General features: G+C 42.4%; 1 protein-coding gene across 2 annotated transcripts; it reads left to right on the forward strand.

Moving 5' to 3' along the window:
- The first annotated feature begins 3501 nt into the window (after nucleotides 1–3501).
- Nucleotides 3502–45393, forward strand: zmp:0000000936 (interleukin-1 receptor type 1). Of its 2 annotated transcripts, XM_056240898.1 has the most exons (11): nucleotides 3502–3611; nucleotides 13283–13372; nucleotides 19175–19424; nucleotides 29381–29561; nucleotides 31667–31832; nucleotides 32654–32716; nucleotides 36091–36247; nucleotides 37611–37756; nucleotides 41487–41630; nucleotides 41788–41952; nucleotides 44958–45393. In XM_056240898.1, exons 2-11 carry the CDS (start codon nucleotides 13285–13287, stop codon nucleotides 45347–45349), a joined length of 1752 nt encoding a protein of 583 aa, XP_056096873.1. In that variant the 5' UTR covers nucleotides 3502–3611; nucleotides 13283–13284; the 3' UTR covers nucleotides 45350–45393. The 2 variants fall into 2 exon arrangements, with proteins under 2 accessions (XP_056096873.1, XP_056096872.1); XM_056240897.1 differs by lacking the exon at nucleotides 3502–3611 and having other exon boundaries at nucleotides 13225–13372.
- The last annotated feature ends 17723 nt before the right edge of the window (nucleotides 45394–63116 follow it).

A 63116-nucleotide genomic window follows, 5' to 3' on the forward strand; every position in this document is an offset into this window, starting at 1 on the left:
TCCGAGCCACAGACTCTGTTCATTCCCACGAGTGCCAGTGTCCGAGCCACAGACTCTGTTCATTCCCACCAGTGCCAGTGTCCGAGCCACATATTCTGTTCATTCCCACGAGTGCCAGTGTCCGAGCCACAGATTCTGTTCATTCCCACGAGTCCCAGTGTCCGAGCCACAGATTCTGTTCATTCCCACGAGTCCCAGTGTCCGAGCCACAGATTCTGTTCATTCCCACGAGTGCCAGTGTCCGAGCCACAGACTCTGTTCATTCCCACGAGTCCCAGTGTCCGAGCCACAGATTCTGTTCATTCCCACGAGTCCCAGTGTCCGAGCCACAGATTCTGTTCATTCCCACGAGTCCCAGTGTCTGAGCCACAGATTCTGTTCATTCCCACCAGTGCCAGTGTCCGAGCCACAGATTCTGTTCATTCCCATGAGTCCCAGTGTCCGAGCCACAGATTCTGTTCATTCCCACCAGTGCCAGTGTCCGAGCCACAGATTCTGTTCATTCCCACGAGTCCCAGTGTCCGAGCCACAGATTCTGTTCATTCCCACCAGTGCCAGTGTCCGAGCCACAGATTCTGTTCATTCCCACGAGTCCCAGTGTCAGAGCCACAGATTCTGTTCATTCCCACGAGTCCCAGTGTCCGAGCCACAGATTCTGTTCATTCCCACCAGTGCCAGTGTCCGAGCCACAGATTCTGTTCATTCCCACCAGTGCCAGTGTCCGAGCCACAGATTCTTTTCGTTCCCACCAGTGCCAGTGTCCGAGCCACAGATTCTGTTCATTCCCACGAGTGCCAGTGTCCGAGCCACAGACTCTGTTCATTCCCACGAGTCCCAGTGTCCGAGCCACAGATTATCTGCATTCCCACGAGTCCCAGTGTCCGAGCCACAGATTCTGTTCATTCCCACGAGTCCCAGTGTCCGAGCCACAGATTCTGTTCATTCCCACCAGTGCCAGTGTCCGAGCCACAGATTCTGTTCATTCCCACCAGTGCCAGTGTCCGAGCCACAGATTCTGTTCATTCCCACCAGTGCCAGTGTCCGAGCCACAGATTCTGTTCATTCCCACCAGTGCCAGTGTCCGAGCCACAGATTCTGTTCATTCCCACCAGTGCCAGTGTCCGAGCCACAGATTCTGTTCATTCCCACCAGTGCCAGTGTCCGAGCCACAGATTCTGTTCATTCCCACGAGTCCCAGTGTCCAAACCACAGATTCTGTTCATTCCCACCAGTGCCAGTGTCCGAGCCACAGATTCTGTTCATTCCCACCAGTGCCAGTGTCCGAGCCACAGATTCTGTTCATTTCCACTAGTGCCAGTGTCCGAGCCACAGATTCTGTTCATTCCCACGAGTCCCAGTGTCCGAGCCACAGATTCTGTTCATTCCCACCAGTGCCAGTGTCCGAGCCACAGATTCTGTTCATTCCCATGAGTCCCAGTGTCCGAGCCACAGATTCTGTTCATTCCCATGAGTGCCATGCGTGAGCAGTCAGTGTTTGTGTTTGGAAGCTCCGTCGAATCGATTCATTAATCCTTGATTTTCTTCTTTACCACTCATTTATAAACAAGCACTTTCTATTTCTATATCATGGGAACTTATCCTCGATACTATTCCTTATAAAAAACAATCGGATTGCTTTGATATCGCTACTTAGATCCAACTTTGCGAATCTCGGCTACTAGCCTTTAGTCCGCTAGCATTTCACGCGTGGCCTGAGGTGGATAAGAGTTAGGAGTTTAAAGAGTCGCTATCCGACCGTGGTGCTAATTATATCCGCGTTCGTACATTTCACGTTCGAGCTTCGACTCATCTGATTTAGTACGTCAGGTTAAAGATATGTAATCTCGTGTTTAGATGTGTTTATACTTTCATATTTGTTGTTTGGATTGATCAGTACTTTGTGGTTGAGTAAAATAAGAAGTAATGTATATTAGTGCTTAGAGAGGAATGAGTGTATGCATATGTTTCATTTATTCATTTGTATTTGTTTCTCTCTTTATAGAAACCACACACACAATAACACGCCCAATCAGAATTACACAAGAAAGAGGAATAAACGAACAGAACAAGAACTATCTCTCCGCTCTTCATTTCATACTCTGGAACATTTGGCCTTAAGTGGTGTTCTGGCCGACACACCTGAGTGAACTTGGTGATAAACCCAGAACTAGCACCTAGACTGAGCGTCTACCCATTATCTTCATTACACGTGGGAATGAACAGAATCTCCACAGTCCCTGCAGAAGAGAGATGGAGGGAAGGGTTTATTCCTATAACAACACGGAGTGGGAGGCTTTCCCAGGCCATCTCGAGCGCCAGGATCTGATGAATCCCTGATGATCACCGATATAAAAAGACATAAGAGTTAGTCTCCTGAAGAACAACAGCAGAAGTGAAGAACATCAGTTCTTACATCAACACTGAACAATAACAGCTCAAATCTGTTTAATCCACGGAGGATCCGGCACGGGATAATCCTGGATAAACCACAGTTCTGAGTTTCTTCTTCTACTATTATAATTTGTCTGTCTGGAAAGTCCAAATTCAAACTTCATATATGATCTAGAATTACATTATTTTCCTCTTATGTTTGCTCCTGAAAAAAAAAAAAATATTTTGATTTTGATTTCTTAAAAAAAAAATCTCACATGCCAAATTTATGCCTTAGATTTACTTCATCTTTTTAAATTGTCTGTTTCGTTAATATTACTTACTTCCAGTATTCCCTTTTGTTAATTACATTATTGTTTTATTGCACATTTTATTTTTCACTTCTTCCTCTGTTTATATTAGGCCTACTTGTTTTTTTTTGCACTATTGTTTATTGTATTTTGATTGTATTTTATATTTTATATGCACTGTATTTAATATAAACCAATGGAAAGGTGAAAATTGTGAATGCATTTTTTACTTCTTCATTCGTTTATATTACTTGTTTATTTGCACTACTGTTTGTTGTATTTTATATTCACAGTATTTTAATATAAACAAATGAAGTGACCATCTTATGCATTTGGCAGAAATGTAAATGTAAAATGTTCGCTTCTTTATTTTTTTTTTACTATTCTTCATTGTATTTTATATTGTTCACTGTATTTTACTCTGTTCAGCGTCTCATGGCTTTGGTAATAAATGATGTAATAGAATAAGAGCGATAATGCGCGGTTTGGACATGTTCCCTCGCTGAACTGAACTCAGGCTGTAACTGCACATGCGCATTCTCTGACCGGGATCAGGCTCAAGTTTACTTCACTACCTTAACTCTTCGAAACATTGTTATATCGTTTAAAAAGTTAACGTGAGTTTTAGTCAACGTGATAACATGATTACGTTTCAGTTAGATCTTTCTCTCCGCCTCTCATTGCGCAACTCTTGGAGAGGAAGCTTCCCAAACCTCAGAGGATATTGCAAAACCTGCTTTTCCTGTGGATATGGAGAAGTGGCACGACAGATCTGACACACACACACACACAGAGAGAGAGAGAGAGATACGGGTTCGGGCTCTTATGAACACGTAAAGCTGTCTCTTTAAGACAAACTAGTGCACATGACTGGAGTATAAAGCGCATTTTACTGAGGGAATCATGTTGTCTTGGGAAGAAGGACTGTAGGTAAGATTCCTCACTTCCGAATCTGTTTTACCTCATTCATTTATATCCATGCTTTAACTTCTGTGTGTGGGTTAAACATTTCCCACATTTCCCCTGTAAACATGCGGTGAGGAAAATCATTGCCTACCATTTAACTCGATGAATGAATGTTCCTGTTCCTGTCTGTTCTTAGATATGGAAAAATCAGGCTGTCAGAAGTTAGGACACGCTTACTCATTATTCATTTTTATGACCTTTTCCGACATTTTAAAATAACAGTAAAGCCATAAGAATACATCACATATGCAACTTTATGGGAATTTAGTAGTGACCCAAAGAAAGAGAAGTCCAATTTAAACAAATGAAAACTTTGTATTCGATGAAGATTCAAGCTGTTTACAAGGTGCATCATGGGAGGCTTTTCAACATGTGCTGCTCAAATGCTTGTGATTTTAGTTGGATGAAAAAATTCAAAGAGACAAATGTACATAATTGCATTAAGCTGGTGAAAGTATGTTTCCATCCAACGGCTTTAAAGCGAATAAAAACCTGTGCGTAATGACGTCACATGCTGTTTTGCGATCAAATTGGTATGTCGAATTGATTTGAGACATTTTAAGGTGTTTCCATTCATTTTCGCACAGAATCGCACAACATTCAAGCAAACATTTGCGAACAAAGTTTTGCTAGACAAAATGGATCGCGCCATCTACAAACAAATGATCAATATTGCACAAGTTGCTGATAGCGACATACGTAAGGGATAATGTATAGCGAGGTGGTTGTTATAGCGAATACAACCCCGACAGGCTGATTATTCGCGTCGGGGTCTTGAATCAGCCTGAAGGGGTTGTATTCGCTATAACAACCGCCTCGCTATACATTATCCTGCTTATTACATGGCTACCTACCAAATAAATCAATAATTTGACACAAAATATTGATTTAAAAAGGAGTTTATTGATTTAAAAACGATTGTATAACGACATATATAATTCACCATGACGTCACAACAGTAATTGACGGTCTTCCGGGTGGCAAAAGCCGAAGCGTTCCTATGGTAACGCTAGTAAATTGCTTGGAAGGGAGACCCACCGTCGACTGTAAAAAATGTAATAAAAAAATTTGAATTAAATATAATGCGTTTTTTTTATCATAATAACAACTGTGTTTAATGATGTAAGTAAAAAATATAAAAAAAAATATAATATAGAAGGCCTACACATAATTAGCAAAATATTCTCTAGCTCTTTTTTCTAGCCAAAATAACGTGCTATAGCCTATCATGGTCATTAAATGGCTTTCCTGAGGTAAATGTTATGTGACATAATTGTTCTCCAGCTGTTATATTAACCTGTTTGCATGGTTGAAAAACACTGATAAGTCAAGTCATCTTCATTTATATAGCGGTTTTAACAATGGATAGTTTCAAAGCAGCTTTACAGAGATAAACATATAATTTAAGGTAACAGAGATTGTTTTGGCTTTATAGCGGTTCTTAAATAATGTTATTTCCAGCTAAAGTTAATTTTGATTGATTCACCTCCGTCGAAATGATCAGACTCTAAACTGAACCTGTGATTAACGCTGACGGCGTTCACATGCACATTAGGAATTGATTCTATAGTTATGAATCTCCTTCGTCAGATCTGGATACGGCCTGGATCCGGAAGGCTGCGGGAAAACCTCGGGATAAACAAAGACACTAATATTAGCGTAGATGCCATTCTTCTTATGATGTAACCAGATGTACTTCTCATGCGTGTCCTCATGCGTGTCCTCATGCGTGTCCTCATGCGTGTTCTCATGCGTGTCCTCATGCGTGTCCTCATGCGTGTCCTTATGCGTGTTCTCATGCGTGTCCTCATGCGTGTCCTTATGCGTGTCCTCATGCGTGTCCTTATGCGTGTTCTCATGCGTGTCCTCATAAGTGTTCTCATGCGTGTCCTCATGCGTGTTCTCATTTGTGTCCTCATGCGTGTCCTCATGCGTGTCCTCATGCGTGTCCTCATAAGTGTTCTCATGCGTGTCCTTATGGGTCTCCTCATGCGTGTCCTCATGCGTGTTCTCATGCGTGTCCTCATGCGTGTCCTCATGCGTGTCCTTATGCGTGTCCTCATGCGTGTCCTCATGCGTGTCCTTATGCGTGTTCTCATGCGTGTCCTCATAAGTGTTCTCATGCGTGTCCTCATGCGTGTTCTCATTTGTGTCCTCATGCGTGTCCTCATGCGTGTCCTCATAAGTGTTCTCATGCGTGTCCTCATTTGTGTCCTTAAGCGTGTCCTCATGCGTGTCCTCATGCGTGTCCTCATGCGTGTCCTCATGCGTGTTCTCATGCGTGTTCTCATGCGTGTCCTTATGCGTGTTCTCATGCGTGTTCTCATGCGTGTCCTTATCATGTCCTTATGCGTGTCCTCATGCGTGTCCTCATGCGTGTCCTCATGCGTGTCCTCATGCGTGTCCTCATGCGTGTCCTCATGCGTGTCCTCATGCGTGTTCTCATGCGTGTTCTCATGCGTGTCCTCATAAGTGTTCTCATGCGTGTCCTTAAGCGTGTCCTCATGCGTGTCCTCATGCGTGTTCTCATGCGTGTCCTCATGCGTGTCCTTATGCGTGTTCTCATTTGTGTCCTCATGCATGTCCTCATGCGTGTCCTTATGCATGTCCTTATGCGTGTTCTCATGCGTGTCCTTATGCATGTCCTTATGCGTGTTCTCATTTGTGTCCTTAAGCGTGTCCTCATGCGTGTTCTCATGCGTGTTCTCATGCGTATCCTTATGCGTGTTCTCATTTGTGTCCTCATGCATGTCCTCATGCGTGTTCTCATGCGTGTTCTCATGCGTGTCCTTATGCATGTCCTTATGCGTGTTCTCATGCGTGTCCTTATGCGTGTCCTTATGCGTGTCCTTATGCGTGTCCTTATGCGTGTCCTCATGCGTGTCCTTATGCGTGTCCTTATGCATGTCCTTATGCGTGTTCTCATGCGTGTTCTCATGCGTGTCCTTATGCGTGTCCTCATGCGTGTTCTGATGCGTGTCCTTATGCGTGTCCTCATGCGTGTTCTCATGCGTGTCCTTATGCGTGTCCTTATGCGTGTCCTCATGCATGTCCTCATGCGTGTTCTCATGCGTGTCCTTATGCGTGTTCTCATTTGTGTCCTTAAGCGTGTCCTCATGCGTGTCCTCATGCGTGTCCTCATGCGTGTTCTCATGCGTGTCCTTATGCGTGTCCTTATGCGTGTCCTTATGCGTGTCCTCATGCGTGTCCTCATGCGTGTCCTCATGCGTGTCCTCATGCGTGTCCTCATGCGTGTCCTCATGCGTGTCCTTATGCGTGTCCTCATGCGTGTTCTCATGCGTGTCCTTATGCGTGTCCTCATGCGTGTCCTCATGCGTGTCCTCATGCGTGTCCTCATGCGTGTCCTTATGCGTGGCCTCATGCGTGTTCTCATGCGTGTCCTTATGCGTGTTCTCATGCGTGTCCTTATGCGTGTTTGGACTGAATCAGACCTGCGTGTTCTCATGCGTGATGTCATGCATGTTCTCATGCGTGTTTGGACTGAATCAGACCTGTGTGTTCTCATGTGTGATGTCATGCGTGTTCTCATGCGTGTTCGGACTGAATCAGACCTGCGTGTTCTCATGTGTGATGTCATGCGTGTTCTCATGCGTGTTTGGACTGAATCAGACCTGTGTGTTCTCATGTGTGATGTCATGCGTGTTCTCATGCGTGTTCGGACTGAATCAGACCTGCGTGTTCTCATGTGTGATGTCATGCGTGTTCTCATGCGTGTTCGGACTGAATCAGACCTGCGTGTTCTCATGTGTGATGTCATGCATGTTCTCATGCGTGTTTGGACTGAATCAGACCTGTGTGTTCTCATGTGTGATGTCATGCGTGTTCTCATGCGTGTTCGGACTGAATCAGACCTGCGTGTCCTCATGCGTGTCCTCATGCGTGTCCTCATGCGTGTCCTCATGCGTGTCCTCATGCGTGTCCTCATGCGTGTCCTCATGCATGTCCTCATGCGTGTTCTCATGCGTGTCCTCATGCGTGTCCTCATGCGTGTCCTCATGCGTGTTCTCATGCGTGTTCGGACTGAATCAGACCTGCGTGTCCTCATGCGTGTCCTCATGCGTGTCCTCATGCGTGTCCTCATGCGTGTCCTCATGCGTGTTCTCATGCGTGTCCTCATGCGTGTCCTTATGCGTGGCCTCATGCGTGTTCTCATGCGTGTCCTTATGCGTGTTCTCATGCGTGTCCTTATGCGTGTTTGGACTGAATCAGACCTGCGTGTTCTCATGCGTGATGTCATGCATGTTCTCATGCGTGTTTGGACTGAATCAGACCTGTGTGTTCTCATGTGTGATGTCATGCGTGTTCTCATGCGTGTTCGGACTGAATCAGACCTGCGTGTTCTCATGTGTGATGTCATGGGTGTTCTCATGCGTGTTTGAATTGAATCAGACCTGTGTGTTCTCATGTGTGATGTCATGCGTGTTCTCATGCGTGTTCGGACTGAATCAGACCTGCGTGTTCTCATGTGTGATGTCATGCGTGTTCTCATGCGTGTTCGGACTGAATCAGACCTGCTTGTTCTCATGTGTGATGTCATGCATGTTCTCATGCGTGTTTGGACTGAATCAGACCTGTGTGTTCTCATGTGTGATGTCATGCGTGTTCTCATGCGTGTTCGGACTGAATCAGACCTGCGTGTCCTCATGCGTGTCCTCATGCGTGTCCTCATGCGTGTCCTTATGCGTGTCCTCATGCATGTCCTCATGCGTGTTCTCATGCGTGTCCTCATGCGTGTCCTCATGCGTGTTCTCATGCGTGTTCGGACTGAATCAGACCTGCGTGTCCTCATGCGTGTCCTCATGCGTGTCCTTATGCGTGTCCTCATGCGTGTCCTCATGCGTGTTCTCATGCGTGTTCGGACTGAATCAGACCTGCGTGTCCTCATGCGTGTCCTCATGCGTGTCCTCATGCGTGTCCTTATGCGTGTCCTCATGCGTGTCCTCATGCGTGTTCTCATGCGTGTTCGGACTGAATCAGACCTGCGTGTCCTCATGCGTGTCCTCATGCGTGTCCTCATGCGTGTCCTCATGCGTGTCCTTATGCGTGTCCTCATGCGTGTCCTCATGCGTGTTCTCATGCGTGTCCTCATGCGTGTCTTAATGCGTGTTTGGACTGAATCAGACCTGCGTGTTCTCATGTGTGATGTCATGCGTGTTCTCATGTGTGATGTCATGCGTGTTCTCATGTGTGTTCGGACTGAATCAGACCTGTGTGTTCTCATGTGTGATGTCATGCGTGTTCTCATGCGTGTTCAGACAGAATCAGACCTGCGCAGGGCTGGACTGGGACAAAAAATCGGCCCAGGCATTTTGGCCCAGACTGGCCCACTATATAACTCAACTGAACTGTGCACGCCCTTGAATATCTATACCAACTCCTATTAAAACCACTAATGCCATAAGTGAATCGGAGTGAGTAAGAGTTAACCGATGAAATAACTACTAAGTTGAACTATACTCCACAGTGATGAATCCTAAAGAAAGCTATAAGCTGTGATCGCAATACCGGTTTTTCCCAGAGGATTTTGGGAAATCTGTGGTGAGTGCACCTCTGTCCCTCTAGGGGGGTTCGGGGGCATGCTTCCCCGTAAGAAAATTTTGTGCTTTTTAATGTTAAATTCATCCATCTGGTGCACTTTGAGAGTTAAAAATAAAGAGCTCCAACCCATATTCAGTGTGCAAATTGAACAAAGAAAAACTCAAAACTCTTTTAGCTGTGATATAGTGTCTGTCTACATTACACTACTACATAATAATAGTTATAATATTAATCCCATGGCAGTAATAGCCATATGTTGTAAAACAAATGCACTGAAAAATAAAAGCAACTTTCATAATTAGTTTCGTACTAATTTCTATACAGAGATAAGCACATGATCTTTTATTTTGACGGAAACGGCATAGAGTTTCCGTCCAACATGGTTTACAAACTCGTCTCATTATAATTCTAATAAAATGCGTAATCGTCCAATATGCAGATGTGTAGATAATGCGTAACTGGGTAGTGGGTTCCTACATAGTCTAAGTGTTGTGACAGTAGCCTAGTTCTGCTTACCACAGTTCTCTGCACTCACTCATCTCTCTCCTTATCCTCCTCTATCCTCATCAGTCACTTGAAGGGCCTTTGAAGTTTCTTTTTTCACGCTATTTCACTGCACATTCATTGCGTTTCTTCTCCATCGCTCTGACTATTTTGACAGATACACACACTGCTCGCTCACTCAGAGCTCAAAGGGGGAGGAGTTTAAAGATGTGATTGGACCAGCCCAGTGTCAATCAAGAAAATAACCAATGGGCTGCTGATCTACGCGTTTCATCATGCGCCGGTCTGTGAGAAAAAGAAAAACCTACGCTGACTTTTTTGTCCAATGCATTACACCGGCACAAAGATCCCAGAGCCACAAATTAAACAAAACTAAACGCAATGGGCCGCCGATGTACGAGTTTTATGGGCCGTTCAGACGAGTAAAAAATTAAGTATGAGATGTAGCCGCCCACAAAGCACGTCGGCCCACCGGGCAAATGCCCGGTATGCCCGATGGCCAGTCCAGCCCTGGACCTGCGTGTCCTCATGCGTGTTCGGACAGAATCAGACCTGTGTGTTCTCATGCGTGTTCTCATGCGTGTTCGGACAGAATCAGACCTGTGTGTTCTCATGCGTGTCCTCATGCGTGTCCTCATGCGTGTCCTCATGCGTGTTCTCATGCGTGTTCGGACAGAATCAGACCTGTGTGTTCTCATGCGTGTCCTCATGCGTGTTCTCATGCGTGTTCGGACAGAATCAGACCTGTGTGTCCTCATGCGTGTCCTCATGCGTGTTCTCATGCGTGTCCTTATGCGTGTTCTCATGCGTCTTCTCATGCGTGTCCTTATGCGTGTCCTTATGCGTGTTCTCATGCGTGTCCTTATGCGTGTCCTTATGCGTGTCCTCATGCGTGTCCTCATGCGTGTTCTCATGCGTGTTCTCATGCGTGTCCTTATGCGTGTCCTCATGCGTGTCCTCATGCGTGTCCTTATGCGTGTTCTCATGCGTGTTCGGACAGAATCAGACCTGTGTGTTCTCATGCGTGTCCTTATGCGTGTCCTTATGCGTGTTCTCATGCGTGTTCGGACAGAATCAGACCTGTGTGTTCTCATGCGTGTTCTCATGCGTGTTCTCATGCGTGTTCGGACAGAATCAGACCAGAGGCTTCAGGCGATAACGCATATTTCTGTACTTGTGGGAACTCAACCCTTGAGTGCTTTTCTCTCTGATGGAATTACTGTAAAGTGCGTGTTAACTTGAGCTTCAACCTTTAAGGAAGTAGTTGAACTATTATTATAATGATGTGGCATGTTGGAATGAGTTTTCCCAGGTCAACTTCATTGTCATTTCTTAAATCCAGTGCCACCCACACTTTCACTGGACTTGACAATCAGGTTCATGGTTCATTCTGATCATCCATCAGCAGTCAGTAGATCTGTTCTTCTTTATGTTTTTTCCAGTTCTTAGCAGAAAGGGTCAAACCGGATTGCAAATATTTATGTGAATCAACCCAAAAATATGCAACACACCTTTAAGAGTCACAGGGTGTTTTTAGACCAGGGCCTGATGTATACTAGTTGCATATTCAAAAAAAAGACATTGAAATGTGTGTAAGCAATTTTCCAGCAGATATCAGGATTTATTAAAAAATAAACTGAGCGTAAATAAGTGTGCACTCCTTTACTGGAGTGAGCGAAGTAATGAAGAAACAGAATGATTTTGTTAATATACACATTTAGATTAAATATTCCACTCTCATTAATGGAGTTAAGGACTGAAATTACATGGTCATTATCCAGAAGTTAAACAACAAATTTCTGAATTTAGATAAATGCGCTGCTTTTGAACACTTTTCCTGTGGCACATAGCATTATTTTAATGTTGTAATGAGAGCTATAGGCCATGCTAATCCCTCTTTAAACTAAACAGAACTGTGATGCACACTTTCGTTCGGTGTTCGAACTGGCATTCTGTGATCTCCATCACAACATCATGAACGAGACCACTGTATTTGAAGCATCAGATTTATAGGAAACAGTCAGATTTGTGACGTTTTATTTTTTAAATGTTTTTTTCAATGAGTCAGACAATTGTATTATCACTGAAAAAAATGCTGATCTGTTTCCATTAAAAATATATAACCATCCTAAAACATGTTTATACTCTAAAAATGCTGGATTGTTTCAACCCAAATTTGGGTCAAATATGGACAAAGCCGCTGGGTTAAATCTTTTAATAAAATGGTTGGGTTATTCCATATTTGACGCAAATGTGGTTTGAAACAATCCAGCATCTTTTAGAGTGACCTTATAGGCAAACATGCTTACATTTTATTTGTTTAAAACCATTAAAAATACTATTTGACCAGTGGAAAGAAATGAGAATAACTCTTCTTCTATTTTATACGATTTTGCTTTTAGGGATGTTTTGATATATTTATTCTAAAACAAAATAAGGATACTAAATGATATTTAGTAATGTAATGTTAAATGACATTTACGTATAGTCTGTATCCTAATATTTTCCTAATGTCTTGTACTCTTAAACATGGTATCATGTGGATGGGAATATGCATATAGTAAAAATGGAAGCTCCATATATGGTTATTTCAGGAGAAAATTGAACTCAAGGAGACAGTTCACCCAAAAAGAAAAATATTGTCATCATTTAAAGATGTTTTGAATTTAAAAACAAAACAAAACTGTATTTTATTGTGTGGATAAAAACACAGAAAAGAAATATTGTCAAAATCCTCTTAAAATGAAAAGATCGCTTTAACATGATTTGCATGCAGGGTGTTTGATTAAATCTGGAACCGGTGGACATCATGGCAGTCCACGAGACACCAGAATGAGGTTAAGAACAGGGGTCTTTAAGGCTATCTTAGATCCTGTTTAATTTCAGCACGTTCCCTTTTTCTCTTACTTTCATTCCTCAAATCCCGTGTTTGCGCTGAGCAAGCAGCTCGAGTTCCTCTGAAGCGCTCCTCTTCGAAAGATGAAGACTCTTGTGCAAGAGTGACCGCTCAGGGTGATCCAGCCCACGGCTCGAGTCAGCACTTCTCCTGGGTGTTCCCGGAGAACAGGGAAGCGAGACGAGGAACCTCTTATCTATTCACAGATTTTGCAATCTTATTTTCAAAAATGTCTGTTTAGTAGTTTTTATTTGTTCTTTTGAACCTTTATTTGCTGCTTGTCTGAACTGACAGTGAAAGATGCAATACATAATGTACAGTATTTCAGTTTTAAAAAGTTTGTAAATTGAGTAAATATTGTGTAAAAGAAGTGTGCATTTAATTCCCACATCTGTATTTAATGAATTTTGTGTATGTCTCATTTTGACATTTTTTTGTATAGAGAATATACACAACATTTTATAAATATATTGAGAATAATCATGTAAATGTTTTTCTGGCCTGGATCAGGGTTGAACTTTGAGTTAGTGTCTCAAACACTGTTGACTTCCAGTAAACATGAGGATCAAAGATCATTAAACATGACTAACAACGCCATAGAAGCCTGAATATTATTTATAGGGTTCTCCAATATTATATACAGGGAAGTCTTAACTCTCTCTGTGTTTCTCTACAGATATGGCTCGGTTGTCCCTTGTTTTTCTGGTCGCTTTACTTCGGGCAACCGAATGTGGCGTAATATCTAATAAGGAACCTTTCGTTTCAGGTAAGAAGTTGCATGAGTTTCCTATTTTAACTTTATACTGGCTGAATGATATACTGGTGCTCGTAATAGACATTCAATTCAATTCAAGCTCGCTGAAGACGTTTGATCATAAACTCTGTGCAGAACAGCATGTGAGAATGTGAATGATGATACGTACATGTGCGTTACGGAGGGTTTAATAAATAATATATCAATATCTAAAGAAGTAACATAATAATCTAGACTGGATTTGAGTTTTATAATCTAGAATTTCCCTCACAGCTAAAGGATGAAATTCACCATGAATGTTTCTGAACTGACTATATAAAACATCTGTTGAAATCTGCTCAAATTAATTTAGAAACACAAAGTTGTAGAAAAAACATAATTATTATTATTATTATTATTTTTTTTTTAAGATCTATATAAGTATATAAGCTATTTTTAAGTTTAAGTTTTTTGTCTTGTTTATTTAGTTTCAGTTACTTTAGTACCTAACCTAAACCGAAAGAGAAATGTTGCTTTGGCAACTAGCTACTTTTTTAAGTAAATATATAAAAACAAAAATAACTCTACTTGAGGCAGAAACTGTGACGCTGGTGCAGATGAGCCTCACACGCGACTACGAGATGCAACATATCAATCAAAAACCACAGCGAATCAGAACAGCGCGTGGGCGGAGTCTCGCAGCAAGTGCACGGCACCAGAGAGTAATCTTGACAAGGAAATGGGATTACGTACATAATCAAATTCACAATATTACACTATTTAAACATTATTAAAAATACATACTGAGTTACTAAAACAATCTTTGTCATAGAATAGGCATTTCTGAGGACCAGAGATCTCCAAAAGGGGGCGGGGTCTCCACACAAAAAGACTTGCGCCATTGGTTCTGGCCAATTGTCATTAAATTACATTTTAAAAATAAAAATTCGTAAATCACACATCGTTTCTAGTTGATCTAAAATAAAACGTTATTTGTACACGTGGCGAAGTTGTACTCTATTGCTTTGTTAGCAGTGGTTTAAAGGGTTAGTTCGCCCATTTAAGACATGAAGTTGTATGCAATCCTTCCCAGCACTATAGTGCACACACACTGACCCACTCTGCTGTCACCTCCCTGGTCAGAGTTCTGGCCGCTGGAAGTTTTTCAAGAAAGTACTCCCGGTTATTTTCCGGGGCCTCAAAACTGTGCGTTTTTACGTGAAAAAATGATTTGCGTTTCAAAGCTTGATTAATTTACCACAGAAAAAACACGCCAGACAAAATTCATACCTCAGTTTTAATCGGCACTATTTTCTATCCATTTCTATCAATCCGCGCTGCTGTCAACGTCAACAGTGCGCACGTTCCGATCAGCTGTTGATAGAGCGACTCGCTGAAAACTGTCTGACTGCGAGTGCAGAACGCCGTTAGTCATGGCTTAAAGGGAGCGCTATTGACAATCTAAATAATAGTTTTGTTTGACTTCGGCAGCTGGTTTAGTCCAGAAATGCGCAGTTCTTTGGCAGTCGGGTCTGTTCGAGGTCGGATCACGTTCTCGCCACAAACGAACCGCACCAGAGTTCGCTTGAAAGTGTTTGGTCCGCTTTTGGTGCGCCCCCGAGTGCGATCGCTGCATTCACACCGGCCCAAACGAACCGCACCAGAGTTCGCTTGAAAGTGTTTGGTCCGCTTTTGGTGTGCCCCTGAGTGCGATCGCTGCATTCACACCGGCCCAAACGAACCGCACCAGAGTTCGCTTGAAAGTGTTTGGTCCGCTTTTGGTGTGCCCCTGAGTGCGATCGCTGCATTCACACCGGCCCAAACGAACCGCACCAGAGTTCGCTTGAAAGTGTTTGGTCCGCTTTTGGTGCGCCCCCGAGTGCAATCGCTGCATTCACAATGGCCCAAACGAACCGCTCCAGAGTTCGCTTGAAAGTGTTTGGTCCGCTTTTGGTGTGCCCCTGAGTGCGATCGCTGCATTCACACCGGCCCAAACGAACCGCACCAGAGTTCGCTTGAAAGTGTTTGGTCCGCTTTTGGTGCGCCCCCGAGTGCGATCGCTGCATTCACACCGGCCCAAACGAACCGCACCAGAGTTCGCTTGAAAGTGTTTGGTCCGCTTTTGGTGTGCCCCTGAGTGCGATCGCTGCATTCACAATGGCCCAAACGAACCGCTCCAGAGTTCGCTTGAAAGTGTTTGGTCCGCTTTTGGTGTGCCCCTGAGTGCGATCGCTGCATTCACACCGGCCCAAACGAACCGCACCAGAGTTCGCTTGAAAGTGTTTGGTCCGCTTTTGGTGCGCCCCCGAGTGCGATCGCTGCATTCACACCGGCCCAAACGAACCGCACCAGAGTTCGCTTGAAAGTGTTTGGTCCGCTTTTGGTGCGCCCCCGAGTGTGATCGCTGCATTCACACCGGCCCAAACGAACCGCACCAGAGTTCGCTTGAAAGTGTTTGGTCCGCTTTTGGTGCGCCCCCGAGTGCAATCGCTGCATTCACACCGGCCCAAACGAACCGCACCAGAGTTCGCTTGAAAGTGTTTGGTCCGCTTTTGGTGCGCCCCCGAGTGCAATCGCTGCATTCACAATGGCCCAAACGAACCGCACCAGAGTTCGCTTGAAAGTGTTTGGTCCGCTTTTGGTGCGCCCCCGAGTGCGATCGCTGCATTCACATTGGCCCAAACGAACTGCACCAGAGTTCGCTTGAAAGTGTTTGGTGCGCCCCCGAGTGCGATCGCTGCATTCACACCGGCCCAAACGAACCGCACCAGAGTTCGCTTGAAAGTGTTTGGTCCGCTTTTGGTGCGCCCCCGAGTGCAATCGCTGCATTCACAATGGCCCAAACGAACCGCACCAGAGTTCGCTTGAAAGTGTTTGGTCCGCTTTTGGTGCGCCCCCGAGTGCGATCGCTGCATTCACATTGGCCCAAACGAACCGCACCAGAGTTCGCTTGAAAGTGTTTGGTCCGCTTTTGGTGCGCCCCCGAGTGCAATCGCTGCATTCACAATGGCCCAAACGAACCGCACCAGAGTTCGCTTGAAAGTGTTTGGTCCGCTTTTGGTGCGCCCCCGAGTGCGATCGCTGCATTCACATTGGCCCAAACGAACTGCACCAGAGTTCGCTTGAAAGTGTTTGGTGCGCCCCCGAGTGCGATCGCTGCATTCACACCGGCCCAAACGAACCGCACCAGAGTTCGCTTGAAAGTGTTTGGTCCGCTTTTGGTGCGCCCCCGAGTGCAATCGCTGCATTCACAATGGCCCAAACGAACCGCACCAGAGTTCGCTTGAAAGTGTTTGGTCCGCTTTTGGTGCGCCCCCGAGTGCGATCGCTGCATTCACATTGGCCCAAACGAACTGCACCAGAGTTCGCTTGAAAGTGTTTGGTGCGCCCCCGAGTGCGATCGCTGCATTCACACCGGCCCAAACGAACCGCACCAGAGTTCGCTTGAAAGTGTTTGGTCCGCTTTTGGTGCGCCCCCGAGTGCGATCGCTGCATTCACACCGGCCCAAACGAACCGCACCAGAGTTCGCTTGAAAGTGTTTGGTGCGCCCCCGAGTGCGATCGCTGCATTCACACCGGCCCAAACGAACCGCACCAGAGTTCGCTTGAAAGTGTTTGGTCCGCTTTTGGTGTGCCCCCGAGTGCGATCGCTGCATTCACACTGGCCCAAACGAACCGCACCAGAGTTCGCTTGAAAGTGTTTGGTCCGCTTTTGGTGCGCCCCCGAGTGCGATCGCTGCATTCACAATGGCCCAAACGAACCGCTCCAGAGTTCGCTTGAAAGTGTTTGGTCCGCTTTTGGTGCGCCCCCGAGTGCGATCGCTGCATTCACAATGGCCCAAACGAACCGCACCAGAGTTCGCTTGAAAGTGTTTGGTCCGCTTTTGGTGCGCCCCCGAGTGCAATCGCTGCATTCACACCGGCCCAAACGAACCGCACCAGAGTTTGCTTGAAAGTGTTTGGTCCGCTTTTGGTGCGCCCCCGAGTGCAATCGCTGCATTCACACCGGCCCAAACGAACCGCACCAGAGTTTGCTTGAAAGTGTTTGGTCCGCTTTTGGTGCGCCGCCGAGTGCAATCGCTGCATTCACAATGGCCCAAACGAAGCGCACCAGAGTTCGCTTGAAAGTGTTTGGTCCGCTTTTGGTGCGCCCCCGAGTGCGATCGCTGCATTCACACCGGCCCAAACGAACCGCACCAGAGTTCGCTTGAAAGTGTTTGGTGCGCCCCCGAGTACAATCGCTGCATTCACACCGGCCCAAACGAACCGCACCAGAGTTCGCTTGAAAGTGTTTGGTCCGCTTTTGGTGCGCCCCCGAGTGCGATCGCTGCATTCACACCGGCCCAAACGAACCGCACCAGAGTTCGCTTGAAAGTGTTTGGTCCGCTTTTGGTGTGCCCCCGAGTGCGATCGCTGCATTCACACCGGCCCAAACGAACCGCACCAGAGTTCGCTTGAAAGTGTTTGGTCCGCTTTTGGTGCGCCCCCGAGTGCGATCGCTGCATTCACACCGGCCCAAACGAACCGCACCAGAGTTCGCTTGAAAGTGTTTGGTCCGCTTTTGGTGCGCCCCCGAGTGCGATCGCTGCATTCACACCAGCCCAAACGAACCGCACCAGAGTTCGCTTGAAAGTGTTTGGTCCGCTTTTGGTGCGCCCCCGAGTGCGATCGCTGCATTCACAATGGCCCAAACGAACCGCACCAGAGTTCGCTTGAAAGTGTTTGGTCCACTTTTGGTGCGCCCCCGAGTGCGATCGCTGCATTCACACCGGCCCAAACGAACCACACCAGAGTTCGCTTGAAAGTGTTTGGTGCGCCCCCGAGTGCGATCGCTGCATTCACACCGGCCCAAACAAACCACACCAGAGTTCGCTTGAAAGTGTTTGGTCCGCTTTTGGTGCGCCCCTGAGTGCGATCGCTGCATTCACAATGGCCCAGTCGAACCGCACCAGAGTTCGCTTGAAAGTGTTTGGTCCGCTTTTGGTGCGCCGCCGAGTGCGATCGCTGCATTCACAATGGCCCAAACGAACCGCACCAGAGTTCGCTTGAAAGTGTTTGGTCCGCTTTTGGTGCGCCCCCTGCATTCACACCGGCCCAAACGAACTGCTCCAGAGTTCGCTTGAAAGTGTTTGGTCCGCTTTTGGTGCGCCCCCGAGTGCGATCGCTGCATTCACACCGGCCCAAACGAACCGCACCAGAGTTCGCTTGAAAGTGTTTGGTCCGCTTTTGGTGCGCCCCCGAGTGCGATCGCTGCATTCACACCGGCCCAAACGAACCGCTCCAGAGTTCGCTTGAAAGTGTTTGGTCCGCTTTTGGTGCGCCCCCGAGTGCGATCGCTGCATTCACACCGGCCCAAACGAACCGCACCAAGGGGAACCAACTCTAGTGCGATTCAACCGGACTAACTGAGGCAGGTGTGAAAGCACCCTTACAGTCACATTACACATTTTTTACATTAAATAAAGCACATAAACATTTACATTTAAATTTACATTTAATCATTTAGCAGACGCTTTTAACCAAAGCGACTTACAAATGAGGAGAGCAACAGAAGCAATTAAACTAACAATAAGACAACAACATCCAGCGTTACCTGAGATTACCATTGCCATACTTTGTGTTGTTGTTGTTCCAGCCGCGCCGTTGCAGAAAAATAGAAATCGTTTCTAAAATAGAATCGTCGCGGTTGGTTACTTAAGACAAAAACTCTGGTTCATATGGGAAAGATTCCTTTCTGGCGTGTCGTCTGGTTAGGACTCGGTGTCATTGTGTGATTTTGTGCCATTGTGTGTTTTGTCTTGTTCACTAACGTCTTCATCATGTGCTCTTCTACAGAATCCTGCAGGAACTTCGGACTGGCGTTTGAGCGCATGTTTGCGGTCCCCGGGGAGTCTCCGCTGTTGGAGTGTCCGCTGCACATCCAGGCTCTGTTCGATCCTGCGGAGACGCCGTATAACGTGACGTGGGTAGAGGAGAGAACGGGCTCGGAGATCTCAGCCGGGCCGAACGTCTCGCTCTCAGGAACATCTCTGTGGTTCCCTAACATCAGCCTGCAGAGCCAGGGAACATACGTGTGTGTGCTCAGGTACGAACGCCTTCCTCGGGGGTTTTAAAGTAATTCTACATGTTTAATGATAATGCATCATAGGAGGCACCAAGCCATTTCACTGCCAGTAAGTGTTTTCTTCATAGTAGGCATGCGTTGAAACTATCTGTATCGTGTAAAGCGCTATATAAATAAAGGTGACTTGACTTCTTTTCATTGGCAAAATAGTTCAAAAACAGCCAATATTGTGTCTAAAATGTAACCCACTGTATTAACTTCTTGTCTGTTGAACTGCAATCGTGCTTATATTCAGAAGAACAGCACGCTTGATCATGTGATAATGCCTAACTACAGCATTTATATAAATATAAGACAAACTCATACAGGGGATTTGTGTCCACATATATTGATTTGGGGGTAACGGCATTAAAATAGGCTACCGGATGAGCTTTATCGTCACGTGCACCTGGGGCCTCATTTATAACCGTTGCGTACGCACAAAACAGGCCCTGAAAGAGGCGTACGCCACTTCCGACGCATAAGTTGTGATTTATAAAAACAAACTTGACGGAAAAATGTGCGCACCTGCACGCAAACTCTGACCCATGCGTACGAGCGTTTTGGAGACGGAGCAGTTTGGCGACACCGATGGTGAGCTGGAGTTAAATGTCTTTTTGGTCACTTTTAGACAGAAAATCTAAAGAAAATTATACATAGGCTATACAGAAAGATAATACAAATATAATTTCACTCACCAAGCATATCACTTGAGGCAAATATTCATCCCTTCTTAAATGTCCGTGCCAGCGAGCGCTTTGTGCCGTTTAGTGAAACTAACGCCTATCTAACGACAGAGTCCTAATCATAAAAACAGTGCATGTTCACAATAACAGTTTAAATGGTAAATGGACTGCATTTATATAGCGCTTTCACAGACCCAATGGCCACCAAAGCGCTTTACAATTTGCCTCACATTCACCCATTCACACACTCATTCATACACCGACGGGCGACGTTAAATAAATAAAAGAATGATTTAAACTGTTTTACTTCTGATATAAACATTTAGATTAAATATGCCATTGTCATTGATGGAGTTAAACACTTAAACATGAAATCATTACTGAGAAGTTACAACATTTTTTATATTCAATAAATATAAATATTTGTTGTGGATGCAATGCTTTTGAACACTTTTCCTCTGGCATGCTGTCTGTGTTTTAATATTTTAACTAAAGAGATAATTGCTTATAGCAGATTGTCTGAGAAAATAGTTTTGTGCAAATAATGCACAACAGTCTATCTGTTTCCATTAAAAATATAAATCAATAAAAAATACTATTTGGTCAGTGGAAAAGATTGTGAAAACTTTCTCTGAAATGTATTTTACACTATTTGATTTATTTATTCAAAAACAAGGCAAGGATAGGCTACTAAATTACTTTTATTAATATAGGCTAATGTGACGGCACATCCGTATTAGGCTATTTCATATTTTCCTAATGTCTTGTACCGTTAAACATGTTATCACGTGGATGAATAATCATATGCAAATGATATGCAGATGAGGATATGCATAGTAAAACTAGGCGTTGTAAGCTCCATATATGGTTATTTCGGGGAGGAGACGCGTGTGCGCACAATCTTCCGCTGACTGAGATTTATCGGGATTTATAAAGTGAATTCTGCGCAGGTTCTGGCGTATGCAAATATTCAGATATAAATCTGAATATTTTTTTGCGTACGCCATTTTTGGCTTTCGGGCGCACGTACACTTTTAGTAAGGATCCTACGCTCAGTTTTATAAATGAGGCCCTGGTCTAGTAGTGAAAGGGTTTTCTGAGAGCGCTTCAGCAGAGGATGTGGTGAACCTGAACTCGGGGTGATGGGCTTCCCACGCAACAGAAAGATATAAGACGTGTCATTCTGCTTGAAGAGCTAGAGCTATTTCCAACGCCAGAGCGGCGAGATGTTTTCCACTGCGCTTGTGTTCGAGAGACTCACTCTGTTGACCCAAGAAATAAATGGATGGAAAGATCAGGATGGTGAGAAGAGCAAACCAGAGTCGTGTAGAGCAGATGTTGACCTTTAGACAACACACACACACACACACACACTTACTGTCAGCCCAGGAAACATGCTGATTTGCATAATGGTGAATGGAGAATAAAAGTGTAAGTGGTGCTTCGCTGTTCTTCTGTGTAAAGCAGAGATGGGATACGCTGGAGGCTCTTGTTTATAGGACTCGAGTGACGTCACGATCCGGGAAACACTAATTCACTGCTGGTTCTTTGCGGTTTTTAAAATAAAGACTAAACATATCTTGACGATACTTTTACATTTTGTTCTACAACCTACACTGCACACACTCACACCCCAAACTGCCTTGTCTAGTTAAAAAAAAAAATTGAAGTGTAAATATTAGTATGAAGTATGAACATAAGAAGATTCAACAACTGAAACATAAGCTAAACAAATTTCACATTAGATGAACAGAAATATAATAATGAGTCCGTGAACAAGATCTAACAAGTTCCTTCTAACTTTTCCCCGTGCGTCTCAAGCTGAAGGGTGGTGTGCTTACTTATTTCTTATTTATTTCTTATTTTGTTTATTTTTTTATACAGTTTTATATTGTTAATATTTTGTTAATGTTTTGTTTATATATTGTTAATGAGTTTAATTATTTATTGTTGTTTCATTTGTTTATTTTTATATTATTTATTTATAATTATTTACATTTGATTTATTTTTGCTTTTTTTATTTACATATAATAATTTTATTTGTTAATTTAATCATTTTATTTATTACTTTTTTGTTTGCTTAATATTTATTTATTGTTGTATCATTATTTTATTTTTTTATAGTTATTTAAATTTTATTTAATTGTTTTATTACTTTATTTATTTACATATTATTATTATTATTATTATTATTATTTTATTAGTTTTTTTGTTTGTTTATTTATACATTTTATATTATTGAGTTTTGTACTGAGTTGTTTATTTATTTATTGTCATTGTTTCATGTGTTTTTTTATTTTTATATGATTTCTTTTCCTACCTATTTTCTTTTGCGTACATTAATACATCCAGTTCATCTTTTGAAGACATCCGGTGTAATGTGACTCCAGTTCCCCTCGATGATCTTTAACTGGTGTCACTGATAACAACTGGCAAAATAAAAGATCAACAAATAATGCTCTAGATAAAGGAATGAGCTTAAACTTAAACACAGTGTGTGTGTGTGTGTGTGTGTGTGTGTGTGTGTGTGAGTTAGTGTGTGTGTGTGTGTGTGTGTGAGTGAGAGAGGCTGCGATTCAGTTAAATAAATATGGCTGTTTTTCCCACAGAGAATCAGGACGCTTTCATTATTTGCATGCGTGCAGAACATGTTCAAGTCCCTCAGCTCGTTCACGATGAAGCGGCTCACACACACTCGGTCTCTGCATGTGATGTGTGTTTAGGTTTCCCAATAATGTGCATTTGAGAACACAAAAGTCGTACACGGTTTGTGTTTCATAGTGGCACTGTTATCATTTATGCGTGGAGCGTCTCGGGTTTCTCATGCTGTGTGTGTGTGTGTGTGTGTGTTGCATATAACGTTCATCTGGGAACGCAGTGTGCGCCATTTCACAATATTTGTGACGTAACTCATTTGTAAATCTACGCCAGCACAGGGGAATACATAAATATGTTTCTAAATATGTGGATTGTTGTTCAATCGCGATTTTAAAATAAAAGTTTAACCCCTCGCTCTGAGTTTGCATGTTTTGATGTGCACATGTTCTTTTTTAAGAAATTACAGCGGCTGTTGCATTTCTATTGTACAAAAGTGACCAAATATTAAAGATTAAGTGGACATAGAATAGATTTAGTCAATAACAAGGATTTGGTCAGCAATCACCTGGCGCCTCTGCGGGCATCTGTTATACATTGTTTTATAAGTTATGTTTATATTAGTTTATATAATTTTTTTAATGGTGTATTTTAACAGTGTTGTTTAATACAATTATTGCTTATTATACAGTATATTTGTATTCTAAAGGCTGTTGTTCACTTGGATCTATCTCTATTACCACATTTTTATCCGATTACTCGATTTATCGATGGATTAATCGGTAGAATACTCTATTACTAAAATAATTAATAGCTACAGCTTTTGCTTTAAAAAAGGATTTCATAGAAATTTGGATTTCATTTGTAGTTTCACTTCTGTCCATTGTTTTCATCTAGCTGTGATGAACAGAAGCCCAGAACATCTGGATATATTGACATTCAGAACATGCTGACTTTCTCAGACTTTTGTTGTTATTATTATTTATTTTTATTTATTTTTTTGTTATGTTTGTTTACAATTTTTTACTTTTGTACATTTTTACTCTTTTAGCTTTACATTTTGTTAAGGGTTTGTTTACATTTAAAGTAAACCTCTGAATAACCAGAAAGACTAACATTAGCTATTTAGATTTAAATCGCTAATGTTGGCTAAATTTTAATCGCTAAATCGACATTGGATTTATGGGAAGGGTTCACGGGTCTGCCTGACCTAATCTATGCAGCCTAGTAATCATTTAACTGATTTGAATATTAGAAATGTATAATGTATTATGTGTATGCCAGGTAAAAGAGATGTGTTTTTAGTCTAGCTTTGAACTGAATGAGTGTGTCTGCTTCCCGGACAGTGGTAGGAAGACTGTTCCAAAGTTTTGGTGGTAAATAGGAAAAGGATCTACCGCCAGCAGTCGATTTAGATATTCTAGGTATTATCAACTGGCCGGAGTTTTGAGATCGCAATAGACGTGAAGGACTATAATGCGTTAAGAGCTCGCTCAAGTACTGGGAGCTAAACCATTTAGTGCTTTGTAAGTAATCCAGAGGCTTCGTTATCTACATGTATATTAAAATTACCAACAATTAGGACTGAATCTGCAGCCAGTATTAACTCCAAAAAAAATCAGCAAATTCTTTGATAAAGTCTGTATGGTGCCCTGGTTGCCTGTACAAATGTCAAGCGGGATTTATCATTTAAACTAGAAAGTGTTGGTGCTTAATGTAACACTATCTAGTGTAAGTCAGTGCTGTAGACCAGTGGTTCCCAAACCTGTCCTGGCGACCCACCAACACTGCATGTTTTCTTTGTCTCCCTAATCAAACACACCTGATTCAACTCATCAGCTCGAAAACGTGCAGTGTTGGTGGGTCGCCAGGACAGGTTTGGGAACCACTGCTATAGACAGTCTCATTATAAACACCTGTGTGTCGTCTTCAGGACTCAGAGTCAGTGCTATAGACAGTCTCATTATAAACACCTGTGTGTCGTCTTCAGGACTCAGAGTCAGTGCTATAGACAGTCTCATTATAAACACCTGTGTGTCGTCCTCAGGACTCAGAGTCAGTGCTATAGACAGTCTCATTATAAACGCCTGTGTGTCGTCTTCAGGACTCAGAGTCACTGCTATAGACAGTCTCATTATAAACACCTGTGTGTCATCTTCAGGACTCAGAGTCAGTGCTATAGACAGTCTCATTATAAACACCTGTGTGTCGTCTTCAGGACTCAGAGTCACTGCTATAGACAGTCTCATTATAAACACCTGTGTGTCGTCCTCAGGACTCAGAGTCACTGCTATAGACAGTCTCATTATAAACACCTGTGTGTCATCCTCAGGACTCAGAGTCAGTGCTATAGACAGTCTCATTATAAACGCCTGTGTGTCGTCCTCAGGACTCAGAGTCAGTGCTATAGACAGTCTCATTATAAACACCTGTGTGTCGTCCTCAGGACTCAGAGTCAGTGCTATAGACAGTCTCATTATAAACGCCTGTGTGTCGTCCTCAGGACTCAGAGTCACTGCTATAGACAGTCTCATTATAAACGCCTGTGTGTCGTCCTCAGGACTCAGAGTCACTGCTATAGACAGTCTCATTATAAACGCCTGTGTGTCGTCTTCAGGACTCAGAGTCACTGCTATAGACAGTCTCATTATAAACACCTGTGTGTCGTCCTCAGGACTCAGAGTCAGTGCTATAGACAGTCTCATTATAAACGCCTGTGTGTCGTCCTCAGGACTCAGAGTCAGTGCTATAGACAGTCTCATTATAAACACCTGTGTGTCGTCCTCAGGACTCAGAGTCAGTGCTATAGACAGTCTCATTATAAACACCTGTGTGTCGTCCTCAGGACTCAGAGTCAGTGCTATAGACAGTCTCATTATAAACACCTGTGTGTCGTCCTCAGGACTCAGAGTCAGTGCTATAGACAGTCTCATTATAAACACCTGTGTGTCGTCTTCAGGACTCAGAGTCAGTGCTATAGACAGTCTCATTATAAACACCTGTGTGTCGTCCTCAGGACTCAGAGTCAGTGCTATAGACAGTCTCATTATAAACACCTGTGTGTCGTCTTCAGGACTCAGAGTCACTGCTATAGACAGTCTCATTATAAACGCCTGTGTGTCGTCTTCAGGACTCAGAGTCAGTGCTATAGACAGTCTCATTATAAACACCTGTGTGTCGTCCTCAGGACTCAGAGTCAGTGCTATAGACAGTCTCATTATAAACACCTGTGTGTCGTCCTCAGGACTCAGAGTCAGTGCTATAGACAGTCTCATTATAAACACCTGTGTGTCGTCCTCAGGACTCAGAGTCAGTGCTATAGACAGTCTCATTATAAACACCTGTGTGTCGTCCTCAGGACTCAGAGTCAGTGCTATAGACAGTCTCATTATAAACGCCTGTGTGTCGTCTTCAGGACTCAGAGTCACTGCTATAGACAGTCTCATTATAAACGCCTGTGTGTCGTCTTCAGGACTCAGAGTCAGTGCTATAGACAGTCTCATTATAAACGCCTGTGTGTCGTCTTCAGGACTCAGAGTCAGTGCTATAGACAGTCTCATTATAAACACCTGTGTGTCGTCCTCAGGACTCAGAGTCAGTGCTATAGACAGTCTCATTATAAACACCTGTGTGTCGTCCTCAGGACTCAGAGTCAGTGCTATAGACAGTCTCATTATAAACACCTGTGTGTCGTCCTCAGGACTCAGAGTCAGTGCTATAGACAGTCTCATTATAAACGCCTGTGTGTCGTCTTCAGGACTCAGAGTCACTGCTATAGACAGTCTCATTATAAACGCCTGTGTGTCGTCTTCAGGACTCAGAGTCAGTGCTATAGACAGTCTCATTATAAACACCTGTGTGTCGTCCTCAGGACTCAGAGTCACTGCTATAGACAGTCTCATTATAAACACCTGTGTGTCGTCCTCAGGACTCAGAGTCACTGCTATAGACAGTCTCATTATAAACGCCTGTGTGTCGTCTTCAGGACTCAGAGTCAGTGCTATAGACAGTCTCATTATAAACACCTGTGTGTCGTCCTCAGGACTCAGAGTCAGTGCTATAGACAGTCTCATTATAAACACCTGTGTGTCGTCCTCAGGACTCAGAGTCAGTGCTATAGACAGTCTCATTATAAACGCCTGTGTGTCGTCTTCAGGACTCAGAGTCAGTGCTATAGACAGTCTCATTATAAACACCTGTGTGTCGTCTTCAGGACTCAGAGTCAGTGCTATAGACAGTCTCATTATAAACACCTGTGTGTCGTCCTCAGGACTCAGAGTCAGTGCTATAGACAGTCTCATTATAAACGCCTGTGTGTCGTCTTCAGGACTCAGAGTCACTGCTATAGACAGTCTCATTATAAACGCCTGTGTGTCGTCTTCAGGACTCAGAGTCAGTGCTATAGACAGTCTCATTATAAACACCTGTGTGTCGTCCTCAGGACTCAGAGTCAGTGCTATAGACAGTCTCATTATAAACGCCTGTGTGTCGTCTTCAGGACTCAGAGTCACTGCTATAGACAGTCTCATTATAAACGCCTGTGTGTCGTCTTCAGGACTCAGAGTCAGTGCTATAGACAGTCTCATTATAAACACCTGTGTGTCGTCCTCAGGACTCAGAGTCACTGCTATAGACAGTCTCATTATAAACACCTGTGTGTCGTCCTCAGGACTCAGAGTCACTGCTATAGACAGTCTCATTATAAACGCCTGTGTGTCGTCTTCAGGACTCAGAGTCAGTGCTATAGACAGTCTCATTATAAACACCTGTGTGTCGTCTTCAGGACTCAGAGTCACTGCTATAGACAGTCTCATTATAAACACCTGTGTGTCGTCCTCAGGACTCAGAGTCAGTGCTATAGACAGTCTCATTATAAACACCTGTGTGTCGTCTTCAGGACTCAGAGTCACTGCTATAGACAGTCTCATTATAAACACCTGTGTGTCGTCTTCAGGACTCAGAGTCAGTGCTATAGACAGTCTCATTATAAACGCCTGTGTGTCGTCTTCAGGACTCAGAGTCAGTGCTATAGACAGTCTCATTATAAACACCTGTGTGTCGTCCTCAGGACTCAGAGTCAGTGCTATAGACAGTCTCATTATAAACACCTGTGTGTCGTCCTCAGGACTCAGAGTCAGTGCTATAGACAGTCTCATTATAAACGCCTGTGTGTCGTCTTCAGGACTCAGAGTCAGTGCTATAGACAGTCTCATTATAAACACCTGTGTGTCGTCTTCAGGACTCAGAGTCAGTGCTATAGACAGTCTCATTATAAACACCTGTGTGTCGTCCTCAGGACTCAGAGTCAGTGCTATAGACAGTCTCATTATAAACGCCTGTGTGTCGTCTTCAGGACTCAGTCACTGCTATAGACAGTCTCATTATAAACACCTGTGTGTCGTCTTCAGGACTCAGAGTCAGTGCTATAGACAGTCTCATTATAAACGCCTGTGTGTCGTCTTCAGGACTCAGAGTCAGTGCTATAGACAGTCTCATTATAAACACCTGTGTGTCGTCCTCAGGACTCAGAGTCAGTGCTATAGACAGTCTCATTATAAACGCCTGTGTGTCGTCCTCAGGACTCAGAGTCAGTGCTATAGACAGTCTCATTATAAACGCCTGTGTGTCGTCCTCAGGACTCAGAGTCAGTGCTATAGACAGTCTCATTATAAACACCTGTGTGTCGTCTTCAGGACTCAGAGTCAGTGCTATAGACAGTCTCATTATAAACACCTGTGTGTCGTCCTCAGGACTCAGAGTCAGTGCTATAGACAGTCTCATTATAAACACCTGTGTGTCGTCCTCAGGACTCAGAGTCAGTGCTATAGACAGTCTCATTATAAACACCTGTGTGTCGTCTTCAGGACTCAGAGTCAGTGCTATAGACAGTCTCATTATAAACACCTGTGTGTCGTCTTCAGGACTCAGAGTCACTGCTATAGACAGTCTCATTATAAACGCCTGTGTGTCGTCTTCAGGACTCAGAGTCAGTGCTATAGACAGTCTCATTATAAACACCTGTGTGTCGTCCTCAGGACTCAGAGTCAGTGCTATAGACAGTCTCATTATAAACACCTGTGTGTCGTCCTCAGGACTCAGTCAGTGCTATAGACAGTCTCATTATAAACACCTGTGTGTCGTCCTCAGGACTCAGAGTCAGTGCTATAGACAGTCTCATTATAAACACATGTGTGTCGTCCTCAGGACTCAGTCAGTGCTATAGACAGTCTCATTATAAACACCTGTGTGTCGTCCTCAGGACTCAGAGTCAGTGCTATAGACAGTCTCATTATAAACACCTGTGTGTCGTCCTCAGGACTCAGAGTCAGTGCTATAGACAGTCTCATTATAAACACCTGTGTGTCGTCCTCAGGACTCAGTCAGTGCTATAGACAGTCTCATTATAAACACCTGTGTGTCGTCCTCAGGACTCAGAGTCAGTGCTATAGACAGTCTCATTATAAACACATGTGTGTCGTCCTCAGGACTCAGAGTCACTGCTATAGACAGTCTCATTATAAACACCTGTGTGTCGTCCTCAGGACTCAGAGTCAGTGCTATAGACAGTCTCATTATAAACACCTGTGTGTCGTCTTCAGGACTCAGAGTCAGTGCTATAGACAGTCTCATTATAAACACCTGTGTGTCGTCTTCAGGACTCAGAGTCAGTGCTATAGACAGGCCGCAGTGCTGGTGGTGAGCGAGATGACGTCTGGAGACTGTGAGCGACCGGTGAGGGGACTTCAGTGGATCAGTGCCGGTGTGAACGATGTCCTCGCCTGTCCTCTGAAGAGATACATCAGGAGTGTGGATCATCCCTCCATCCAGTGGTACAAGGTACAAACACATCATCATCTCCATACGGGATCAGGTCGCTGTCGAGGCCTTGAATGAATAACAGTTCTGCCATTAATTACTCGCCTCTAATGTTGTTTTTCTGTTGAACAGAAACAAGATATTCATATTTCCCTTGACCTCTAGATTATATTAGTTTTAATGACATTTTTTCATGTCCGAATATTTTTTTAGGTCTAATGTGTGTGTTTGAACTGTATATAAAGTTTCCATCCATTTGGATCACACAGTCTTAACAAACAAACTCTATGTGATGCATGTCAGTCAGTCATAATTAAAACCGGTAAAAAAACGGTAATTTATGAAAATGTTGTTTCAGTGAATATTGCTTGTTCCACACTTAGCCATATTTAGCCATGTTCATACTTTTTAACCTGAATAGAATATTCAGTTAAAAAGAAAAGATTATTATTGAAATAAAACCGCACCGGCGGGAGAACCGGAGAACTGGAGGAACAGATAACGTGATGGATTGAGACGAGAGAGAGAGGAGAAAACTAAACTGGCTCTAATAAGAAATAAATAGGGGAACTAATGGGGACGGTTAACTGATGACCGTTGTTTTTAAGTGTTGATGTTTTTTAATGTGTACTTATGTCTTTGTGTTAAGGCGCTAGCAACGCCAAGATTATGGGTTTAATTCCCAGCAGAATTCTGATTAAACATTTACACCATCAATGCAGCATACATGCCAAATAGTGTTAATTGATTAATGAAAACTATGATGATAAAATGTTCGTCGACTACCTTTTTTTTTAGACGAGATGATGACGAGACGACACTGTTCATTAACGATAACTGTGACTATATCAACATGCAATATTGTTGATGAAAAGACAAGAGTAAAATATAGTAAAAAAAAAAAACTTTACCAAAATCAATTTTTTTTCAGCGGAAAATAGACTAAATATTACTGACCGTTTTTAACAGGCCACTACGAGCTTGCGTTTGCCAGATGTCAGGAGCTTAAATCCCCAATCAGAGCTTTTCTGTTAAAAGGAAACTGTAATAAATTAGCCTGGTTAAAACCAGAGCATTCTCAGTTGTAACTGAGTTATGGTCTGGCAAAGCGTCATAGACGAATCATTTCCAGAGGGGTGTCACCAACGGACGTCGTGGATAGACCTAAACCAATCAGAGCGATGAAGGAGATGACGTATGCAGAGCGGCGGAGACACATCTCCGAGTGTTGTTCTTTGCTCGGTTTTTAACTAAAAGGAAACGTTCAAATGGCTTAAAACAGACGCGATAGCTGATTGGAACGAGTGATGTTCGACGGCGGCGTCCATCTTTGTAATGTAGGCTACAAAATCTGCTTCAAAATCCCAGCGCTGTCGTCATCGTGTAAAGCCCGCCCCAACGTTTCTGATTGGTGCCTCGATTTCGACGGATTGGAAATGGGTTTGAATGAGCTCTTTGCCAGACTAACTTTCAGAGCAAATCTAAATTTGCCGGAAGTTGTCTGGGTTTTCCCAGGCTAGTAATAAATCCAAACATGATCTCGACTATATTATAATAATAAATGCACTTACGCAACCTCTGCGTGGAATTCTGTGGAATTTCAGTGTTTTCATTTTTGAGGGAAGTTTCTTGTTTTATCAGTTTTCAAAATGTAAAGAGTGTGTTTATTTTTATGACAAATAGCCTACACTAGATGGGGTAAAATAAATAAATGCCTAGGAGTCGACATTTTCTTGATTAGTGCTTATGTGAAAGTGCAATAATTATGATGAAATTCTAAAATGACTACAGTCGTGATTATAATTGAGAAAAATAAATGTGATTATCAATTTAACCAGCATAATGCAGCATGACGAAAATGAAAAAAGTTTACGTTGAATAAAATTAGACTAAAATTCCCAGACGTTTAGTCAACTTAAACTTGACTAGACAAAAACAGGACAAGGCTAAATAAAAAATAGCTGATGAAATTAACACTACTGCCAAACGCATTCATGTAAATGTGAATGTCCTCAGAGGATAGTTGAGAAAATGACAACAAAATACATCATCTTTATTGTGGATCTGTGCAGCTGCCTAATATAAACTCTATTGCTACTGTGTCTGCTGTCTTCTCTGATTCTCAGAACTGTGAGCCTCTTCAAGAAGATGAGAAGTTTGCTCCAAATGAAGAGATGCTTAACATACGTAAAGTGCATCTCGATGATGCTGGATTGTACACCTGCAAAATGACCTTTAGTTTAGGTGGAGTCGTCGGTCAAATGGCTGAATCTGTAGAGTGTGAAGTTCACGGTGAGCGGTTACTGCACAATGGCCATTATTAAAGCTTATATGTGTACATCTAGGCCCTGTTCACACCTGCTATTAACATCTATTAACATGCATTTCATATCCAGATTGCATTTACACCTTCATTTCAATGCATTCCTAGTGTGATCGGATAGAGATCGCACTAACCTGTGCAAAATGCAAATCGACTCTTACATATTACACAAGAGATGCATTAACTCAAACATTTCCATAATCTGCCCAATTTTAAAAATATTGCTAAATAATTCAAAATACTTTCCATTACTTTTTGTTTCCTTACGAAACCTTCAGTAAAGGATGTTAATAGAGATAAGAAGTAAAATAAAGATGAGAAGTTTTAAAGTGAAGAAGTGTAATTCAGTTTTAATATCTTGTATAACAAGAGCACATGGTGGCCAATCAGAACATATGAGGAAAAAAGACAGACAAAAGCATTTCATGCAATGCAATTGCAAATACTTTATCATCTCTTTTATATCTAACAATGTTATCTCATATTTCACCCGTAATAGTCTATTTATAAACATATTCTTTCTACCACTGTCCACGTATTCTCTCTAACCACAATGAAATTATACTTTTAAATATAAAACTAAACCGCCAGTAGAGGGATCAGAGAGACGCCGGCCGGTGTATGACACATACATTTAGCTCTGATTAACGGATGTGAATAATCATGCATAACAGATAACTTCTCCAGAAATGCTTTGTTAACTTTATCTCAATTTAATTAATAAGAAACTTTTTTTTCAATATTTTGTCAATTTGCTTTTTAATGTGTTCTTTTTTTATAATTATCGCAGATGAATATTTAGAGAAACCGAGGTTGATTGAGCCAGTTAATGAGATCATCAAAGTTGAGAGAGGTAAGCTGGACATTTCTTTTAATTATCAGAATATATTTATTTATTCATGTATCTTTTATTTATCTCAATTTTTTAGCTACTCATATGTTCTGTACACTCAAAGTTCAGTTACTTGAGCAATAAACCACATCCTGCAACTAAATTCACTGTAACCCTTTTACAATAAGGTTCAATTTCCTGACATTAACCATGAACAATACTTCTAACACATTTCTTGGTCACACTTTACAATAAGGTTCATAAGTTACATTATTTAATGTTTTAACTAACATGAACTAACAACAAGCAATACATTTGTTACATTATTTATTAATGTTAGTGAATAAAAATCCAGCTGTTCATTGATTGTTCATGTTAGTTCACAATGCATTAACTAAATTTACCAAATACAACATTTGATTTTAATAATGCATTTGTAAATGTTGAAATTAATATTAATTAAAATTAATAAATGCTGTAGAAGTATTGTTCCGGTCTGAAATCGATTGCTCCGGTCTGCCTCGCTGTCTACCGTGTGGTTTGCGTCTGTAAGCTCCGTATAGCTTTCCGTTTTGAATCTCTTTTTACTATCATTCCTTGTTGTTAATATCGCTAAACATATCGTACTCGTCAACCAGATATCTGATATTATCTAATTTTGTCTGTCACATTGATCTGACTTCGCAAGCTTTAATCTAAATCACTATCGCTTGCAAAACGCTCTAGCCTTCCGCTAGCCTGTTAATCTGCCATCCGTGTTTGGCGTCTTTATTCTCTCTCGCGCTCTTGTGCCTTTTCGAGTCCATCAAACAACTGTGTTGAGTAGGATCAGTCAACAAACACGGTGAGTCATGTCTTCTCCTATTATTGTCACTTGCACTTCATGTCACATGTATAGTATAGCCTTCTCTGTCAGCGCCGAGGGCTTTACATGTGATAAATGCAGGAAGATAGTCAGGCTGACGGAGAAGATTTCAGAACTAGAGACACGCATCCAAACTTTAATCGAGGATAGTAAGAGTGCAAGGGCTTTAGATACTGCTTTGGATGCGCCTAGCTTAGTAAACTCTGTACACTCTGTAAACTCTGTTGTTGGATTCCAGCTGAAGTAGAGCCCGTGCAGCAGGGCAACTGGGGGACAAAACACCGCTCTTCCGTTCCGATTACCATAACAAATAGATTCTCCCCACTCAGTGAAACACCCACTGAGAATCCTGTTGAATGTGCCCTAGTTATTGGCGATTCTATTACACGGAACGTGAAAATAGAGACACCAGCCACCATAGTCACATGTTTGCCGGGAGCCAGATCGTCAGATCGATCAACATCAAAGCAAATTTAAAAGTGCTGGCTAATGTTAATCGTAAATTCTCTAAGATTATTATTCATGTCGGCACTAATGATGTTTGACTTCGCCAGTCGGAGATCACAAAAATTAATATTAAAGAGGTGTGTGAACTCGCAAGTACGATGTCAGCCACTGTAATTTGCTATGGCCACCTTCCTGTTCGCAGGAGTGATGACATAGTTAGTAGACTGTCCTCACTCAATGGCTGGCTGTCTAAGTGGTGTCCGCAGAATAATATAGAATTCATAGACAATTGGAAAGGTTTTTGGGGCAGACCTGACCTGTTGAAAAGAGATGGTATTCATCCCTCCTGGGATGGTGCTGCTCTTCACTCTAGTAATATGGCACATAGTCTTATAGACCTCAAACATGACAATCTGGGGCTCAGGTCAGGAAGCAGACAGACTGGCTAAACCGACCGTCTGCTAGCGGCCTCACGTCACTGAGGTCAGATAAATCCCATCACATAGAGCCTCTTTCACCTAGATATCATCATATAGAGACTGTGTCTGTTCCCCGAATTAGGACATACAAAATATAATGCAGATGAACTAATGATAAAGTTCGGGTTGCTGAATATTCGATCCCTTTCTTCAAAAGCACTCATTGTTAATGATATGATTACAGAACATAACCTAGATGTGCTGTGTTTGACAAACTTGGGTAAAACCAGACAATTACATTACTTTAAATGACTCCACCCCGCATGATTACTGTTATAAACATGAGGCTTGTTTAAAAGGAAAAGGGGGAGGTATTGCTGTAAATATCTTCAGTATTACTCAGTCTAGTTTCAAATATAATTCTTTTGAAGTGATGGTGCTTTCTGTAACGTTATCTAGCGTTAGTGATAAATCCCCTTTGACATTTGTGCTGGCTACTGTATACAGGCCACCAGGGCACCATACAGACTTTATCAAAGAATTTGCTGACTTTCTATCAGAGTTAGTACTGGCTGCAGATAAAGTACTAATTCTTGATGATTTTAATATACATGTAGATAACGAAAAAGATGCCTTGGGATTGGCCTTTAAAGACATTCTAAACTCTATTACATCATAAGAAGAATGCCATCTATGCTAATGTTAGTCTTTCTTTTATTCCGAGGTTTACCGCAGTCAGCCGGATCCGGGCCGTATCCAGATCAGCCGGTGGACCTGCGCCTGGACACGTCCACAACACATCCCTGCAGTGCCAGCCCCATCAGCCCTGTGAAGGCCTCATCGACACGACAGCACCGGCACTGATCCTCAACAGACTCGTCTCCATACCGGCGTGACTCCGACCTCCAACCAGAGGGAACTGGATAAATATTCGGAATGTTCTGATCCCATCTGACCTCTGACCTGTAATGCCTGGATCATAATCACACACTGTTCACTCATTGGCCAGAGGAGAACTGGCCCCCGACTGAGTCTGGGTTCTCCCAAGTTTTTTTTTTTTCCATTCTGTCACTGATGGAGTTTGGGTTCCTCCACTGTTGCCTTGGATTTTGGCTGCTTAGTTGGGGACATTTAATATTCAACTATATTATTGATCTGCCTTACTTCAGGTGGACGATGACGCAATTTTCTTCTAGAAAAAACTGTTGTATTATTTTCCTGTTATCACTGTGAAGCTGCTTTGATACAATCTGTATTGTAAAAAGCGCTATATAAATAAAGGTGAATTGACATGACGTGACTTGTTCATTCTTGTTAACTAAGGTAGTTAACTAATGAACCTTATTGTAAAGTGTTATGTAAATTTCAACATTTAATAATACATTATTAAAATTATATGTTGTGTCTGTTAATATTATTTAATGAACCCGAGCTAACAAGAACTAGCACCGAACAGTTGTATTTTCATTAACTAATGTTAACAAAGATGAATAAATACTGTAGAAAATGTATTGATCATTGTTATTTAATGTTAGTTAATGCATGAACTAATGTTAACTAATGGGCTCTTGTTGTAAAGTGTTACCAAAGCTAAAACTGTAAGTGTGTGTTGCCTGTGAGAGTCAGAGAATACTATAAACTCCAGCTGTGTTTTTGTTTTTCAGGTTCATCCTTCAGGAAGGATTGTGTTGTTGTTGTGCCGGGAAAAGGCGTTCCCCAGGTGCCAGTGCTGTGGAAAGTTACCTTGGGATCTGAAGAATCCCAATCTGAGGAATTTATCTCCGATAACACGTCGCATCGCATTTATCAGGAAAGCATGAAGTGAGTACTGAATTTAGCTGTGTTTCAGATAAGACAAAGACAGGGAATGAAGTTTGAATGAAGTATCCTTTGGTGTTTGGAACTATACAGACTAGATTTATATATTTATTATGAACAATCTTATGATAAAGTTCCTACAAGAAAAAAGAGAAAATACTCTAAATAAACAAAGCACCTTTCATATGTCACTGTAACAGACATAGTCCAGTGAGAGCTGTGTGTGTGTGTGTGTGTGTGTGTGTGTGTGTGTGTGTGTGTGTGTGTGTGTGTGTGTGTGTGTGTGTGTGTGTGTGTGTGTGTGTGTGTGTGTGTGTGTGTGTGTGTGTGTGTGTGTGTGTGTGTGTGTGTGTGTGTGTGTGTGTGTGTGTGTGTGTGTGTGTGTGTGTGTGTGTGTGTGTGTGTGTGTGTGTGTGTGTGTGTGTGTGTAAACCTCACTCCCCTGATATCAAGAGACTGTTGTCTTTATCCTCCATGATTGAGCGCTCGCCTCTTATGCATTCGGGTTTGAGTCTCGCTTAGAGCAGGCGGTTCGAGCTGGAGGGGCTACATAATGTATTTCAATAGTTGGATAATACAAAAATTACTGTTACCACATGATTATTTAATATTTAAAACATTTTCATTAAGTTTTCCCAGTCAAAATTATGTCACAGTTATGCATTGTGACATATACCATTACTTGGATATAGGATTATCATGCATCTGTCATGAGTCACAACAGAAGGAAAATATTCATATAAAAAAATGACTAATTGTAAAAAGTCCACCTGAAGTAAAGCAGATCAATAATACTGTTGAATATTAAATGTCCCCAACTAAGCAAGCCAAATTACACTTTTTTTTTTACATTTATTTAGGGCTGTCAAATGATTAATCACGATTAATCACATCCAAAATAAAAGTTTTTTTTACATAATATATGTGGGTGCACTGTGTATAATTATTTTGTGTATATATATAAATACACACACATGCATGTATATTTAAGAAAAAAATATTATTTATATATAAAATATTTATATTTATATATAATATAAATTATATATAAATCTATATACAGTATATACATGAAAATATTTCTTAAATATATACAAGCATGTGTGTGTATTTATATATATAAAATAATTATGCACAGTGCACCCACATATATTATGTAAAAAAAACTTTTATTTTGGATGTGATTAATCACGATTAATCATTTGACAGCCCTACATTTATTTTAAGAATCAAAATGATTTAGTGAAAGAATATATATATATATAGGTAAATATTCCTGTTTATTAGTAGGTAACAATACATTGGTCAGTTATAATCAATATAATGTTAAGTTAAAAGTGTAACTGTGTGTCCTTTCCTCTTAAAGTGAAAGCAGAACGGAGGAGGGTTTTGTGTTAGTGCAAACACTCTCCGTGTCAGATGTTTGGCAGGAAGATTTCTATCTAAACTTCACCTGTATGGTGTTCAGCAGCCGAGGAACCCCGAGCGGACAGTTCTCCCTCATTCCTGCAGGTGCGACACCATAACACCGTCACACCATCACAACATCACAGCATCACACCATCACACCTTCACACCATCACAGCTTCACAGCATCACATCAGAGCATCACAACATCACAGCATCACACCATCACAGCTTCACACCATCACAGCATCACACCCGTCACAGCATCACAGCGTCACACCATAACAGCGTCACACCATCACAGCATCACAACATCACAGCTTCACACCATCACACCATCACAGCATCACACCGTCACAACGTCACACCATCACAGCATCACAGCGTCACACCATCACAGCATCCCACCATCACAGCATCACACCATCACACCCTTCACACCATCACAGCATCACACCCGTCACAGCATCACACCATCAAAGCATCACACCATCACAGCATCACACCGTCACAGCATCACACCATCACAGCATCACACCATCACAACATCCCACCATCACACCATCACAGCATCACACCATCACACCATCACAGCATCACACCATCACAGCATCACACCGTCACAGCATCACACCATCACAGCATCACACCATCACAGCGTCACACCATCACAGCATCACAGCATCACACCATCACAACATCCCACCATCACAGCATCACACCGTCACAGCATCACACCATCACAACATCCCACCATTACAGCGTCACACCATCACAGCATCACAGCGTCACACCATCACAGCATCACACCGTCACAGCATCACACCGTCACAGCATCACAACCTCCCACCATCCCAGCATCACAACATCCCACCATCACAACATCACAGCATCACACCATCACAGGATCACACCATCACATCACACCTTCACAGTATCACTACATCACACCATCACAGCTTCACACCATCACAGCATTACACCCTTCACACCATCACACCATCACAGCTTCACAGCATTACACCCTTCACACCATCACAGCTTCACACCATCACAGCATCACACCATCACACCCGTCACAGCATCACACCATCACTGCATCACACCATCACAGCATCACACCCATCACAGCATCACACCCATCACACCCATCACTGCATCACACCATCACTGCATCACACCATCACTCCATCACACCATCACAGCTTTTTGCAGCTTTTTAAGACTTTATTGGTCCAAAATCTTGCTGCATCAAATGTCATTTTGTTATCGGCTGTTGTTGTTTCGCTTTGAGTGTCGACAGACCAGTGACTAGTTAACTGGTTAAATGAGCAATGGGTCTTTCTCCTTTAGTCATAGTGGCCGAGATTTAGGGCAAGTGAAAACCATTAAACTCACAAGTCTTCACCATATCCCTCTGGGGTCTAAGGTGTTTTCGGGGTCCTTGAGATGTTTTGACATGCCCTGACATTTGTGCTTTTTTCAGTTGCTTATAAACATATTAATGGCAAAGGTGTAATTACACTCTATTTAGCACAAACAGGGCTACCATAATATGTGAGCAACATGTATGTACATGTTTGTATTTTTGAGAGAATAATGTTTATGCATGGTTATTGAAAAAACTAAAAATTTAAGTTTCTGAAATTAGGCCACAAAACACATACTAAATATGTGTCCACAAGACTTTTGACTAATGGATGTTGTCGCCTAGAGTTTTTGCTTAAAAATGATCTGAAAATCATCCTGCCTAATCAGTCACATAAAACAATACATTGATTTAAACTTTGTAAGACACGTTTTGTTTGGAAAGGCAATATGCGTGGGGGCGTGAATGATCATGAATAATGCTGTGATTCACACCTGAGAAGACAATGAGTTGCATAATGACCCTTTCAGTCAGGTGTGTCACTGGGTACCACAAGAAAGAATGTGAGGACTTATTTAGTATGCATGCATATTGTATAATACCCAAGATAAACATTTCTAGTAACTATGCAGTTAATTCTCATACTGTATTTTCAGAAAGTTTTGGAATATATCCTCTCCCTAAATGTGTCACTAATAAAAAACAATGATAAATAATTGAATGAGAAGGCTTATATTAACCTATTAATGTTGCTTACATCTACCTTATTTTATTTTTTGCTATTTTATTAAAAAGTGTTCACATATAAATCAACAACAATTACAATTTTAACAATGTTTCAAGTGTAATCTTTTTTTGTAAAAAGTATACATTTTATCATACGTATTTCAAAGTTATTAGTTAGAATATTGGAACAAAAACTATAGAAACATCTTAGTTGATAATTCAATATACTTTATTTTTGACAAAACATCCCATACTATATATTTAACATATGAGCAGAAATTGGCGAACAAAAGCTTATTTGATGTGAAAGTAGTCTATTTTACAGTAAAAACTTTATAATCTATCCAAAACTAATCAACGAAATCTTAACTAAACATTCATATTTCGTCTGTAACATATCGTTTTTATGATATATTAGCATATAAATGTTAATTTGCAGTTTAACACGTTGCTTATACGGCACAGATGCAAGCTTTATTAGTAAACAACAGCACGCATCTGTGCAGTTCATTCATTCAAACACAGACATACGATTCATATTTAAACAGTCTTTTTGCGGTTTACAGACACTATTGCATATTGCGATGAGAACAAAGCACTTAAGAATAAAGAACTTACTATTCCACCTCAGCTAGATCCGTTGCTCCTCGAAGTGAAACTAAACCGGCACTTCTGAGGTACATTTTTCAGGATTATTATCACGATAGTAATAATAGCGTCGTAGAGTCTGATTAAACTTGATGTGTTTTATCCAGTTGATGTGGCACGTTTGCATGGATTGCCTCAGATCATTTGCGTTTGAATAGCGCGCGCTCTCCGCGGGCGTGGTCACATTAACACTTAATGAGCTATAATGAGCTGAAATGAGAACGACTGACATCTCTCTCTTTTCATACAGATTACATAAACTGAGAATATTTGTTTTTTATATAAATTACTTCATTTCAAAAGAAGAGAATTCAAGCTTCATGCCTGTGTGCCTGTATTCCTGCTTGACTGAGTATTCGCTGAGTTACAGTTCATTTTCGGACGTGTTTCAGACTTCATTGACAGAGAGAACGCAGAACTCGCATCATGTTTATTTCTCTTTATTTGGCAAAAAGCACAACACTTTGTTTTTGTTGTGAGTATCCACAAAAAAATAGACACTTAACAGGATTGAATGATGTATAACACTTATATGTAAGATCAAAATCAACAGAGTATTTTGAGTCTCTTTTGCACTAAGAAAAAAAGCGAGCCCGTCGCGCCGCAAATCTATTGGTTTGTCTGAAGTTTTAATGGTTGAGTTGACTATAAATTAAATCACTGAAATAATCATTTTAATTATTGAACGTATTAAATGAATAATTATTCCTCATTTATGTTGATTCAACATAAAGATACGTGGACTCGATGCGTTAATATTTTTATTATTAAACCACAACCCTAATTTATTTATTTACTTTTTTAAATAACATTTTGAATGCCCCTTTCTCCATTATTTTATTAACTAGTTTATTTACTTGTTCTCTTTTGTAGATACCGGCATCTTTTCATGACACATTTGTCTTGTTTATTTATTAAATAGTTATTTATTATTTATTCTGTGTTTACAGAATGACATGTTTTAAAGTTTATATTGCTTTCAAATGATTTTGAAGATTGGTATTTGGAAAATAAAATGTCTATAAGCAAGCATATGATCTACTTTCACTTGTCTATTATACCAGCAACACAAACAGATTTCCACATCCACAGATCCGAATATCTTCTTGCTTCTCGGGCTTCTCCTGGGGTCGGTTGCGCTGCTTTTCGTGATGGGAGTTTCTCTGTGCACCGTATTCAAGGTGGAACTGGCCTTGTGGGTCCGGACTGTGTTTCCATTCCTCTACAAAACCACAGGTACTCACATAAACAGGAAATATACTTTTGCACATTAGCAGTGTCGCGCAGTTACTTGGAAATAACACAGTTACATTAACTGAAGTTCACACCTTCCCCTGCAATCAAAGCATTACAGGACATGCTGAAACTTTGTTTCTGGTGATGTTTCTTCTAGATGGTGATGGTAAGCAGTATGACGCCTACATTGCCTACCCAAGAGTGCTTGATGGCTCGAGTGAAAAGGCTGAGGTGTTTGCGATGAGCACTTTGCCGCAGGTCTTGGAGGGCCGGTACGGTTATAAGCTCTTCATCCTGGGCCGGGACGGTCTACCTGGAGAAGGTAAAGAGTTTGCAACAAAACAAAGCACTGTAATATAAACCAGCGGTTCTTCTTGTGATCACACTGGAAATCAATACAAACATTAGCTGTATTACAGTAGTCTGGGTTAGGGCTGCATGATTTAGGGAAAAAATCTATTTGGGATTATTATGATAAAAATTGTGAGGTTTGCTGTGCTTCTTAGTGGGGCTGCACAATTTGGGCCAAAATTTTGTGATTTTATATATCAAAATGACTAAATAATAATACTTTTTAATATCATTTTTGTTGTTAATATCAAACAAAAAGTTATAATAATAGATAATGAGTAATCAAGAAAATAATATAATAATGAATAAGATTGGTGGATGTTATTTTATGTCCCCTCATTATTTGTGGTGAAAAGCTGTGTAATAAGTCATTTCCCATACATTTTCGGTAGGGATGCACCGATATAAAAATTTTGTCCGATAACCGATAATCATTAATATTTTTAAGCTGATAAATCTAAATCCAAATATTTATATAATTTTTGAGAGCCTGATTACAAAAACACAAGTCTCGCCATTAACCTTCTGGGGTCTGAGGTGTTCTGACATGCTCTGACATTTGTGCTTTTTTCTGTTACTTGTGACATTTTCATGGCTAGAGTCTGATTACACTGTATTCAGCACAAACTCTGCTACAGTAATATGTCAGCAGCATGTAGGTAAAAGTTTGTAGTTTTGAGATAATGACGTTTATGCGTGGTTTGTGAAAAAACTAAAAAAAAATTGTCACTGAAATAAGGTCATGGAACCCATACTGATTATTTCTTCACAAGACTTTTGAAAATTGTATCACTTAGCCTGGAGTATTTGCTCGAAAACTATGTGAAAATCATCCTGACTACTCATTCAGATAAGACAATAAAGTCTTTTAAAATTTGTATGACGTGTTTTGTGTAAGAAAGCTTTATGCGAAGGAGGCGTAATCTCATTAATATTACTGCTTTTCACACCTGAGAAAGACAAAGACCCTCCCATAATGGCCCTATTAGGTGCTATCAGGCCATATCATTAGGAGCCTTGCACAAAGAATGAGATTTAAAAAAGAATGGCTTTTAGATTGTTTGGATTTATTTACAACACAACATAATCCAAAGATACACAACAAAGGATAAATCTAAAGACAGAGGCTTGAACAGTCACACAACTTTGTGCCATTCCTGAAACATAGTACATACCTGTCATTTCCAAGGTGTTTGATTTTTCACTTAACCATGTTCATGTACGGAGTCTCCTGTGAATGTTGACGTCAGCAGGACTCATCAGTGGCATCTGGTCCCTGTAAAAAAATAAACCTGTGAACAAGCTGATATCAAGAGAAACTATAGGGCTGCACAATTTTGGGAATACATTTTAGATTTTTCTGGTTAAAATTATTATTAAATATATATGAACACCAAGTTTGTTGTGCATTGTTATAGCCTATCTGTAGGGCTGCATAAAATAATAACAGAGAGATAGCAGGCAGCCTATATATCGTTAAAAAGTACACTTCAGTAACACTACACTAGACAAAAATATATGGATTATCATATGTTACTTCAAACGTTTCCATTCGTTATGAAATGAGATTGGAGAAAAACATGAAGCCTAATGTTTGGCGTGTTTTGCTTTTCTAACCCACAGCGCGAGTGACTCAAACTCAGCGCATGCAGAGAACGTTTACTGAAGCGATCGAGCCGCTCCAAACTATGAAACATTATTCTTACCATATTATACATATCTACGTGTGAGCAGATATCCACAAACACAGTATTTAACAGTAAACACAGGTCTAAACATTATAATATTCACCATTGAAGAATAAGCCTACTTTATATCATGCTGTGTTTAATTATCGAAGATAAAAACATTCTTGTGTTTACATGTATATTAATTTAGCATTAGGCTTCATGTTTCACTCCAATCTCATTTCATAACATTTTAGTCTGGCACCAGTTTAACTAGTAGCTACAATGTAAAGTATATACAACCATAAGACGCTTATTATGTGTCTTACCTTAAAAATCGTTCTCATAATCAAATCGTGTTCTTCCAAGGTTAATAAGGTGCACAGACCAAACACTACCAAACGCGTTGAAAAGCAGAGCAGGGCTGAAGTCGCTGGGTCTGTGTTTAGAGGCGATGAGGGCGTTGCGTTCCTCCGCGTGGATCATTTGAATCTGAACAGCTCGCGCGCGTGTGGGCGGGGTCACATTAGAGTTAATGAGCTCCGGCTGAAGAAACTGTACATGTCGTTGCTTTCATACGGATTACTTAAACAGAGAATATTTGTTTTTGGTATGATTTACATCATTTAAAAATGGAGACTTAAAGCTTTGTAAAGACATAACTCTCACGTGTGGGTGGCAAGTATTTGCTGAGTTAAAGATCATTTTCTGTCGCGTTTCAGAATGAACTTCACATTGAGAGAGACGACAGAACGCGCATCATGTTTATTTTCTTGATTTTACGAAAAACACAACATTTTGTTTTTATTATTAGTGTACACAAATAAAAGTAGACATTTAACAGTTTTGAATGATGTATAACACTTGCCTGTATCACAAAAATATCAGTTATTTGAGTCTCTTTTGCACTGATAAGAAAAAAAGAGAGACAATCGCGCCGACCCCAGAGGGTTAAAAGCCACGTCCCAAACACAGTTATAACGATGCTCTCATCATAATTCTATGTAGCTGATATTACAGACTTGCGCTGCACATGTTGCACTGAACTGTATTTTCCTTTTATGAAGTTATTTCAAATATATTTAAAGCATTTTAAAACCATCATGTTGAACCGTGCACATCTAAATAATCCATTATTTATCGGCTTTAATATATCGGCCAACTCGCTTTATCGGGCCGATAATGAAAACATTAAAAATGAAGATACATCGGCATCGATACCGATATGGTGGCCGATATATTGTGCGTCCCTAATGTTAGGTTTAATCCCGATGTTCTGCCGGGCTGATTCTCCTCCTCATGTTTCCAGCGGTGGTGGATGTTGTCGAGGAGGCTCTGACCCGCTGCCGTCGACTTCTTCTCCTCTACACCTCGACGTCTCTCTGCAGTCCCGAGGCGCTGGAGTGGGCCGAGCAGCAGACGGGCCTGTACCGAGGGCTCGTGGAGAACACCGTGAGCATCGTGCTCCTGGAGCTGGAGGAGATCCGAGAGCCCGACCGCCTGCCTCACTCGGTGAGACTCCTCAAGGAGAAACAGGGAGCGTTACAAGCCTGGAAGAGAAGGAAGAGGTGGATGTGCTGCGACTGGAAGACGGAGAAGCGCTTGACCTCTCTCGACCCCTCGGCACGCTTCTGGAGGGAGGTGCGCTACCATATGCCTGTCAGAGGAAAAGCCAAAAACAGGAATTGGTTTAGTTTCTAGCTTGAAGTGATGCAGTCAGCAATCTGGAGGTGAAAAGAAGCTTTAGCTTTAGCGCAACAGGAACCGCACACTTTTTCACCAGCCTTTGTTCCAGAGGTTCTTTTTTGAAATTTTAGTAAAGAAATATAAACAGATTAGCCAAACATGTCAGCTCCCACATGGATCTCTATATTACAGTCTTTTCTCTTTATTTTTGGAGACCAACGATTTTTTCTTCTGAAGCCCAGTTGTTTCTCTGATTACAACCTAAAACTATCCACCACAGAACTCTTGATGGGAAGACCCAGAGATCTGTCTTAAAGGTTCTCTAAGCGATCCTGGGTGACGTCACTTCTTGTTGACGTTCGAACTATTGTCAAACAAAACGGAGGCTAGCTAGACCCTCCCTCCTCCTCATCCGCGCACTAACCCCCCAAACCCCGCCCCCAAACCCTTCTTGTCGGTCATTGGCTGGAACAGTTTGTTATGTTTCGGGGAGCGGGTCGCCGCAGTTTGTTTTTGTTGCTGTTTGTGGAGCCTGGGCTGTCTACAGAGATCGCGTTTCTTTACAGTGTGTTCAGGGGACAGGCAGCCAGCGGATAGTGAGGAGATGTTTGCTGTATGTGACAAAAAGTGTTTTGGCCTAAAAAACGCGTGACATCGCTTAGAGCACCTTTAAAGGCTGTTGCACACTGAACCTGAAACCAGACCACAATGTTTTCAGTGAACTAAGATGAAGAGAACTTGAGCTCTTGCACACCAGTCATTCTATGGACACAAAATAGAAAGCTGTAAATACTATGTCAGATGTAAAATATAAAAAAAATACAGAAATGATGGATATAAAAACCAAAAGATTGTATGTTTTTTTGCTGCACACATACTGTGCTCTTGTGTTCATACTGTGATTGGATTCACAAACAATCTGTTGTGCAGTGATATATTTTTTGCTTAATGTGTTTTATTGTACTTTTATGATTTTTACTCCAAATATTTTTACATTTTCTATTTACTATATGAATTGCGTATTTAATATGAATATTCAATTCAATTCACATTTATTTGTATAGCACTTTTCACAATACACATCGTTTCAAAGCAGCTTTTCAGAAAATGCATGAGTCGAGTCCATATTACAATTTACAGTGATCTGTTATCAGAGGAAACTGTCTAAGTTATGCATTTCAGAAATGTGCATATACAAAATCACAGTTAGCTAAAAATGTATCAATTTAAACAATGTAATAATTTAAGGGAGAAACAACGAGCTCATTGAAGTAATGAATACTTGTTTGTTAACAATTGAGGATGACATTTAGAAAAATGTAGCAAATGAAGAGATTTTTTTAAGTGCCCCTATGATGCTTTTTGAGATATTACCCTTCATATAGTGAGTAATAAAGATGTTTGTGAATGTAAAAGATCTGCAAAGTTTCACAGGACCGTAGGGTGTCCCGTTTGTCATGTTAGTGTGATAATGTGCTCTTCTTCTGAGCCGTGAGCTCCACAGCGACTGCGGCCGACAGGCATTACGTCACAGAGTGTGACAGAGCCATTCCCTCCCGAAAGACACAAGCGATTCTGAACTGAAACGAGTCGTCAGTAATTCCAGACTCACTTCAAGCTGAACCAGGGTGGGTTTGTAACTCATTAGCATAATGCCTCCATTGGCCTTCAGGCTGCCCGCAAGCAATGCCGCCATCGTAGCTGTTCGTATCACTAGAGATTCTAAGGCTGTGACACAGTGGCGCGACGAAGGTCCTAATTCGAAGGTGCCATCAAATACACAATGAAGGACACAATAAATGTTTCCATCCACGCGTTTTTATCCGAATTAAGTGATATCGAATGAAAAATGCCTTATAGAAACAGTAAAATTCGATTGAATTTCATGAATATCGACTCAAATGAAATACGTTCGGTCTCATCGGAATTTATCTTGATCGATATACGGCTTATGCGATAAACGCTGATGGAAACGTTATTTGCCGAATAAATAATGAATTGCGATTAAGTTTTAGGTCATGTTATGGTTGCAACACGCCACAAAACATAGAAGTAGTTTTAGTTCATTTCCGCCCAGTATTTGCGCACACATGTGGGTGTCAACAAAGACAGATGTAAGTGGACAAAGCAAAGAAATGCTTCAACCAAAGGGTTTCCGTGAGGTGTCTCTGAGCCGCGATGGAGCGCTGTCGTTCCCACACCACAGGCGCCTCCGCTGGCGTCGGGCATTTACGTGCATCTGCATCATCATAGCCATGTGTTGATAGCGTCGTTGTTTTCTTATTATAGCTTGTTATTACATGGCTTGCTTGAATTCTAATGTATAATGCGGTCTGTTATTTCTTGATAACACACCGTTGCCATGGACGCAGTTCAGAGACGGAACGGACTATTTTCTTTAGCGGAAGCAATACAATAGTTTTTAAATCAATAAACTCCTTTTTAAATCAATATTTTGTGTCAAATTATTTAACAATGTAGATTGTTCCAAAGCTGCTTTACAGTGATCAAAGGAAATTAAAGTAACAGAGATTGAAAACCTGCGGGTTTTTATCTCCATAAATATATCTAGTAGTAAAGCTAATGCAAGGGCTATAAATCATTAGCTGATACTTCCTCGTCATCATGGAAAGCGCGCAGTTCATGGTTGCATAGCAGCGACAGACACCATGGGAGCGCGAGCGCTTGTGGAAAGGAGAGCGTTTTAGGCGCGATATGTGAACGGCCTCTTACAGTGTTGGCAAATTACGATATTTTTGTCTTCCTTGATGAAATACTTCCACACATCTGATGTGTGGTGTCTGTTGGTGACGTTCGCCATTTTGAATTAATTTATGGTTAATGGGCGCTCGAGTAGTCGATTGTTTCCAACAGCGCCGACTAGTGGTTGAAGTAATCAATCTCTCGACTACTCGACTAGTCTGTGCAAGGCCTTATATATATAGCCTACACCTCCTTAAAGAAATCATCAGTTTAGTTATATTTGCAGGAAGATGTCCTGAAATCTGTTCTTCATCATCTCTAAAGCTCGATCTATGCACTGTGCTCTGGAATGGTGGATGTTAAAGCGTACGTTAAAACATACCGGGTCTGTTTGCATTTTACTTCCGCACGTTTAAGGGTGGTTCATTTGACTTTTTATTATCTTTTATTACTTTATATACATTTGGCTAGTTTAATCTACAGCAATGCATCATAATAACAACATTTTGTCACGGTACGGTTACCAAAAGTGAAGGAGAGGACTCAAGTGCAGCATAAGGGGTATATTTATTAACAAAACACAAAACAAAAACCCACGAGCGGGAAAACATAAAAGATAAAGCATAAAACAGAACCAAACTAGAAAACCAACCTGACAAGGAACAACATGAGCATGACAAGGAAAACCGGGGAAACATAAAGCAAAGATCCGACAAAGACTGCATACAAGGGGAGACTTATAAAGGGAACAAATCAAGAGGGAAACAGGTGGTTGAACTCAAACAATAATCAGGTAACGAGGGGGAGGGATCAGACAATGACATGAGCACATGGCCCAACATAACAAACACCCAAGTGTCACACAGGACAGGACAGACACGTGACACTACCCCCTCCCTACGGAGCGGCTACCAGACGCTCCATCCGGTGGCACGGGAGGGACACACCAGGGGGGCACGGGAGAGACAGGAACATAGGGCGGCCAGGGCGGTGAAGAGCCCTCGGGCGGCCAGGGCGGTGAAGAGCCCTCGGGCGGCCAGGGCGGTGAAGAGCCCTCGGGCGGCCAGGGCGGTGAAGAGCCCTCGGGCGGCCAGGGCGGTGAAGAGCCCTCGGGCGGCCAGGGCGGTGAAGAGCCCTCGGGCGGCCAGGGCGGTGAAGAGCCCTCGGGCGGCCAGGGCGGTGAAGAGCCCTCGGGCGGCCAGGGCGGTGAAGAGCCCTCGGGCGGCCAGGGCGGTGAAGAGCCCTCGGGCGGCCAGGGCGGTGAAGAGCCCTCGGGCGGCCAGGGCGGTGAAGAGCCCTCGGGCGGCCAGGGCGGTGAAGAGCCCTCGGGCGGCCAGGGCGGTGAAGAGCCCTCGGGCGGCCAGGGCGGTGAAGAGCCCTCGGGCGGCCAGGGCGGTGAAGAGCCCTCGGGCGGCCAGGGCGGTGAAGAGCCCTCGGGCGGCCAGGGCGGTGAAGAGCCCTCGGGCGGCCAGGGCGGTGAAGACCCTTCGGGCGGCCAGGGCGGTGAAGACCCCTCGGGCGGCCAGGGCGGAGACGGCCCATCGGGCGGCCAGGGCGGTGGAACAGGAGCAGGCACCGGCTCGGGAACTGCAGCAGGCACCGGCTCGGGAACTGCAGCAGGCACCGGCTCGGGAACTGCAGCAGGCACCGGCTCGGGAACTGCAGCAGGCACCGGCTCGGGAACTGCAGCAGGCACCGGCTCGGGAACTGCAGCAGCAGGCACCGGCTCGGGAACTGCAGCAGCAGGCACCGGCTCGGGAGCAGCAGCAGGCACCGGCTCGGGAGCAGCAGCAGGCACCGGCTCGGGAGCAGCAGCAGGCACCGGCTCGGGAGCAGCAGCAGGCACCGGCTCGGGAGCAGCAGCAGGCACCGGCTCGGGAGCAGCAGCAGGCACCGGCTCGGGAGCAGCAGCAGGCACCGGCTCGGGAGCAGCAGCAGGCACCGGCTCGGGAGCAGCAGCAGGCACCGGCTCGGGAGCAGCAGCAGGCACCGGCTCGGGAGCAGCAGCAGACACCGGCTCGGGAGCAGCAACAGACACCGGCTCGGGAACAGACACCGGCTCGGGAACAGACACCGGCTCGGGAACAGACACCGGCTCGGGAACAGACACCGGCTCGGGAACAGACACCGGCTCGGGAACAGACACCGGCTCGGGAACAGACACCGGCTCGGGAACAGACACCGGCTCGGGAACAGACACCGGCTCGGGAACAGACACCGGCTCGGGAACAGACACTAGAACAAACACAGTCGCAAAGACAGACACAAACACAGACACAAAAACTGGGTCAGGCTCAGGAACAGGCACTGGCTCTGCCTCCGGCTCTGGAACGAGCACCGGCTCCGCCTCCGGCTCAGGAACGGGCACCGGCTCCGGCTCAGGAACGGGCACTGACTGTTCCACTGGCTCAGCCTCCGGCTCGGAAACGGGCACTGGCTTTGCCTCCGGGTCAGAACCCGCAGACACTGGCTCTGCCTCCGGCTCAGGAACGGCTGAGACTGGCATATCCAATATCCGAGCCAGACGCTCCAGGTAGTCCCCGTTCAGGAAGGCAGAGGAAACAGGGACAGTCTCTCGCTGTGCAGACGGGACGGGGACAGTCTCTCGCTGGGCAGACGGGACGTGAACAGTCTCTCGCTGGGCAGACGGGACGGGAACGGTCTCTCGCTGGGCAGTCGGGACGTGAACAGTCTCTCGCTGGGCAGACGGGACGTGAACAGTCTCTCGCTGGGCAGACGGGACGTGAACAGTCTCTCGCTGGGCAGACGGAACGGGAACAGTCACTCGCTGGGCAGACGGGACGTGAACAGTCTCTTGCTGGGCAGACGGGCCTTTCCTCCTTCTCCGTCCGCGACGGCGAGAAGCAGGTCTCGAATTGTCCCCATGGACCGATGAAAATTTGGTTGAGCAAAACGTAGCGATGAAGTAGTCCGGGCAATCCAAATACTCGTCATCCATGTGATGATCAACCAGATTCGCCCAGTAAGACTCCTCGTCCTCCATGCTGCTGAGTCCCTTAGTGGTCGGATCTTTCTGTCACGGTACGGTTACCAAAAGTGAAGGAGAGGACTCAAGTGCAGCAAAAGGGGTATATTTATTAACAAAACACAAAACAAAAACCCACGAGCGGGAAAACATAAAAGATAAAGCATAAAACAGAACCAAACTAGAAAACCAACCTGACAAGGAACAACATGAGCATGACAAGGAAAACCGGGGAAACATAAAGCAAAGATCCGACAAAGACTGCATACAAGGGGAGACTTATAAAGGGAACAAATCAAGAGGGAAACAGGTGGTTGAACTCAAACAATAATCAGGTAACGAGGGGGAGGGATCAGACAATGACATGAGCACATGGCCCAACATAACAAACACCCAAGTGTCACACAGGACAGGACAGACACGTGACACATTTTTTGTGTTTCTATAGTGTTCACATTTTTAACCAATGTGTAATATCTAACAAAATGTAATATCGATGATGTCTAAAATGTCAGTTTTTCATAAAAAGTACAATAATTACCTCTGAGATGAAGTTGAGTTGAATAAAAATCTAAAGTACTTTAAATTTAGACTCAAATACAGAGTAAATGTATAAATGTGAAAATATACTGTCCCAGTTACATTTAACATAAGAAATAACATAAAGTTACTAGTTGCTAACGATAGAAAAGTGACATTACGCAGTTTAACCATACATATTCTACCTAAAGCAAAAAAACAGCAAAAGAACAAAACCGTTTCTGCCTCCATTTCTCTTTTAAAAACCCCTCACAAACATCCTGCTGCTATTGGCCTTGTCAAGTCAAGTCACCTTTATTTATATAGCGCTTTTTACAATACAGAAAATTGCATCAAAGTCCACCTTAAGTAAGGCAGATCAATAATATTGTTGAATATTAAATGTCCCCAACTAAGCAGCCAAAAGCCAAGGCAACAGTGGAGGAACCCAAACTCCATCAGGGACAGAATGGAGAAAAAAACCTTGGGAGAAACCAGACTCAGTCTCAATCGTCCTCTGGCCAATGAGTGAACAGTGCATGATTCGGGCAGCGTTACAAGTCAGATTGGAATCGGAACATTTAGAGTATTTATCCATTTCCATCTGGTTGGAAGTCAAAGTAATCACGCCGGTATGGAGACGAGTTGTTGAGGATCAGTGTCGATGGCTGTCGTGTCGATGAGGCCTTCACAGGGCTGATGAGGCCGGCACTGCAGGATGAGTTGGGATGGGTCCAGGCGCAGGTCCACCATCGAGGGTCCCTCGGGATAAACAGAGAGACTAATATTAGCATAGACGCCATCCTTCTTATGATGTACCAAGTACATCAGGATTTACGGGACGTGTTCCCGGTTCCGGCTGATCTAATCTATGCAGCCCAACATTGAATTATAGAAGTCTATAGTGTGTTATGTGTATGCTAGGCCAAAGAGATGTGTTTTTAGTCTAGCTTTGAACTGAATGAGTGTGTCTGCTTCCCGGACAGTGGTAGGAAGACTGTTCCAGAGTTTTGGTGCTAAATAGGAAAAGGATCTCCCGCCTGCAGTCGATTTAGATATTCTAGGTATTATCAACTGGCCGGAATTTTGAGATCGCAATAGACGTGAAGGACTATAATGCGTTAAGAGCTCGCTCAAGCACTGGGAGCTAAACCATTTAGTCCTTTGTAAGTAATCAGCAATTTTTAAAAATGTGTACGATGTTTAATAGGGAGCCAATGCAGTGTTGACAGAACTGGGCTAATATGGTCATACTTCCTGGTTCTGGTAAGAACTCGAGCGGCTGCGTTTTGGACCAGCTGTAGTTTGTTTATTAAGCGTGCAGGGCAACCACCCAGTAGAGCATTACAATAATCTAGCCTTGAGGTCATGAACGCATGGACTAATTGTTCTGCATTTGTCAATGAGAGCATATGGCGTAATTTAGATATATTTTTAAGATCGAAGAATGTGGTTTTACAGATACTAGACACGTGACTTTCAAAAGAAAGGTTGGTATCAAAGAGCACACACACACACACACACACACACACACACACACAGGTTCCTAACCGACGACGAAGACTTAACAGAGCAGCCATCAAGTGTTAGACAGTATTCTAGGTTATTACGTGTGGAAGTTCTTTGTCCAATAATTAGAATCTCTGTTTTTTCAGAATTTAGTAGTAGGAAATTACTAGTCATCCAATTTTTTATATCAGCTGTGCATTCCGTTAATTTTGTGAATTGGTAAGTTTCGTTGGGTTTTGAAGAAATATACAGCTGAGTATCATCGGCATAACAGTGTAAGCTAATTCCATGTTTCCTAATGATATCTCATAAGGGTAGCATGTACAGAGTGAACAGCAGCGGTCCTAGTACTGAGCCTTGTGGTACGCCAACATAGTTTTCTAGTCTATTTAAAAGATGACACTCGGCTCGTTGTTGCCAAGTCTGGAATTGGGCTACTTTTAAACTGTTACTGTGGGGTGTTTGTATAATCAATGGGTCAAAGCTGTCTTTACTTTAGTGATATTTCCTCCTCGCCTCCCACTTTTGGGTTAGTTTTGGCCGTGATTATGCTACTTTTGAGGGTTTTTAGGAGGGTTTTGTTGTGCAGACCTTGCAACCCTGGTCTTCGGTTCCACCTTCGTAGATTTGGGACGCAGCTTGTGTATCAAGTGCTGAGGAAGATCTGAGATTCAGATATGCTAATGAGTGTTTCGCAGCAAACTGAGCCATCTGACCAATCAGAGCAGAGCAGCTCTCCGAAAGGCGGGGTTTAGAGAGACTGAATCTTTGATTGAAGCGTTTCAGACAATGTGAGAAAAGAGCAGATGCTGCAGTGGAGATTATGAAAAGGTTAACGTGTTTTTTGACCTTGGATTGGAAGGCTGCTGTAGGACACTCCAAAACAGCACTAGCAAAAACAGCATAATAGGGGCACTTTAATGTTAAAATGCCACGTCTCAGTAAGTAAGCCTTTGGTAGTTTGACTTTCTGAAAAGTGTAACACTGTGACACTTCTTAAAACATTGCTATTTTTTTTTAGCATCCTGACTATCTGTTCGTCCCGACCAATGGCAGACAAAACCTGTTTAAGGACAGGCATTGGTTTTGCTCTTCTTCACTTTGGCTGCTAGAAGTACAGAAATGACATGAGAAGATTTTCAGAAAAGGCAACGACCACAAAGAGTGACCCAGATTCTGAGAGGCGGTATTAACATTGTAAAGTATTTGGGCCATTGGGGAATATGTATTCAATATTTAGTAATTACAAATTAATAACTATTGATACGGGTTTGACCCAGATAACAATACATGTTAAAAATCACCCGGCAAAGGGGTTACGTTGCCAATCTGTTATGAACGACCGAATATAATGGATGTATAATCAATTATTCATACAGATCGGCAAGATAGATCAATTGTATTTATCAATAATCAAATCATAACGAATTATAATTCAATATTCATATACAAATCGTCTGGAATATATAGATTCTCAGGATACTCCTCAATGGAATTAATTATTATCGAATAATCTGTTTGTCCAGCAAACTGGTCATGGATCTTCATCAATTTCCACAGAGAAATTACCTTTAAGAGACTCGCAGGAAGAGACGATCTTTACGGCCGTAAAAGATAGCTCTCCTGTTTTGTCACAATACTATTTAAAGTATTATACCATTTCAAAGCTTGTAGCTGATCGAAACATTTAAGTGATTTGAAGTATGAGCACAGGCAGAATCAATCAATGAATATATGTATTTAATAAAGGTGATTACGTATACGGTTAATAAACGTTACAAGGAATAAATGTATTTACAAACACAATAAAACATCGAGGAAGGAGAATGCATATAGAAAGAGAGAGAGAGCTGGTGAGTTTGGCAAAATTCATCAGACACAGAACCGTTAAGAGAGACAACTAGTCAAATCGTACCCTAATTAGGGCAGGCAATCTTAGCAGTATTTAGATCTCGGTAAGAAACGAATACTTGCTGATTATGTTCTCTCGTGTGTGTGTGCGTGTGTTCCGGACCCGGTCAGAGGTCCTTTCCGGCGCGCCCGTGTGGCGGGATGTTCAAATCGTCCGTTGAAGGTGTTGCCAAAGAAATGATTCAAACTAAGTTCATTTCACTCGCGGGTGAGAATGAACAAAGGAGAATACAAAAAGGAAAATAAAACTGAACTAGACAAACAAAGGAAAGATGGGTCATCGCATGAACACGAGGTCCCGATGGACCAAGGAGTCACATGATGGAGGAAGGGAGAGTCCAGAGTATGAGCGAGCGAGAGAGTCAAGCGCGCGTCACATGTTGGAGGAAGAGCAGTCCAGGGTACCAGCCAGAGAGGGAAGACAGAGGGCAGGAAGAGCGAGTCCAGTTCTCTTTAAAGGAACTGGAGTCCACACCTCTGAGGTGCGAACTGGCCAATGACATTCAACGAAACTCTTGGCGGCAAAATTCTCTTTGTCTTGTCAAAGCTAAATTATGGCCGCATTCACAGGTTTTACGATCAGTCAGAATTTGTTCAGAATCATTTCAAAGATGGTAAAACATAGTAAAATACATTTTATGGCTTGTTCAATTACATAAATGACCTTGTCAGATCACACGGATTCTGAACATAGGAAGAAAGACATGTAAGGAGAGTTATATTGCAAAGTTACATTAAAAGCATAATTAACTGCCCTTTTAGTTTGTTTTAAACTAACACACACTCATAGATCCCTTCATAGGACCTGGGCAATCGACAAACATAACAACATATCAAATATACCTCAGTAAATGTCTTTAAATGAGGAGAGTAGTAACAGTTCATATATGTGTGTGTGTTTGTATCTGCGTGCATTGAGCACCCAACAGGGGGTTCTCTGGAATTCCTTTGAAGCTTGGACTACGTGAGTGGGAGAATGCAGGGTTAGTCTCTGGCGAGTGTTCCAGGGTCGTAAAAGTGTTAGGAGCAGACTTGTTGGCACCAAAGTCCAGTAATTTTCATTAATCCTAAAAACTTTGGGTTTTAGGAAGAATGTGCTTTATTTGCGTTCAGGACAGAGTCAATGATTTACCCCAGATACCTTACAACATTAAGTGACATGGCATCTGATGCACAGAAGCCAAAGGCACATGTCACTATGCGTATTGGCACATCCGGTCTTCATTGGCATGTGCCAGTGGATAGTGGCCTGTGTCCTGACATTATCACGACACAGGCCCGCATTAACCTGCTGTTAGGCCCCGGGGCTGAGAGGTTTTGTAGGCCCACAATAAATAAAAAAAGTCTAATGATCACGTTTGTCTATACAAAAAAAAGCAGAAATAAGTTTCTCTCGGGGAGATATAGCCTAACGAAAAGAGTATTCCATAAAAAAATCCACAACAACAGCAATGTAAAACCTCCACAGCACAGGCTATACCGGAAAGCAGTAAATAGTCTAGTTTTAGTCGACGAAATACAATAAGATTTTAAACCCATTCGATTTTAGTCGACTAAATCTACTGTAAATTTAGTCGACTAAAATCGAATGGGTTTAGTGAAATTCTAATGCATTAATTTAGAATTTCTCTAAAATTTCCAAACCCATTATATATTCCCGTAGAAAACATCTATTAACCTGTTAATATGAATAATTTTTAAAGTTTGAACATGCAATACTGTACAGACACAGATTTAGCACGGTGACATAACATAATATCTTAAAATTAAATAAAAACACTTCTTCTCCTAAAGTAGAACAGTCTTTTTTTTCTTCAATTAATGATTATGCAGTCTTTAACTTACATACATCATTCTTTATTCTTTCAAGCAGACATATTTATTTTGTATAATTTAAGAATAATTAAACCATAAAGAGCAGTGAATGCTTTTCTCTTTTTATTTTGTTGTTTGATTAATATTAAGTGTAGCCTACAGACGGCATTAGGTTTATTACGCACTGTCACTTTAAGACCGAGTGCGCAGATCCAATAACACTGATGCACATCCAATATTCTCACAACTGTACATTCTGTAAAGACATAACCGACTGTGTTTACGTGAATACTCTCTAAAACGGACATTTAGACATAATGTTGTGTGTATTTGTCCATTCAGACGCGAAAGAGAGCTCAATTCAGTCCTCGCGCGCTGTCTGTCTATACGCTGTCTGTCTATAGCCCCGTTCACACTACACGCGACCAAGCGACGCGATACCATTCATTTCAATGGTGAGCGGGCGACTTCCGGCGTCACGCGCGACAGCGACCGTTGGCGACTAGATGGGCCGTGTCTGGCGACGCGACAAAGTTGAGAATTTTTTTACTTTATGCAAATGAAGAGCGATTTTCGCGAGCGACAACCAATAGGAGTGGAGCGCACGTGATCCTTCTCCTCAGCCCCTGAAGTGCTGCTGGAACCGGACTTCATCCAGCCGCAGTTCCTGCACCAGCCGGTGGTACTCGCCGTGCTGTCTCCGAGCCCGAATGGTCTCGTGAACCCAGAGAGACCGGCGTTTGCGCTTATGCCGTAGATAAACGGCCGTAACGAGAAAAATCGACTTCTGTGTCTCGTTCATCTTCATGCTTCACTAGGCTACAGACGTTTTTATGTACGGAGTATATTTATATTTAGTATTTTCCCTCCAGAGATTGTGTTTTTTAGCGGCAAGAAAGCTGATTCGCTGTCTTTTGGATGTCATACTAGTCAACCAGTAGTGGGAACGCCCACTAGCGACCTCATCACCAGTGACTTGCGACTTGCAGCGACAAAGTCGCGTGTAGTGTGAACGGGGCTTATATGTGTAAGGGCTGCACGCTTCGGGTCGGGACCGGATATCGTCTCGTTTTCGTCTGTGAAAAAATGTTGTTTACGAAAATAATTACGCAAATTATTCGTCAACGAAATTAACACTGCCCGCCTGTTTGCTTGTCCTCTCCACTGTTCATCGATCGGTGCTCCGCTTAATGAGCTCGACTCACCTTCATTTGCAGCAGGTTTAAAAAATCCTGTTAGCTTTGGAATCTTTTTTAACAATTCCTTCTCACTGTTTTCTTTCTGTCGCGAATCGCGATATTTTTCGTTTATGAGCACCACTCTCAAACTTTTTCTTCCTCAACATTTTGATAGCTATCATCAGCCTCTGTGTCTAGCATAAATTTGAATAGACTACTAGAGAAGATGACGCAACTGTTTCTCTACATTTTGATAGGCTGTCATATCATGCTTCCCACGTGGGTCACTTGTAAATTGGATCAATCAGCAGCCAAAAACATGAATATCAAGTGATTGACAGAAAATTCGACAAATTACAAAACAATGTGATTTTTTTTTTTTGGCTTATGATAGGCTTCAGCCCCAGTAAGCCCGTGCATTAATGCGGGCCTGGACACACTGACACTGACATGACACCTGACTGACACGAGTCGTGGAACATGTCACCGTATGTTGTGACACATCCAGTAGTGACCAGGGGCGGACTGGCCATCTGTGTGATCTGGAGTATCACAGAACGGCCGGTACTTCAGGACGGCCGGCGGGCCGGCCCACCACCCGCCACACACGCAGTCATCACCTGTTTTTTTCCCCCCACTAATCTGTTTCACACTCCAGTACTGTAGGTGGCAGCAATGCACCTTTAAGTTGGATGCCAGCGCGGAGCATTATCAGCTCGGCCCAAAAAAACTGCGATCGCGGCCGAAGCAGCTGTGCGGACTGATCTCGATCACGCGAACATTATTACACAGAGTTGCGCGATCCACTGAGAAGCATTTCAATTCAGTGCAGAATTCTCTATCTCTATTATAAACCCACAGATGGCTGTGATTTAAGCTAGTTAAAAGCCAGATTAAACAGCGCTGATATTCTCAACATCTTGACGCAAAAAAACAGGTGAAACATTGTTCCAAGAACAAACCAGTTAGAAGACATTTCACTCCACAACTTATGAATTAACTGTAACTTAGTAAAACAATTTTTTTGGCAGAAATGTGCCTGTATTCATATTAAAAATGCTGTTATATTAATAGTCATGTAGGCCTATAAATGTAGGCTATTAAATGTAATGCAGTAATGTTTTTGTTTAGAAGTTATGGCAGTTTATTTATTTATTTTGCATTAAATATTTATACTAAATGTTTATGCTACAATAGGTTTTTAGAGAATAATATATATATATATATATATATATATATATATTACAATTTTTTCAGGAATTGTTGAACCAGAATATCAAGATATTTTATTATTTCGCATATGATGGTGAAAAGTAAAAAAGTTAAAGTTAAAAGTAAAGGTAAAGGTAAGGTAAAAAAACACCACCATGTTATATGTATAATAAATATTTTTGAGTATAGCCCTTATAGATTATTTTATCCCTTTAGCCCTCGCACACAAAAAGGTTGGAGACCCCTGGTATATAGTAACTATATGTTTTATAATTACAAGTTTGTGTAATTAGGGTTTCTGTAGCCAGTGACATTTCATTATTTGTATTTTATTTTCAGTGCAGACGTAATGGCATTGTACATTTTTTTGTTTTTATTTGAAGACTGAGGCTTCATTTACAAACAAAACCCCAATTGTCATCATTGTTTTTGAGATATTACTTGCTGTGAATACCTTGTCTGATATAGGTCACAGTATTGTGGCATAGTATCAGGACATCCTAGTGGCTAGGGGGGAATGGCTGGATGATGGGCCTATTTGGGAGAAAGTCCAGGGCTGTTTTTTAGCCCCAGTCCGTCCCTGGTAGTGACTGATAGATTAATAAAAGAAATAAATCTATCATGGGTCACTACGAATAACGTATTAATACTTTATTCGTAGTGACCCATGATAGATTTATGTCGTCTTTCCTAGAATGGGCAGTTTGTGACTTTGCGAGATAAACAACATAAAGTAGCACTGGTATTACAAAACATTCAGTGGCACATACCAACTACAGACGTGACACAAATAACACGTTTGAAAAAATATTTCTGACTTTAATGTGTTAAATTGATATTTAAAATATCACAAAATTAGGCTATTTAGGATTTTGTGTCACAATTACGTCAGTATAGATGCTCGATTAATCTGTCAGTCACTACTGGAGGTGTCACGACATACGCTGACATGTTCCGCGACTCGGTGTCATGTCAGAGTCATGTCAGTGTGCAGGGCCGTCCATAAGGTGAGATAAAGAGGAACGTTTTCTGGGGCCCAGCCGCTAGGGGGGGGGGGGGGCATGCAGTCCAGCAATAATTATGTTCATCCTAAATACAAGCAAAGGTTACCATATTTTATTTTTAACAAAAATAGCACCATTTATTGTTGAAAGTGAGAGAAAAAAAGCATTTTATTTAATGCTGCTTGAGTAAAATGTAGCCTGTGTCATAATGAAACACCCCTCTCCTGAAAATGGTCTGAGTAGGCTATTTTTTGTTGTACGTATGTCAAAACGCCAGTGCTTTGCGCCAGTTCGCGGTCAGCAGCGCAAGTGAGTGACACACGATGGAGTGCGCGAATTGACACGGTATAAGACCATAGACAGTAAAATAAAAAGTAAGACCTATTGCTCACCATCTCCCCAGTGTGATTGAAGCAATCGATTGCCTAAAATCGTCCTGTAAATCTAATGAGGCCTTATCAGATGCGCGAGGACTGAGAGAATATTTCATGTCATTTACAGCAGTTGTCATGTGCACTCCAGCTAAAACTACTACAACATATCGAAGATAGGAGGGAATTTGCTTCTGCAGAGTGGCAGCCTTATGGTGTGTTCACACCGAACGCAAATAGAGCGTCAAATGCGCGTCTATCGCGTCTAGTTAGACGCTTGAACATTCGCTCCAGTTCAAATTTTTCAACTTGCGCGGAAGACGGTTGCAGCAAATGCGCCGCCTATTTCGATGATGCGTCTATTCGAGTCTTTGCATTGACTTTGTATGTAATCTATCGCGCAAATAATTAAATACGCGTTCGGTGTGAACACACCATTAGATATTGATATTGGACAGGTCGCGGGAATGGGGTTGTTTCATGACAATTTTCTTCTTTTTTTTTTCATTGATTGTTGCGTTAAATCATACCCAGATACAATAGTGCTATTTTCTGATTGGCTTTTGTGTAGCTCGATGAACAACAGGGATACGCGCTTGATTCCTGCCGGGTCCAAAGTGACAGCGGCGCGGCCAGAGACATTTTGGGCGCTGCGGCATATTAAATATATTATAAATCGTTTTTTCGCGTGAGAAATACAATGTGTGGCGGGAGTGTGTGACAAAAGAACGAAATGAGTGACTGTCATGCTCAATGCGTGACACTTGAGAGCCCTGTGTGTGTGTGTGTAACTATAGACCCCATCACCTTGTTTATACTCGACGCGTCCGCAAGAGCGCGAAGGTGCGCGCGGCAAAAATGACGTCATTGCGGTGTGGGCGGTCGTGCGCGTTGGGTGCGCAAGACCCCATTTCGCCTGGCGGTGTGCACGGCACTTTTTGTAACATCGCGCGCGGCGCCGCATCCGAAGATGAACGACTTCGAGCCGAATCTGGCCGAACTGGTACGTCTGTACCAGCATGTTAATGATCCTTCTATACACAGAGACATTTGCATTGATGGGTGACCATAAAAGCCTCTCATTTTGTGAATAGTAACACATTTACATTAAGCACCCAGTTTGCACTTGTCTAAAGTAACTGCTTACATTTACAAAATAAGCCTACAATAGCAGGAGTAAGCCCTGCTGATGAAATTAAGGTTTAAACACTCTTCAATAAGGCTTCAGTTGTTTAACTAGTTTACATGCAGTGAAAGTACAATAACCTACTGCATTTATTACTCTTTTTATATGAATCAGCAATTAATAAACTACTAAAAAACGGCAAACTACTTCTTCACTGCTGATTCCTGGTGTTTTAGAGGAGAATTACTCGGAGTCGCCCCCTGTCGTTTCACATAATAGCACAACGGAGACTCGCGCTCGTGCGGACGCGTCGAGTATAAACAAGGCTTATAGTCTCTCTCAGTTAAAGGTATGTAGGAGAGAGAGAGCACACGCATGATATGAGTAGCCTATAGAGGGTATGCGCATGACGTCACCGTCGGCCGGAGTGAATGCGGTCACGCCCACAAGTGGCAAAAAGACTGAGCGGCAGCATTTGTTTTCAGCGTGAACGCCGTGAAAATCACACAAAACACATCTAAAACGGGAAAGAGCTTTGCGATTGACTGTACAACTAGATTTGACCAGAAATCTGAGGTACTGTATATTTTTACAGACTACAAAAAGCTACAGAACAGACTATATTCTGCATAATTGGATGTTTTTAAATAAACACTGACAAAAAACTATACAAGTTTTAGGGCTGGACGATATGATGATATACAGTATAACATTAATGTAAGTGATCACTCGGATTTAGAACTATCTATATTGTATTTATATAAAACGTTTACAGGCAAATTGTCTTCATTTATTTCCCCGGCGTCGAAATCAGGCACATAAAAATGTCAGGAAACACGATTCCTGGCTGCATGTCAATATCCATGGATCACTGGATCTTTGATAAGTTGTAAGGAACACTATATCGAGTCGAACTTTTAGTTTAAACTGATAATAGTTTGTTTTACTCGCGTTAACGCAGTTTCCCCTATTAACTCCAGTCACGCAGCAGCTCTTCTGCCACTCAGTCCCGCTGAGGGGGGCGTGTTCCGGCGGGGAAGTGACGTTAATGCATTCCCTCTATTGCAGATTTGGGGAGGGCCCATTCACTGGACCTTTTCAGGGGCCCAGTCATTTCTGTGGGCGGGCCTGCAGTGTGTCGCAATAATGTCAGTGACACATGACCGGATGTGCCAATAAGCATAGTGGCATGTGCCTTCTGTGCGTCAGTTAATGTTAATACCGCTACTGGAGATTCTGTTCCACAGGTTTCCGTTTAATGTTGCCAATTTCTGACATTCGGACTTCAGTCAGATCAGTCAATCGTGCTCAATTTAAAAATAAAGTGAAATTAAACCTCTGTGCACATCTCTATCATTAGAGACGGCTTTATTCTGTCACTCACTTAAAAAAACTTAAGTGAATATTTTTCGGGGTGGGCTTATTTTTGGGCATATAATACAAATATT

The sequence above is a fragment of the Rhinichthys klamathensis genome, unplaced genomic scaffold (assembly GCF_029890125.1).
Source record: "Rhinichthys klamathensis goyatoka isolate OS25496 unplaced genomic scaffold, OSU_Roscu_1.1 h1tg000618l_1, whole genome shotgun sequence".
Taxonomy (NCBI): domain Eukaryota; kingdom Metazoa; phylum Chordata; class Actinopteri; order Cypriniformes; family Leuciscidae; genus Rhinichthys; species Rhinichthys klamathensis.

What these genes read in the sequence shown, in the direction of transcription:
- zmp:0000000936 (XM_056240898.1), top strand. Translation starts at nt 13,285, where the DNA reads ATGGCTCGGTTGTCCCTTGTTTTTCTGGTCGCTTTACTTCGGGCAACC. An exon ending in TAAGGAACCTTTCGTTTCAG is followed by an intron (nt 13,373 to 19,174) that starts GTAAGAAGTTGC and finishes GCTCTTCTACAG; the next exon opens with AATCCTGCAGGAACTTCGGA. An exon ending in ACATACGTGTGTGTGCTCAG is followed by an intron (nt 19,425 to 29,380) that starts GTACGAACGCCT and finishes TGTCGTCTTCAG; the next exon opens with GACTCAGAGTCAGTGCTATA.